This window comes from Petromyzon marinus, unplaced genomic scaffold (genome assembly GCF_048934315.1).
Source record: "Petromyzon marinus isolate PM22_M1 ecotype Great Lakes invasive population unplaced genomic scaffold, UKy_Petmar_22M1.pri1.0 PM_Scaffold_26, whole genome shotgun sequence".
Taxonomy (NCBI): domain Eukaryota; kingdom Metazoa; phylum Chordata; class Hyperoartia; order Petromyzontiformes; family Petromyzontidae; genus Petromyzon; species Petromyzon marinus.
The window spans coordinates 1174060-1246148 of NW_027423235.1; the positions used below are offsets into that span (position 1 = coordinate 1174060).

Sequence of the window (72089 nt, forward strand, 5' to 3'; positions counted from 1 at the left end):
CTGCAGACGCAGGGGTGTCGGTGGTGGATCGGCCTAACACACTCTTGTTTCTGCTGAGTGTTAGACGACCTTCTTGTAGCTGCCACTAGAAGCTTCCAGACTTCACAATCATGCTCCCGTCGTCACTAGCTGGTCACCAAAAACATTGTTTCGAATGGGCCACAAGATGTTGTTCCTTTAATGAAACACGCCTGTGCATGATTTATTTATTGTGGAGAAGCTGATAATTGTTTTTTTACCCTGTTATCTGGCAACAAAACTGACAGCTTTTTTTACAAGGAGTCATGTTTGCATTGACCACAATACCTGCGGTCGGAATGCAAAAAAAAAACATAACTCTGATAATGTATGCACTGTCCTTGAAATTGATTGGTCCACACCCAAGACAGCTTTCCTTAGAGCCTAGTCTCACATGGTGTTGGACCAGATGACGCCAAAAAGCTGTTGTACAGTAGCTTCCACAGTTCTTTAGAGAATGGGACCATGAATCCAATGGCAAGGAGACCAGTACGATTGGAGATATCGTTCTGCTACAGTCTTGGTCCGCCTTCACAGCTGTTGAGATGCTAACATCTTCTTCCTCCTGCTCTGCCGTTGAGGACTTGTTAACCCATGGCTGGTGGCAGACATGCTTATTATAATGGCGGCCTATACTCGCCATGTGGCAGCATCGTTAAAGGGTATATGTCGCTTTTCAAGAGGAAAACCATTGGCATTTTCAGTCCTAACCACACCCTGGTGGTGCTGTCACTGCTTGGTCCACAACTGCTTATCCGCCAGGGTTGCCGCTGCTTATTTTGCAGCTAACGTTCACAGAAGGACGTTCCACTATCCACCACCTGCGGACGCGCTGGGTCCCTGATATACAATACCCTGGCGTCTACAAACTAAGCCGTGTCTGTGGCAGTAGTTACATTGGGGAAACTAACCGGCATGTCTCGGACTGTGTTCATGAGCATAAGGAAGATTTGAAACACGGTAGGACCAACACGGTAGCCTCGGCTGATCATTGTTTTAATGCGATTGGCTCACACGCCATTTGATTTCTCTAAGACAAAGGTACTTTGTAAGCCCACTGGCTCTCAAAAAAATTCGTTCATGAAGCCATCCACATATACAGACACAGTCACAATTTCAACCGAGAGGATGGGTACAAACTCAGCAATCATTGGAAGAACGTCATCAACCAGTTTAAGTCATAACTGGTGTTGTTCTCATCCTGCCACCTTCCGATGTTAGTTTTTATTTTCCCCGTAGGTTCGGCTCTCCGATCTTACATTAACAGGTGAAACAAATTTCACACCAACATAGCCCCTTCCGCGTGCTGACCTCGAGGTGGCAGCAGCTCTGCGATCTTACATTAACATGCCAATCTCTCACATTAACATAGCGACCTCCGTGCCCTCGTCATGGAGGCCGCTCTCTGATCTTACATTAATGTGCTAATTTCTCGCATTAACATCACTAGCCACGTCGTTTATGACCCTTGGGCTACACACATTTTCAACCTTTAAAACAGTCTGCCTCAGCAGCTTTCCTCCTCTTTCTTCTTCCTGATGACGATCACTTGTGTTGTGATTAAAACGTCAGAGTTTTTTGTTTATTTTATTTTTATTAATTTGAACCTATCTACGTGACATCACCGAAAGACCCGAATAATATGAATTCCTGCAGTCACGAAAGCTTTAATTCAAGATTTATAGTAATGACTCTTCCTCAGATCTAATTAGATGAAATCATTACCAGATGTATTTGCACCATTCCTACAATGCAAGGCTCTCACGAAGGTGATATGTTTTACAGACGGGTAGAGTGTGCCATGGTTTCACATTAAGGGTAATGCTGCTCTGTGGTTTTAACCAATTGGATAATTGGAAAGTATTATTTAAAGTCTGGTAAATTTGGACTGTGGCACTGACGCAAATGGCCGGCTCTTTTTTGAATAACAACCACCATTAGTTTAACAAGCCTAACTGATGAAACCCAAATGGAAGCCGGTATAATTATATTGCTTAAAACAAATGCTGCTGGGGACTGTTGGTGGGAAAAGCCATTAGGCTGATGTATTTAAACATCGTATTCTGATTTATGTGGAGACACAAAAAGCGAGTTATGCTTCTACAGTATTTGCTTGTGCAAAGCATGGACAATCATTGCCACAGTGAAAGAATCAGCTCGGTGGCTAAGAGATGTTAACTACCTCACCTGGTATGGAGGAGGCCGAGGGTTTAATCCCGACCCTGATGCCTTTATAAGGAGTACCTTGGATATCGAGGTGGTTAAATTTTTGGAAAGTGTAGCAAAAGCCAAAAGCGTGATATTCAATACTTAAGCTTGACCTAAATAATGAGTTTACATACACGCAACCAAAAATAGACACATCACAATAGAAATGTGCTGTACTGAATGCCAAATTTACTACTATAATGAGCCAAGAATGTCTGTGTCCCGCACGTGACGTCACTCCACGTCGAGCAGGCCCCCTCATTAATACTCATGAATAGACTAATCTCTCACAATACAAAGGCCACTGCCCCAGCCTCTGTGGTTGGACCATCTCTAGCTCCACCCACCTACCTTGATGCACTCATCTCAGACCTATATAAGACCTTGTCTCAGCAACTTTCGAGTGACGTCACTCCACATGGGGGGGGGGGCGAGGTGCCTCCTCCCCCCTCCTCAGCGTCAACTTAGAAACTCACTACAAAGGCAGAACCCTCACGTCATGCGATCTCCCTAACGCTATTGAGACATCGAAGTAAAAAAGACGTCATGATGAACAAGGGATTATAACCTTTAAATGAAATAGGTCTGTCACCGCGGCCTTACAAATTGCACACAAATGGATGCAATGAATATCACTTCGCTGTCTGATTTACTGCAATAGATTTACTGCAATACACCCATCCTTGGACGGGCAAAAGGCTAGTAAACAAATAATCCCCTCGCTCGCTCCCCACCACGATATCACACAATGATATAGTTCTTCCTTGTACAGTATACCCGCTAAAGACCAAAACTAATCCCCATGATAGGTAAATTGATATACATAGAGCTTGCCGGCGATAGGTCTAAACCACGAACTATGAACTCGTGATATTCAAGGGTCTCCCGTATTTGGAGTGCGCATGTTCTCCCCATGGTCACGTATCCTTTTCTCCAGGTCCTCCGGTTTTTTTCTCCACATCTAAAAACATGCGTTAAGATAATTACTGCTATAAATATTCACAAAAGCCACTACGTTGAGCAACCATATGTGGCTAGGCTGCTTCTGGAAAAGAGCTATATATCTCAGTGGGCCTTACCTGGTCAAATACAAATAGGTCGCTTACAGGAGATGAATGGATTGCCACATCACAGGGACGCAAGGAATCGCAGCATGGAGAGGGCTTCATCCAGCAGTGGATTGATCCTGGTTTATGTTTGCAAATAGTAAACTTCAGCGTGCACTTCCAAATGAAGGTGTTTAAAGTGTCTGTTTATCTTATTTGGTTCTTTCGGTAAAGTCACGTAGAATGAGAATAAAATAATAAAATAAAAATAAGACAATAAAATTCTCACGACGTTTCGGCCACAACACAAGCGGCCTTCATCAGGTGAAAGAACAGAACTGTCGGGACGACAGTGCTTCAATGAGTGCTGCTGAGATTCGTGGCGTCTTTTAAGCTCGGTGATAGGTGTGAATGACCTAGAAAGCAGGAGAATTTAGCATTGAAATAGCTAGGGATTAGCTTGTGACAAAAAATAGCTGTGTTAAAGTCAAAGTTTACATATCAACAGAGGCATTTAGTATATGGACGCTAAAGGGCCTTCAACTACCCAACTATCATACAGTAAACCAATGTGAGAAAAAACTAAGTCTATATTACATCAGTATAATAATTGTACTTGATATGTTCTTCAATAAGCTGAGCTATTAATCACAAAGCAACTGGGTATACACTACACTATATAAACAGGTCCCTGCAGGGTGGGCTGGTAGGAACATTGGAATTTTGTCTATTGCAGGCTGGTACACTCAGTTTACAACTTCGTTCCTTCCAGTATTAATACCATATAGTAAAACCAATGAAAACCCAAATATAAACTACCTCAATGTTATCAATAAACTCTATATACTCTCCAATCAGCTGAGCCACCAACAATAAGTCGTTATATATCACAATGCCATATTGCGAAAAATGGCGGTTTTTCTTCCCATCAACGACCAGCACCACGGACAACGAACGAGCTTCGTTCAGACGGACGACTCAATCCATGCTCGGGAACGGAAGAGGGAGAGAGACAGCCATAATGCGTTGTTATACTCCATGTTATAACCCATACCATTAACTGTGGTGTGAGAGGTATTAAGAGGCAATATCAGCGAAAGAGATGCGGTCTGACGGTAACCGTAAAATACAATTAATTAAGAACCATTGGAAAGATGTTTTAAACCATTTCGGAACTTCATTAAATTTATTGGCTGGTTGGGGAGGCCATATTAAGTTTGCGAGGTCTGAAACTCCAGGCCAAACATAAACTTCCGTTATCTCCGAAAAAGTAAGATGGATTGATGACCAAGCTGTGGAGGTCTGCCTAAATTTATAAGATGTCCATTGTTTCACGAGAGATAGCATGAATTGGATAAGAAATACACTATTAATTCTTATACACTGGTCCATTCATACAATTAGTATATTAGTGGGCTACATTAGAGAAGATAAAGGGAGGAGAGGAGAAGAGGAGGGCCGGGGTGCCCGGAGCCCAGAGAGTGCCCAGAGGGGCCAGAGAGCCAGGGGCAACCCTGATGTTTATGTTGGCTGGATAGCATGTGCTCCCGTGCATGTGAGGTTGCTCTCAACAGAAGTCGTTCCTTGCACGAGATTGGCTGAAACGCTGAGTAACCACTCAGAGGTATAGTGGTTAGGCAGTGGAGACGGTATAGTGGAAAAACAGTGGATATTTCTGAAGCAAAGTTTAAGATTTGCAGTTGTCAAATTATATTGAGCCGATCCATATGGCAAGTGAAAGAAAAAGACTTGAAGTGTGTTGCTAAAAAAATCTTGGAGGAAAGAGAGAATACATGTGTGCCTATTGGAGAAGGAAAGGCATTGCTCAAAACTGTGCTGCAAGGTCACGTGCCATGAATCACATGAGTTTAAACAACGTGACTGTAAACCAACAAGCTTGTGAATAATATTCATGGTGAAGACACCTCTATACGTTGGATGCTGGACTTTGTCTTTTCATAAATGTCATATTGTGCACTGGGTTATGCCTTATTAACCTAAATTCTGAATTTAGCTATTCATGTATTTCTATTACAGTATCACATATTATTTGGACCAAGTGTCAATTGCCTATTTGATGACTGGTACTCTGATGATTTTTTGCAAATAAGGGACTTGTTTTATTTAAAATGTGTCTGTGTGTGTAGTTGAACAGTGTAACAAATCCATGCGTTACGTGTGTAGTGTTGCAGCGCCGACCTGGGCAAGGCCTATGATACAATCAGTAGGCCAGGGCTCTGGATTGTTATTCGAGTTTTCAGAGTTCCTTACCCTCTGCTCACAATGATTAAGGACCTTCACGATGGTCGGCAGGCCCGGATAAAGTTGCGTGCCCGGGAGTCAGAGCAATTTCCTGTTTACAGTGGGGTGTGACAGGGATCTACAGTGAGGGGAAAAAGTATTTGACCCCCTGCTGATTTGTACGTTTGCCCACTGACAAATAAATCATCAGTGTATAACTTTAATGGTACGTTTATTTGAACAGTGAGAGACAGAATAACAACAACAAAATCCAGAAAAACGCATGTCAAAAATGTTATAAATTGATTTGCATTTTAATGAGGGAAGTAAGTATTCGACCCCCTCTCAATAAGAAAGATTTCTGGCTCCCAGATGTATTTTATACAGGTAATGAGCTGAGATTTTGAGCACACTCTTAAAGGGAGTGCTCTTAATCTCAGCTTGTTACCTGTATAAAAAAACACCTGTCCACAAAAGCAATCAATCAATCAGATTCCAAACTCTCCACCATGGCCAAGACCAAAGAGCTATCCAAGGATGTCAGGGACAAGATTGTAGACCTACACAAGGCTGGAATGGGCTACAAGACCATTGCCAAGCAGCTTGGTGCGAAGGTGACAACAGTTAGTGTGATTATTCGCAAATGGAAGAAACACAAAAGAACTGTCAATCTCCCTCGGCCTGGGGCTCCATGCAAGATTTCACCTCGTGGAGTTGCAATGATCATGAAAACGGTGAGGAATCAGCCCAGAACTACACGGGAAGACCTTGTCAATGATCTCAAGGCAGCTGGGACCATAGTCACCAAGAAAACAATTGGTAACACACTACGCCGTGAAGGACTGAAATCCTGCAGCGCCCGCAAGGTCCCCCTGCTCAAGAAAGCTCATATACATGCCCACCTGAAGTTTGCCAATGAACATCTGAATGATTCAGAGGACAACTGGGTGAAAGTGTTGTGGTCAGATGAGACCAAAATGGAGCTCTTTGGCATCAACTCAACTCACCGTGTTTGGAGGAGGAGGAATGCTGCCTATCACCCCAAGAACACCATCCCCACCGTCAAACATGGAGGTGGAAACATTATGCTTTGGGGGTGTTTTTCTGCCAAGGGGACAGGACAACTTCACCGCATCAAAAGGACGATGGACGGGGCCATGTACCATCAAATCTTGGGTGAGAACCTCCTTCCCTCAGCCAGGGCATTGAAAATGGGTCGTGGATGGGTATTCCAGCATGACAATGACCCAAAACACACGGCCAAGGCAACAAGGGAGTGGCTCAAGAAGAAGCACATTAAGGTCCTGGAGTGGCCTAGCCAGTCTCCAGACCTTAATCCCATAGAAAATCTGTGGAGGGAGCTGAAGGTTCGAGTTGCCAAACGTCAGCCTCGAAACCTTAATGACTTGGAGAAGATCTGCAAAGAGGAGTGGGACAAAATCCCTCCTGAGATGTGTGCAAACCTGGTGGTCCAACTACAAGAAACGTCTGACCTCTGTGATTGCCAACAAGGCTTTTGCCACCAAGTACTAAGTCATGTTTTGCAGAGGGATCAAATACTTATTTCCCTGATTAAAATGCAACTCAATTTATAACATTTTTGACATGCGTTTTTCTGGATTTTGTTGTTATTCTGTCTCTCACTGTTCAAATAAACCTACCATTAAAATTATAGACTGATCATTTCTTCGTCAGTGGGCAAACGTACAAAATCAGCAGGGGATCAAATACTTTTTTTCCCTCACTGTATGTGAGGAGTCTGTGGGTCGCAACATCACGTACGGCTGGAAGTAGGACATTCCAGACTAAGAGGGTTCATGATGGCAATGTCAACGACACTGAACCAGCCAGCACAACTCACTGCCAATAACACATATCCACATAATTCACTCTTAAGCAATTGTTTAATCAATTAATTGAATCACTACAATTAAAACCAAAGAATCTCCCAGAACAAACACTTCGCACTCTCCTCCGTCAGCGACCTGCATCGACAATTGAAACGCATCAGTCCAGCAGTGGATAAAACCTGGCGTGGGAGGTATGGGGGGGGGGGCTTACACTTGCGGTGGACAGCAGGGGGGTGGCTGGATGCAGTAGCCATCGCAGAACAAGCGGTAGAACTTGTCATCGACTGCCATGCGCCAGGGTAATTGGCCTCTCCTACACCCACACACATCACACTGAGCGGCACACACGTCACACCGAGGAGCACGCACGTCAAACCAAGGAGCACGCACATCACACATTCAGCGGCACGCACGTCACACACCGAGGAGCACGCACGTCACACACCGAGCAGGTTGCACAGGTCTCCTTTATCAAGACAAACGTGGAGCAGATTACAACTACAACTCTTCTATGCCTGTCACAATGCCCCCCTCTCCCCCCCCCCAGTTTATGGGGGGCCGCGGGCCTCACTCCCCCCTTCGCGTCAGGCCCCCCTAATAAATGGTCCGGTTGCATTGTGAATGCACCACTCGAATGACGTGCAGTACCGTGGCGCACTGTAACGGGCTCGTGATTTACTCACTAAAATTCAATGTAAAAAAATAAAAACGATCCCAAGACATTATTTAAAATAAAGTATGGCCATCGTGTGTCAGCATCACAGGCGAAAATTGGCATGTAAAAAAAAACTTCACTGCGAAACACTCAATTGGGATTGCTCGCAGCAAACAGCACCTGACCTGCGTGCAGGTTAGGTGCTGAATAACCGTGTGTCACACAGAGAACAATTGCCACTGAGGGTGCCTTTTCAAATGCTTGAGATGAGATGTGATTATCGAGTGTAACTGTGCACACTTAAAAAAAATTATAAGCGAACTATTATCGTTTCAGGTGGCAGGGTTGTGCAGCGGTGATCTTTGACCCTCGCAACAAGAAGGGCCTTGGTTAATTATCCGACTGGCACTTTGCGGAGTTTTCTACGTTCTCCCATTTGTTCTGTATGGGTTATCCAGTTTGCTCACGTAGCTAGAAAACACACTATCACAATGTAACTGGGTATTGGCCAAGCATCCCAATGCTAAAGTTACCTGCAAATTACTTCACTGGGATGACACTCGGCAGCAGAGCCGGATGATGGCATTGCTGGGGCCCTATGCCATTGTCAAGCTTAAGAGGCCCCTTCTATGAATGCCTGTATATTTTTGTCAGCAGAATGAAAATAACTGCTTTGGAGAGTATTTTTTTCTCACCGATCTTAATTTTTTTTAACAATTATGTTAAAAATCGAAACCTCGTGTCCATTTCTTGTTTCGTATTTAGAGCCCCCCCCCCCTCTCTTAATGCGAGGCCCTAAGCTGTAAGTGTAGCCGGTGTGAGCTCGCCTGTGATGAATCACACGTATAATTGTGCACTCTTATTTTCTATGGGTGGCCAGGATAATTTATTATTACTTAAGTGAATGCAATGGTGATCAGGGGATTGGACCCAGAGCCCCACGTACACAGTAGAGTACAAGGGAACGCCCACAGTACAGATTTGAGCTGACCTCCGGATTGAGAAATTGAACTGTGTTGTGACGTGGAGGGTGTTTCTGAACGCTATTGTGACCGACCCGTCCCGACGCGAGGAGAGAGGACAGGGTGGACCGGCTGCATGAGCATACTCTCCTGCACTGCACAGCACAACATCGCCTCCCTACTGCAAAAAACTCGGCAGGACCCTCCTGAAAATAAAAGTCTTCGGAATCAGTGAGGCCTGTCCTTGGGGGGACAGGCGTAGTCTTGGTCGTCAGAAGCGAAGATTTGTTTCTCCATATTAAGTTGTATCCCCGGGTTACCATAAGGGCTGGGCGCTGCAAGCTTAGCTTCTGAGATCTGATGAGACTGGTAGCCGTTTTTTAAAAGGTAATTTCGGCATCTGGAGCCCAAGCATGCAACAACTTTATGCAACTTTTTGGTTCTTTCGGTAAAGTCACGTATAATGGAAATAAAATAATAAAAATAAAACGTAATAAAAAATAATTCTCACGACGTTTTGGCCACAACACAAGTAGCCTTCTTCAGGTGAAGGAACAGAACTGTCGGGACGACAGCGCTTCAATAACTGCTGCTAAAATTCGCAGCGTCTTTTAAGCTCGGTGGGAGAGGTAACGTGCCTTGACAAAGGAGTTTACACATCAAACAGGAGAATTTAGCATTGAAATAGCTGTTTTAAAGTGTTGGATCAGCATGGTGTTAAAGTCAGAAATTATCATGTAACTGGGATATTAGCATGATGTTAATGTGAGGGATTAGCATGCGACTGGTCACGGAAATAGCTATGTTAAAGTCAAAGTTTACATATCAGCAGAGGCATTTAGTATATGGACGCTAAAGGACTGCAACTACCCAACTATTATACAATAAAACCGATGTGAAAAAAACTAAGTATAAACTACATCAATACAATAAATGTACTCAATATATTCTTCAATAAGTTGAGCTATAAACATAAAGTAACTGGGTATACACTACACTATATAATGAATACCATATAGTAAACGAATTAATAAAACTAAAATATAAACTACATCAATGTTATCAATAAACTCTACACTCTCCAATCAGCTGAGCTACTAACAATAAGTCATTATACATTACAATGCCATATGGCGAAAAAATGGGTGGCGGTTTTTTCCTTCTTTCCAACGTTAGCACCACGGAGAGCAACGAGCCTCGTTCAGACGGACGAGTCCATCCATGCTCGGAACGGAGGAGGGGGGAGAAACAGCCACGATGCGCTGCTCTGTCCTGTGTTGCGTTACCACCATGCCATAAACTAGACTACTATACATTGTAATGTTATACCTTCCAATCTAAACTACATTGTATAATATCGTATACACAGCACAATGTAAGCTCGAACATTATGCAGTATATTGATATGTCTCCAACTAAACTTTTTCCTACATTACACGACTATACACCGTAATATACACTACCATAGACAAACCCACCCTTGAATTATACAATGCGTTACTTTAAACTACCCTATACTTTAGACTGTAAAATGTTAGACTTGTAATATTACGCTATGTATTATTCTACCAACCCTACTGTATACCACACTGCTGTAAATTCACTATACAATTACGATACTACATATTGCCTTATGAATTATGTTAAACATTACAATGTTATACTATTTATTATTATATAACATGCTATAAACCATACCATTGTCCGTCGTATGAAAGGTATTAAGAGGCAGTGCCAGCGAATGGACTGCGGTCTGAAAGTCACCATAAAATACAATCAATTAAGAACCAAAATGGTTTATAACGTCTTTCCAAAGGTCAGAATCCATCTCCTCGGTTGAAATTGTCTCTGTGTTTGTATATGTAGATGGCCTCATGAACGAATCTCTCATGGTAGCCGGATGGCTTGAGAGAACCTCCGTCTTGGAGAAGTCAATGTCATGTGAGCCCACTGAATTATAACAGTGATCTGCCACGGCTGAGGTGTTCGTCCTACCATGTTTCAAGTCTGCTTTATGTTCACGGATGCGGTCCGAGATATGTCGTTTGTTTTCTCCAATGTAACTGCTACCACAGAGGCAACTTAGTTTGTAGTCTGGAACCACATCTTTTACAGACGGAACCAGATCACGGATTTTATGTACTGTGTTGAATTGGACCTGGATCTTGTGTTTATTCAGGATTTTGGAGATATTTTTTGTGACCCCCGCAATGTAGGGTAACGTGATGGTTTTGAATGGCTCCTCAAGAGGATTCTTCTTCATGGCTGGGGTGATGGCTTTGCGGATTGTGTAGTCGGAGTAACCATTAGCCTTGAGAGCTTGGTGTACGTGCTTGAGTTCACTGACAATGTGTTCCTGGTCGGAAATGCATTGGGCACTATGGTATAGAGTCTTGATGAGGGAGTTCTTCTGGGATGGATGGTGGTGGGAATCCGGTTTTAAGAAAGCATCTGTATGGGTAGCTTTCCTGTAGACAGAGTGGCTCATTGAACCATCAGGTCTCCTTTTAATTAGGACATACAAAAAGGGTAGCTTGCCATCTTTTTCGACTTCCATGGTAAATCTGATGGCTGGGTGTATGGAATTGATGTGGTCGAGGAATTGGTCTAGAGCAGGCCGGCCATGTGGCCAGATGATAAAAGTGTCATCCACGTACCTCTTCCATAACGTCGGGCGTAGAGTGGCAGTCTGGATGGCATCAGTTTCAAATTTCTCCATGAAAACGTTGGCTCCCGTGGTGCCTCACCACAAACGTGGGGCCCGGTCAGCCGCGTCGACTGTCATGATCGCGTACAGGTGGTGAAACTGCCACACATGAACCATGATAGCTTGCTGATCTCGTGTCAAGGAGAATAAACCAGCAGCCCGTCGTTAGCAATGGGAATGATCGGTAAGGGAACACATTGGGCTCTACAGAGGCACTCCACTATTATAAACCACTACTATATAGTAAACATTGGGCTCTATGGAGGCCTGTCGTTAAGGGATTACTCGTTAACATGGGGTGGTCGGTAAGAGGGGTTCTATTGTATATAACAAGTTTAAATATTTAATAAGTTAATAGAGAGTACTCAACTGAGATGGCAGAGGAGTTTGCTAAACTCACAATACAAAGGCCACTGTCCCAGCCTCTGTGGTTGGACCATCTCTAGCTCCACCCACCTACCTTGATGCACCTATCTCAGGCCTTTATAAGACCTTGTCTCAGCAACTTTCTCTCTCACCTGACCTGAAGACGATTGCTTGTGTTGCGATCGAAACGTCGTGATATTTTTATTATTTTTTATCTACGTGGCTTTACCAAAGGACCCATAGAATATAATCATGAACAGGTTACGTCCTCTACATGGACCCCCCCCCCCTCATTATTAATCATGAGCAGGTGACGTCCTCCAAATGGACACCCCCCTACATTGATAATAATTAGCGGGTAACATCACTCCACATTGGGGGGGGGGGCGAGGTGCCTCCTCTCCCCTCCTAAGCGTCAACTTATAAACTCACTACAAAGGCAGAACCCTCACGTAACGCGATCTCCATAACGCTATTGAGACATCTAAGTAAAAAGAACGTCATGATGAACAAGGGATTATAACATTTAAATGAAATAGGTCTGTCACCGCGGCCTTACAAATTGCACACAAATGGATGCAATGAATATCACTTCGCGGTCTGCTTTGCGCTTGCAAGTTTCAGATTTACTGCAATACACCCATGCTTGGACGGGCAAAAGGTTAGTAAACAAATAAAATCCTCGCCCGCTCCCCACCACGATATCACACAATGATATAGTACTTCCTTGTACAGTATACCCAATAAAGACCAAATCTAATCCCCATGATAGGTAAATTGATATACAGAGCTTGCCGGCGATAGATCTAAACCACGAACTATGAACTCGTGATATTCAAGGGTCTCCCGTATTTGGAGTTTGCATGTTCTCCCCATGGTCACGTTGAGATAATGACTGCTATGAATTTTCACATAAGCCACCTCGTTGAGCAATCATATGTGGCCAGGCTGCTTTTGGAAAAGAGCTATATATCTCAGTGGGCCTTACCTGGTCAAATAAAAATAGGTTGCTTACAGGAGTTGAATGGATTGCCACATCACAGGGATGTGAGAAATCGCAGCATGGAGAGGGCTTCATCCAGCAGTGGATTGAGTGTTCTTGTTGAAACGTGTGTATTTAATATTTCTCTGATGTTCTTTTAGTCTCGTGCTGATCATTCGTCCTGTTTGCCCAACATAACATTTGCCACAAGTGCAGTTAATCCTGTACAAACCTTCTGTTGATAGCTTAGGTAATACATATTTTATACCAGAAGTCGAGTTCAAGAAACATAAGTACGTTTTTATTTCAACTGAAATGTACATATACATATATAAATATACATGTCCATACAACCACGTCTCAATGTCTATGTCTGGGAGAACACGCTAGTTTCTCCCTCTGTGGAGTCTCCACCACTTTTCTTTCTTCTTGTTTCCCAGCTCCTCGTCTTGGTGCTCCTTCCCTCTGTCTCCTCCTCGTTCATTCTCCTCTTCATCTTTCTCCAGCTGACGTGTGCAGCACATGAAGCTCCAAATTGCCCAACGCCAGAAACTGTTCTTTCTCTCTCCCTTAGAAGATGGGATGTGCTTAATCTCTTTCTTCTCTTCCTGAACACTCTCTGCCCTCCAAGGTTGCTCACATCTTCCTTCCTCATTCACCACTTCCTGCTTTGTATCGTCTTCAATCGTGTCGACCTCCTTCAGCTCTACCTCATTTGCCTCTAACTCAATAGCTCCTACTTCTTTTGCGTCTACCTCTATTGCCTCTACATCATTCGCCTCTACCGAAATCGCCTCACTCTCCTCCACCTCAATATCCCCTACCTCCACTTCTACCTCAATCACCTCTACGTCATTCGCCTCTAACTCATTCGGCTCTAACTCCATAACCACCTCCTGCTTGGCCTCTCCCTCAATCTCCTCTACCTCTTTTGCCACTTCCTGGATGGCATCTACTTCATATGCCTCAACCTCATTTGCCCCTTCCTGCTTTATCTCCTCCACCACGTTCTCAACTTTTTTTGCCATTTCCTGTTTGGCCTTTAGCTCATTCGTGTCTACCTCATTGATCAAGACCTGCATGGCCTTTTCTTCGATCGTGTCGACCTGAATTGCCTCGACCTGTTTCACCAATTCCTGCTTTGTATCTCTCTCAATCCCTTCTACGACATTGGCCACAACCTCTTTCACCACTTCCTGCTTGGCCACTGCATCTACCTCAATCACCGCTACCTCTACCTCACTCGCCACTTCCTTCTTGGGCTCTACATCATTCCCCTCTCCCTCAATCTCGTTTTCCTTCATCTCTTCTACTTCCCGAAATTTCATGTCAGTCCTTCGTAGCTTCCTATTCCTACGTTTCCTCTGAACACCATCCTCTCCTTCTTTCTTTGTCTCCACAACATTATCAACTTTCTTAGCCACTTCCTGTTTGGCTATTCCCTCATTCCCATCTACCTCACTTGCCTCTACCTCTTTCCCTAAGTCCTCCTTGGCATCTCTCTCAATCCCTTCTACGACATTGGCCACTACCTCTTTCACAAAATCCTGTGTGGCCACTGCATCTACCTCAATCACCGCTACCTCTACCTCATTTGACTCTACCTCACTCGCCACTTCCTTCTTGGGTTCTCCATCATTCCCCTCTCTCTCAATCTCGTTTTCCTTCATCTCTTCTACTTCCCGAACTTTCATCTCAATCTTTCGTAGCTTCCTATTCCTACGTTTCCTCTGAACACAATCCTCTCCCTCTTTCTTTGTCTCCACAATATTCTCAACTTTCTCCGCTACTTCCTGTTTGGCCATTCCCTCATTCCGATCGACCTCATTTGGCTCTACCTCTTCTGCTAATACCTGTTTTACATCTCTCTCAATACCCTCTATGACATTGCCTGCTATATCTTTCACCACTTCCTGCTTGGCCACTGCTTCTACCTCAATCACCGCTACCTCTGCCTCATTCGCTAATTCCCGCTTGCCATCTCCTTCTAACACCTCTACCTTATTCAACTCTACCTCATTCATCACATCCTCCAAAGCCACTGCCTCAATCATCTCTACCTCAATCGTCCCAACCTCCACCACTTCCTGCATGGGCTCTCCCTCACTCCCCTCTCTCTCAGCCACCTCTTCTTTCACTGTCTCAAGAACTTTCTTCTTGTTCTTGTGTTTCTTCCTATTCCTACGTTTCCTCTGAACACCATCCTCTCCCTCTTTCTTTGTCTCCACAACATTATCAACTTTCTTAGCCACTTCCTGTTTGGCTATTCCCTCATTCCCATTTACCTCACTTGCCTCTACCTCTTTCCCTAAGTTCTCCTTGGCATCTCTCTCAATCCCTTCTACGACATTGGCCACTACCTCTTTCACAAATTCCTGTGTGGCCACTGCATCTACCTCAATCACCACTACCTCTACCTCACTCGCCACTTCCTTCTTGGGCTCTCCATCATTCCCCTCTCCCTCAATCTCGTTTTCCTTCATCTCTTCTACTTCCCGCACTTTCATCTCAGTCCTTCGTAGCTTCCTATTCCTACGTTTCCTCTGAACACCATCCTCTCCCTCTTTCTTTGTCTCCACAACATTCTCAACTTTCTCCGCCACTTCCTGTTTGGCCATTCCCTCATTCCCATCGACCTCATTTGGCTCTACCTCTTCTGCTAATACCTGTTTTGCATCTCTCTCAATCCCCTCTATGACATTGGCCGCTATATCTTTCACCACTTCCTGCTTGGCCACTGCTTCTACCTCAATCACCGCTACCTCTGCCTCATTCGCTAATTCCCGCTTGCCATCTCCTTCTAACACCTCTACCTTATTCAACTCTACCTCATTCATCACATCCTCCAAAGCCACTGCCTCAATCATCTCTACCTCAATCGTCCCAACCTCCACCACTTCCTGCATGGGCTCTCCCTCACTCCCCTCTCTCTCAGCCAGCTCTTCTTTCACTGTCTCCTCCAGAATTTTCTTCTTGTTCTTATGTTTCTTCCTATTACTACGTTTCCTCTGAACACCATCCTCTCCCTTTTTCTTTGTCTCCACAACATTATCAACTTTCTTAGCCACTTCCTGTTTGGCTATTCCCTCATTCCCATCTACCTCACTTGCCTCTACCTCTTTCCCTAAGTCCTCCTTGGCATCTCTCTCAATCCCTTCTACGACACTGGCCACTATCTCTTTCACATATTCCTGTGTGACTACTGCATCTACCTCAATCACCGCTACCTCTACCTCATTCGCCTCTAGCTCACTCGCCACTTCGTTCTTGGGCTCTCCATCATTCCCCTCTCTCTCAATCTCGTTTTCCTTCATCTCTTCTACTTCCCGAACTTTCATCTCAATCTTTCGTAGCTTCCTATTCCTACGTTTCCTCTGAACACAATCCTCTCCCTCTTTCTTTGTCTCCACAATATTCTCAACTTTCTCCGCTACTTCCTGTTTGGCCATTCCCTCATTCCGATCGACCTCATTTGGCTCTACCTCTTCTGCTAATACCTGTTTTACATCTCTCTCAATACCCTCTATGACATTGCCTGCTATATCTTTCACCACTTCCTGCTTGGCCACTGCTTCTACCTCAATCACCGCTACCTCTGCCTCATTCGCTAATTCCCGCTTGCCATCTCCTTCTAACACCTCTACCTTATTCAACTCTACCTCATTCATCACATCCTCCAAAGCCACTGCCTCAATCATCTCTACCTCAATCGTCCCAACCTCCACCACTTCCTGCATGGGCTCTCCCTCACTCCCCTCTCTCTCAGCCACCTCTTCTTTCACTGTCTCAAGAACTTTCTTCTTGTGTTTCTTCCTATTCCTACGTTTCCTCTGAACACCATCCTCTCCGTCTTTCTTTGTCTCCACAACATTATCAACTTTCTTAGCCACTTCCTGTTTGGCTATTCCCTCATTCCCATTTACCTCACTTGCCTCTACCTCTTTCCCTAAGTTCTCCTTGGCATCTCTCTCAATCCCTTCTACGACATTGGCCACTACCTCTTTCACAAATTCCTGTGTGGCCACTGCATCTACCTCAATCACCACTACCTCTACCTCACTCGCCACTTCCTTCTTGGGCTCTCCATCATTCCCCTCTCCCTCAATCTCGTTTTCCTTCATCTCTTCTACTTCCCGCACTTTCATCTCAGTCCTTCGTAGCTTCCTATTCCTACGTTTCCTCTGAACACCATCCTCTCCCTCTTTCTTTGTCTCCACAACATTCTCAACTTTCTCCGCCACTTCCTGTTTGGCCATTCCCTCATTCCCATCGACCTCATTTGGCTCTACCTCTTCTGCTAATACCTGTTTTGCATCTCTCTCAATCCCCTCTATGACATTGGCCGCTATATCTTTCACCACTTCCTGCTTGGCCACTGCTTCTACCTCAATCACCGCTACCTCTGCCTCATTCGCTAATTCCCGCTTGCCATCTCCTTCTAACACCTCTACCTTATTCAACTCTACCTCATTCATCACATCCTCCAAAGCCACTGCCTCAATCATCTCTACCTCAATCGTCCCAACCTCCACCACTTCCTGCATGGGCTCTCCCTCACTCCCCTCTCTCTCAGCCAGCTCTTCTTTCACTGTCTCCTCCAGAATTTTCTTCTTGTTCTTATGCTTCTTCCTATTACTACGTTTCCTCTGAACACCATCCTCTCCCTTTTTCTTTGTCTCCACAACATTATCAACTTTCTTAGCCACTTCCTGTTTGGCTATTCCCTCATTCCCATCTACCTCACTTGCCTCTACCTCTTTCCCTAAGTCCTCCTTGGCATCTCTCTCAATCCCTTCTACGACACTGGCCACTATCTCTTTCACATATTCCTGTGTGACTACTGCATCTACCTCAATCACCGCTACCTCTACCTCATTCGCCTCTAGCTCACTCGCCACTTCGTTCTTGGGCTCTCCATCATTCCCCTCTCTCTCAATCTCGTTTACCTTCATCTCTTCTACTTCCCGAACTTTCATCTCAATCCTTCGTAGCTTCCTATTCCTACGTTTCCTCTTAACACAATCCTCTCCCTCTTTCTTTGTCTCCACAACATTCTCAACTTTCTCCGCCACTTCCTTTTTGGCCATTCCCTCATTCCCATCTACCTCACTTGCCTCTACCTCTTTCCCTAAGTCCTCCTTGGCATCTCTCTCAATCCCTTCTATGACATTGGCCACTACCTCTTTCACAAATTCCTGTTTGGCCACTGCATCTACCTCAATCACCGCTACCTCTACCTCATTTGCCTCTACCTCACTCGCCACTTCCTTCTTGGGTTCTCCATCATTCCCCTCTCTCTCAATCTCGTTTTCCTTCATCTCTTCTACTTCCCGAACTTTCATCTCAATCCTTCGTAGCTTCCTATTCCTACGTTTCCTCTGAACACAATCCTCTCCCTCTGTCTTTGTCTCCACAATATTCTCAACTTTCTCCGCCACTTCCTGTTTGGCCATTCCCTCATTCCGATCGACCTCATTTGGCTCTACCTCTTCTGCTAATACCTGTTTTACATCTCTCTCAATACCCTCTATGACATTGCCTGCTATATCTTTCACCACTTCCTGCTTGGCCACTGCTTCTACCTCAATCACCGCTACCTCTGCCTCATTCGCTAATTCCCGCTTGCCATCTCCTTCTAACACCTCTACCTTATTCAACTCTACCTCATTCATCACATCCTCCAAAGCCACTGCCTCAATCATCTCTACCTCAATCGTCCCAACCTCCACCACTTCCTGCATGGGCTCTCCCTCACTCCCCTCTCTCTCAGCCACCTCTTCTTTCACTGTCTCAAGAACTTTCTTCTTGTTCTTGTGTTTCTTCCTATTCCTACGTTTCCTCTGAACACCATCCTCTCCCTCTTTCTTTGTCTCCACAACATTATCAACTTTCTTAGCCACTTCCTGTTTGGCTATTCCCTCATTCCCATTTACCTCACTTGCCTCTACCTCTTTCCCTAAGTTCTCCTTGGCATCTCTCTCAATCCCTTCTACGACATTGGCCACTACCTCTTTCACAAATTCCTGTGTGGCCACTGCATCTACCTCAATCACCACTACCTCTACCTCACTCGCCACTTCCTTCTTGGGCTCTCCATCATTCCCCTCTCCCTCAATCTCGTTTTCCTTCATCTCTTCTACTTCCCGCACTTTCATCTCAGTCCTTCGTAGCTTCCTATTCCTACGTTTCCTCTGAACACCATCCTCTCCCTCTTTCTTTGTCTCCACAACATTCTCAACTTTCTCCGCCACTTCCTGTTTGGCCATTCCCTCATTCCCATCGACCTCATTTGGCTCTACCTCTTCTGCTAATACCTGTTTTGCATCTCTCTCAATCCCCTCTATGACATTGGCCGCTATATCTTTCACCACTTCCTGCTTGGCCACTGCTTCTACCTCAATCACCGCTACCTCTGCCTCATTCGCTAATTCCCGCTTGCCATCTCCTTCTAACACCTCTACCTTATTCAACTCTACCTCATTCATCACATCCTCCAAAGCCACTGCCTCAATCATCTCTACCTCAATCGTCCCAACCTCCACCACTTCCTGCATGGGCTCTCCCTCACTCCCCTCTCTCTCAGCCAGCTCTTCTTTCACTGTCTCCTCCAGAATTTTCTTCTTGTTCTTATGCTTCTTCCTATTACTACGTTTCCTCTGAACACCATCCTCTCCCTTTTTCTTTGTCTCCACAACATTATCAACTTTCTTAGCCACTTCCTGTTTGGCTATTCCCTCATTCCCATCTACCTCACTTGCCTCTACCTCTTTCCCTAAGTCCTCCTTGGCATCTCTCTCAATCCCTTCTACGACACTGGCCACTATCTCTTTCACATATTCCTGTGTGACTACTGCATCTACCTCAATCACCGCTACCTCTACCTCATTCGCCTCTAGCTCACTCGCCACTTCGTTCTTGGGCTCTCCATCATTCCCCTCTCTCTCAATCTCGTTTACCTTCATCTCTTCTACTTCCCGAACTTTCATCTCAATCCTTCGTAGCTTCCTATTCCTACGTTTCCTCTTAACACAATCCTCTCCCTCTTTCTTTGTCTCCACAACATTCTCAACTTTCTCCGCCACTTCCTTTTTGGCCATTCCCTCATTCCCATCTACCTCACTTGCCTCTACCTCTTTCCCTAAGTCCTCCTTGGCATCTCTCTCAATCCCTTCTATGACATTGGCCACTACCTCTTTCACAAATTCCTGTTTGGCCACTGCATCTACCTCAATCACCGCTACCTCTACCTCATTTGCCTCTACCTCACTCGCCACTTCCTTCTTGGGTTCTCCATCATTCCCCTCTCTCTCAATCTCGTTTTCCTTCATCTCTTCTACTTCCCGAACTTTCATCTCAATCCTTCGTAGCTTCCTATTCCTACGTTTCCTCTGAACACAATCCTCTCCCTCTGTCTTTGTCTCCACAATATTCTCAACTTTCTCCGCCACTTCCTGTTTGGCCATTCCCTCATTCCGATCGACCTCATTTGGCTCTACCTCTTCTGCTAATACCTGTTTTGCATCTCTCTCAATCCCCTCTATGACATTGTCTGCTATATCTTTTACCACTTCCTGCTTGGTCACTGCTTCTACCTCAATCCCCGCTACCTCTGCCTCATTCGCTAATTCCCGCTTGCCATCTCCTTCTAATACCTCTAACTTATTCAACTCTACCTCATTCATTACATCCTCCAAAGCCACTGCCTCAATCATCTCTACCTCAATCGTCTCAACCTCCACCACTTCCTGCATGGGCTCTCCCTCACTCCCCTCTCTCTCAGCCACCTCTTCTTTCACTGTCTCCAGAACTTTCTTCTTGTTCTTGTGTTTCTTCCTATTCCTACGTTTCCTCTGAACACCATCCTCTCCCTCTTTCTTTGTCTCTACAACATTATCAACTTTCTTAGCCACTTCCTGTTTGGCTATTCCCTCATTCCCATTTACCTCACTTGCCTCTACCTCTTTCCCTAGGTTCTCCTTGGCATCTCTCTCAATCCCTTCTACGACATTGGCCACTACCTCTTTCACAAATTCCTGTGTGGCCACTGCATCTACCTCAATCACCGCTACCTCTACCTCACTCGCCACTTCCTTCTTGGGCTCTCCATCATTCCCCTCTCCCTCAATCTCGTTTACCTTCATCTCTTCTACTTCCCGAACTTTCATCTCAGTCCTTCGTAGCTTCCTATTCCTATGTTTCCTCTTAACACAATCCTCTCCTTCTTTCTTTGTCTCCACAACATTCTCAACTTTCTCCGCCACTTCCTGTTTGACCATTCCCTCATTCCCATCGACCTCATTTGGCTCTACCTCTTCTGCTAATACCTTTTTTGCATCTCTCTCAATCCCCTCTATGACATTGGCCACTATATCTTTCACCACTTCCTGCTTGGCCACTGCTTCTACCTCAATCACCACTACTTCTGCCTCATTCGCTAATTCCCGCTTGCCATCTCCTTCTAACACCTCTACCTTATTCAACTCTACCTCATTCATCATATCCTCCAAAGCCACTGCCTCAATCATCTCTACCTCAATCGTCCCAACCTCCACCACTTCCTGCATGGGCTTTCCCTCACTCCCCTCTCTCTCAGCCACCTCTTCTTTCACTGTCTCCTCCAGAACTTTCTTCTTGTTCTTATGTTTCTTCCTATTCCCACGTTTTCTCTTCATACCATTTCTCTCCCCCACTTTCTCCATCTCTTCAATCTCGTTCTCAACCTTGTTGCTATTCTGATATGTCTGCTTCATATCCTCATTATTGGTGCTGACTCCTGCCTGCTGCTGCTCTTCTGCCTTTTGCTGCTGCTGCTGCTGGTGGTGGATGATGAAGCTCTTCAGCTCAGTGCTGTTCTGGAATTGCAGCAGCTCCCGCTGATATTTGGCCTGCTGCTGTGCACAATGATCCAGCAGGATCATCTCAAGCTCCAGAATCTGGCGCTTAGCTTCTAGTCTTGTGTCAACGAGGAACCTCTTTCGCTGCCCCTTCGAGCGACGGTCTGGGGAGTCACATGGGGAGGAGAGAGCAGCACCACAATTGATTCGTTAATGGGTATTCGAGTATTTCCTGTATGATAATAGGTTTTTCCCGTTTTTACTGGCAACAAAACAGGTGTTAAGATGTTAAAACACCAAACTTAAACCTTTTACAAGGAATCATGTCTGCATTCACCATGATGCTTGTGGTCAGAATGCAAACAAAAAACATACTCTGATAATATATGCATTGTCCTTGAAACTGATTGGTCTACACCAGGGACAGCTTTCTTTTGAGCCTCGTCTCAAACGGTGTTAGACCAGAGGACGCCAAAAGGCGTATTTCCTGTATGTTATTTTGGTAAAGAAACTTGGCACCATTGACAGGAATCTAACTTAACTTGAGACTGATGTAACAATGATAACACTGTAGGGAGGTCTGGAGGTTGACTCATGTGCCGGAGACACCTCCTCCTCCAAATAACTTCATTAGGATTATGGGCTGGTTGGGGAGGCCATATTAAGTTTGCGAGGTCTGGAAACTCCAGGGCAAACATAGATAAACTTCCGTTATCTCAGAAAAAGTAAGATGGATTGATGAGCAAGCTGTGGAGGTCTGGCTAAATTTATAAGATGTCCATTGTTTCACAAGAGAGAACATGAATTGGATAAGAAATACACTATTAATTCTTATACACTGGTCCATTCATACAATTAGTATATTAGTGGGCTACGTTAGAGAAGATAAAGGGAGGAGAGGAGAAGAGGAGGGTGCCCAAAGGGGCCAGAGAGCCAGGGGCAACCCTAATGTTTATGTTGGCTGGATAGCATGTGCTCCCGTGCATGTGAGGTTGCTCTCAACAGAAGTCATTCCTTGCACGAGAATGGCTGAAACGCTGAGTAACCACTCAGAGGTATAGTGGTTAAGCAGTGGAGACGGTATAGTGGTAAAACAGTGGAGATTTTAAAAGCAAAGTTTAAGATTTGCATTTGTCAATTTATATTGAGCCGATACATATGGCAAGTGAAATTAAGAAGACTTAAAGTGAGTTTTGCAGAAAGAGAGGATACATGTGTGTCTCTTGGAGAAGGAAAGGCATTGCTCAAAACTGTGCTGCAAGGTCACGTGCCATGAATCACATGAGTTTAAAAAAAACGTGAATGTAAACCAACAAGCCTGTGAATAATTATCATGGTGAAGACACCTATATACGTTGGATACTGAAGGAATTCCATCGTGCTACACATCGTCAAAGCCCGACAAAACCTGACATTCGAGAAAGAAGTACAATTGCATCGTTCTACACATCGTCAATACCCCACCACATCTGGAAAGTCACCAGCTGCATCAAGCACCTGACTGTTGTATTGTTCGAAAGACACTGTGTGTAACGACTTTACATCTGCCGGCACTGCGGGTTTCTAAACGCCTGCCATGTCACCTTCTCAACACTAGCGTCTGAGACCGTCTGATACAGACTGAAAGCTTATTTCCTTTGTTGCACTGTTTGTCTTTTCATGAATGTCATATTGTGCACTGGGTTATGCCTTATTAACCTAAATTCTGAATTTAGCTATTCATGTATTTCTATTACAGTATCACATATTCTTTGGACCAAGTGTCAATTGCCTATTTGATGACTGGTACTCTGATTCTTATTTTTACAAATCAGGGACTTGTTTTAATTAAAATGTGTCTGTGTGTGTGGTTGAACGGTGTAACAAATCCATGCGTTACATGTGTAGTGTTGCAGCGCCGACCTGGTCAAGGCCTATGATACAATCAGTAGGCCAGGGCTCTGGATTGTTACTCGTATTTCCGGAGTCCCTAACCCTCTGCTCACAATCATTAAGGACCTTCACGATGGTGGGCAGGCCCGGATAAAGTTGCGTGCCCGGGAGTCAGAGCAATTTCCTGTTTACAGTGGGGTGCGACAGGGATCTACTCTGGCTGACACATTATTTAGCATCATCTTCGACCACATAGTTCGAGAAGTTTTTTTATGGCTGTACCGGTGGATTTTTTAATATTTGCTACAGATACAATGGGAGGCTGATTGATGCCTGGGTGAGGTCAAGGGATGGCTCCCTACTGGTCAACCATGTTATGTACACTGATCATTTGGAAGTTGATGCTCACACTGAAAAATAGTTGGAGGTTCTGCTGCTAAGCCTGGAGCGTGTGACAAAGAGGTGGTGCCTTACCATCAGCCCCACCAAAACTAAGCACCCGCCTGAGTATTTTGTGTAATTTAATACTCCGCCCCCTCAACTACTCTTGAGTGATGGGGTAATTGTAGAGAGAAGTTTACGTACCTGGATAGTGTGCTTATGCAAAAATTCTGGTTTGGCAGCAGAGGTCTCACTCCGAATAGGTCAAGTGGCATATTTTCATCAGCTTCGTAACACTTTGGGGTATCTACCTGGTCTGTCACTCGACACAAAACGCTGGGTCTTCTTGGCCAATGATAGAATAAATAAAAAATCTGAACCAGCTTTACACTTTCAGACTGGCCTGCCTACGATCCACCCTGGGTTTAACTAGGCTGGAATGTGTGAAGAGCTCACAGTGAGCTCCACTGGTGGGCAGGGCTGCATTGCCTGGGTCATGTAGCCTGCTTGCTCAGCCACCGCATGCCCAAGCAGCCTCTGTTTTTCCAGATAGAGGGGGCTAAATGGGCGTGGCACGGCCTGGAGAAGAGATGGACTGATGCAGTACAGGAGGATATGGAACTAAGTGGACTTGCCAAAGACTGGTACCACTGGTGTCAAGATCTGCCTCTATGGAGGAAGCTCGTGAAGGATGCTTATGGGAAGTTGGTGGCAGTTGCCGTCAAGCAAAAAAGGAGGGTGAGAGGAGCGACGCTCACAACAACAGACGGTGCACTGGATGACTAAAACGCAGCAAGTTGGCACAGTAGGATGCAAAGGTGGTGCGTCTGCCAGTCATCTCAGTCAGTCAACCCATCGCACTGGGGTCTGTCCCCTGATCTCCTGTCGGCAAGCCTTCGACACTTCAAGTGGCCTCGGAGTGCACCAGGCCTGGCACAAGCGCCATGGTGACGTCTCCATCACCTAGTGGCGAATGAGGGCTGTTGTTGTTATCTGAGTCGGTTAGGGGCCTCCCCTAGGTCCACTCAGCCTCAAATAAGTATCTGATACGGTGTGTAAACATCGCCACTTGGGAGACAAAGACGGACAAGTGTGGTGCTGGCAACCCACCCCTCGTGTGCGGTGCCGGCCGTCATAGGTGCTCACTAACAGCACTTGCTCCTACAGTGTTTCAAGGCTATACACAAGATTTCTGTCTTTGTTTGTGTCTATGTGCAGTGTCTGTATGAGTGGTTGGGAGCAGTTGTGTCTGTGGGGATCGACCTGAGTTCGATTCCCATTCACAACCATCAGTGACTAATAAATAAAACTGGTCGTGTGCCTCCCCTACATCTACTCAAACTTAAAATAGTACCTCGTGCAACGTATAAACATCAACACTGGGGAGACAAAGGCATCCGGATGCGGTGCTGACCACCCACCCCATCATAGGTGCTAACTCGCTAACAGCACTTGACTCAAGAGTCTGTTAAGGCTATACGGGGATCTGTCTTTGTATACAGGTGCATGTGGCTGTGTGTATGTCTGTGTGTGGAATTACAGTACTCACTTCCCGTCGGCTTACTCATCTCTCCACCCTGCAACAAAATCACAGCAGCGCACGTGAGACTCTAATCATATCACAGCTTACAACCACCACCACCATCATCATTACCGTCCTCATCATTAAACATTTCGAACAGACACACATTCACATATAGATGTTCTCTCAGATTAATGTTATCCTGATACAGCGCGCGTGTGGATGTACTCACGGAAGACATCGCCTTGAAGGCAGAACGAGAAGTCACGGATGGTCACGTTTTGTCAATAGATTTCGTTAACTGTGTTAATGAAGTGTTCAACCTCACGGATGTTTGTCAATGAGGTTTACCAAGTAATTTAACCGCGTTATCGATGTTCACTGACGACGTTGTCGAAGTGTGCTCCCGAATGCGATCTTTAAGCACACAGAGCGCGCGTCCACCTCCGTCTGTAATGATCGACCGTTGCTAAGGAAGTGACGTCACTTGTTAAGGTAACAAACCCCGGAAACCACGTGGTCCACTGTATCCTCCAGGCCTGATTAGTTACACGACTGTCAAATTTTTACTTTAAACGTTCGTAACTTGCAGGAATTCATATTTTTGGTTCTTTCGGTAAAGTCACGTAGATAGAAAATAACATTTTAAGTGAAGGCAAAAAACCCACGAGGTTTCGATGGCAACACAAGCGGTCTTCATCACGTGTTGCGATCGAAACGTCGTGGGTTTTTTGCTTTTATTTTAATTTATTTTTATTTTATTGTTGTTATTTTCTATCTACGTGACTTTACCTGAAAGAACCAAGAATATAGTAACGATTGTACCCTGGTCGCCACGGATGAAGAGGCCGAGCGGGCTCGGTTCAACTGTTGCCAGGTACCTCCACCACTCAGCTCGCAGCACACACACAGTGTCCACTATGTAAAAATCAGGCTAAACTAAACCTTTCTAGAAGTTACTAAAATAATGCTATAAAAACAATGCAACAGTGATCATAAGAAATGTGATTGAAAGTTAACAATAGCGACATATATAACATATATTACTAAACCTAGCATCCTTCGCTAGCTGCTTGAGTCAATCCATAATAGCAGGAGTAACAATTATGTATGTTGATTAACTGCGAATAACCCAATCAATAACAGATATCCATTGTAATTTACATCAATACATTACCCCCCCCCCCCGTCTTCGTATCGGCCTGCTTACAAGCGACGACGTCACATTTATCCCCCGTCTACGTCTATTAAAGACCGAAACAGGGGAAGGATTTCACCACAACTCTGGCTGTCACCTGACGAGGCGGGTTGTTGTTGTAGTTACAGGCGAAACGTCACGGTACTTGAATTGTAAATGTTGTGGGTTTACTCTCCAACACACCGATGTGCTGAATTAGTCACTAATTGGCATGTTTTATTTACGTGACAAACTTGACTAAGATTTACGCGAACTAACCCAAACAAACAAAAACACCCTCTAATAAGTAAATATTTGTATTAATTCCACGAATGGACCTTGGCCTGGGACTGTGCGGATTGAGAAGTTATGTATGCAGCTTCTGTTTGTGCTGCCATCAGAATGACCAACAAATAAATAAATAATACACACGGATTGGTGACTACAGTACTAGACCCCCAGTGCTTTTATATTTAAAAGTGTATGTGCTTTGTGGTTGCTTTATTGCGCGTGTGTACGTACTGTGTAACACTTGTTTGAACGCAGGTGATGGGGTTGTCCATGTTGGGTGTCATTACAGCCAAAAACAAGCAGCAGTACGAAGACCAGGACGCCGTGGCCGACCATGAGGACGGAAATTGGCTCGCCCGGTCACAACGTACGACAGCAGTACAGGTTTCCCTCCACACATGCACACACCTACGAGGTTCACACTACAGAGACGAAGATCCCCCATATAGCCTTAACAGACTGTTGTGGCAAGTGCTGTTCGCAAGCACCAATGAAGGTCGGCATGGTATACTAGGGGGTAGGTGGCCAACACCACACCCGGCCGCCTTTGTCTCCCAAGTTGTGACGTATTACACACACCGCTCCAGGTATTCATTTGAGGTTGAATCGACCCAGAACCAGTTCAGATAAATTATCGTTATTGGTGTTGGCCATGAGCGGGACTCCAACTCGGATGTTTGCGGGGTTCGGAGCGTAGCGTACTATCCACTGCGTCACTGCTACCCTCACATAACGCACACAGAAACAACACTCACACACAGGGACCCACACGCACGGACACACAGGGGCCTGCTCAACATTGAAATGTGCAGCCCTTGTGTGGTGGCCTGCGTTGAATTTGGGCGTTCATCTCGTCACCCATACAAAAGGTCTCGACACAATCAATGGCAGTCCCCCTTGCCCTGCCTGGCACGCACATCGGGCCAGTCACCCCACGCACAGCGTACACAACGTGCGCGTCGCGTATGCCAAATCAAGAGTCGTCCCCGAGTGTCCGGCAAATTGGACCGACTATCCCGGGCCCCGCGCTTCGGGGGAGGCCCCACGTGTAGACATCAGTGTCACATGTAATGCTTCCGGTTTAGTTTGAAGGCATCGGGGGGGGGCCCACGCACCCCCTATGGACGGCCCTGGTCAAAGCACACGGCAGCGCGGAGCACGCGCGTCACGCGCACGGGCCACGTGCGTCACGGGTACGTGACATCTACAAGGCAAGCACCTGCATCGCGTGGTCATCACTTGTAAGGCATGCCCTTTGTGCATGGGACGTGCGTAGTGTGTGCAACACGTGGCACATGTATGTCACACATGCGCATCGCAATGTGATGTCATGTGTACGTGGACATTTGAATTGCATGTAGCTGTCTGGTGGGCAGGACGGATCTACGCGTGGGCAAGTAAGGGGGTGGCTGAGTAAGACTGATACGGAGACACGTCAAACCACACACTCACCACACACTCACCGGCACACTCACACACACCACATTCACCGCACACTCACTTACCGGCACACTCGCACACTGGCACTCACTGCACACTCACACACCGCACACTCACCACGCACTCACTTACCGGCACACTGACTGCACATTCACACACACTCACCGCACACTCACTTACCAACACTCTGACTGCACATTCACACACACCGCACTCACACTGCATTCACACACACTCACACCGCACTCATTCACTCACACACACTCACACAAATTTACACACACTCACCACACACTCGCACACAATCACACTCACCGGTACACTCGTGTGCAAGCACACTAGTGAGCTTCCACGAAATGTGCTGCACATTAGTGAGGCCACACACCAGCAGGTTTACACATCAGTGAGCTTACACACTAGTGTGCACACACACAGTCGTAAGCTTACAGATTAGATAGCGTACACACCAGCTCACCGGTGAGGTGAGCTACACACTGGTGAGTTAACACACCCACCTGTTTACGTGCGCAAAGCTCTTAACCCTAAACCTAACATATCCCAAATGTCATGGCTAAAGTTATTTTACACACGCACGTGCATACACACGCACGTGCATACATGCATGCGCATATGAAGGCACTCATGCACACATACGTGCACACAAACACATGTGCACGCACATGTTTAAACATATACAATTCCATGGCGTTGGACTTGAGACTCCCAGAAGTGGAATCAGGACTCCTGAGTGTGCGATATAGCTCAGTGGGCCTTACTTGGTAAAATTGAAATAATTAATTTAGTTTCAGGATGTAGGGTTCTGAAGATATTTCATCTTTCAGTCCTTTCTGACCGTTTGAGTGTGGGTGAGTGAGTGACAACTACTTATGCATTTTGTTATTACAAATACAAGCATTTCCAGCTATTGACATGAAATGTATTAACTCTGGAAGATGATGGTGATTGATTATACAGATGGTTAGGATGATGATAATGATACATTTGGTGATGATGGTGGTGATGATGGTAATATTAAGACACACTAATATAAAATGTAATCATTAAAGCACAATATATAACATTTGTAATTTCTGTTGAAATCATGTGCTTATAATGGTCACGTGTATTTGTACGTGGTTGTGCATGAATGCACGTGTTTTTTTTATTTTCTGTATTAGGTGCTTGACGACAGCACTTGGCCCAACAGTCTATATTGGTTGTACAGGAAATCTTTGTGTTTTGATTTACGAATGTTCCATTCACGAAATTTAGTGAAAACGAAATTGACAAATTAAGGATACTTTTCGACTTACGAAATAGAATTTCAGCGGAAACAATATATCACATGGCACGCGCCATGAGATCATCAAGCAAGAAGCTGTCATCCATCCACGACAGTGTCACGGTATCCCCATAGTGCAAAAGTAACGCCTCGTCACCTCTCCAGTCACTCCAACATGCAGATCTTTTGGTGAGTTCCTTGAAGATGTTAATTATTTTTGTTTTAAATTGATTATTATTCAACCTTTTGTAATATTTGTTCCTTATTATTTTTTGCATTGTGAAATATTGGTGTTTATTTTGGGTTTATAGTAGAAATGACTGTCTGAAACACATCGCAAGTTTTTCGTATTCAATTAAGGGGAAAAGCCATTCCGATTTACGATATTTTGTTTTACGTGCGTTTTTCGAAGAAGGCATCCCTTTCGTAAGTAGAGGCATACATGTACAGGAATCCATTGCCAACCGCTAATTTACCAACCACGAGATTTTAGTAAACACGGATTGACTACTGGACACCTGTTTACTAACCACGAGCATCTCGCTTTGAGTATTCGCGAGTCGCGCCGAGTCGTGAAATCAAAACAACACGATGTACCTTATGGGGGGGGGGGGGGTTCTTGTATTTGTTCTTGTATTTGTACGAGCTGTTGTTTGTTTATGTTACCGATCTTTACGGGCAGCATTAGTGCAGCGGGTTAGCGAGCTGCACTATGAAGCCATAAATCCTGGTTTAATTCCTGCTCGTGGCCAACACCAGTGGCAATTATCTGAACCATTCCTGGACCTACCCTCGGCCTCAAATGAGTACTTGGTGCATTGTGAAAACATCAGCACTGGCAGAGACAAACCCCATATGCTGTGCTGGCCTGCATAAGTGCTCATAACGGCACTTACCCAACAGTCTGTTACATGGGGGGATCTTAGTCTTGGCGTCTAAGTGAGAGTTTGTGGACTTTGCATGTTCTTCCCCTGTTGTGCACGCGTTTTCTCAAGGTTCTCAGCTTTCAAAAAAGAACAACCAATTCTAACAGTGAGATTTTACTTGCAAATAACTTAAACAGGGATTACACACCGTGGCAACATCGCCCCCTTCTGTGAAAGCTGGACAGGACCCTCCTGCAAAAGAGTGAGACTTCCCTGAATAAACAAATGTAGCACGGTAATCTTTGAAATAATAAAAAAAAACTTCACCCCTAGAGTGGACAAGGTAGCGAGGGTGATTCTAGCAAGCGAGGCAGCTGTACTCGGACGGAACGGACGACGGCTCCCAGCCGACCTCTTCGCCTTTGTCGATCTTGTCATCGTTGGAGGCCGGTCTCAGCTCTGCGAGGATCGCCTCAAACGTGGGGCGCTCTAACGGCGTGTGGCTCCAGCAGTGGTGCATCACCTTGCGGCTGTGGGGCGAGGGGAGGGTGCAGTGAGGGTGCGAGGAAGGCGAATCGTGCACAAGCTCGGACTGCGCTTTCACCCCTTCCAGTGCGCGTTCGTTCTCACAATGGTTGAATGAGTGCCGATGATGTTAATGACGTCACGGAGGGGGATGAAGGGGGTCAGGTGGCGAGGGGGGTGAGTAGGTAGAGGGTCATGAAGGCATACAATATCTACAGTATGGATTCACACAGCGGCGTCTAAATGCCACTGCATCTCCATACGTAGTGCAGAAACACTGGTCATGTTTATCTTGTAGAGAGAGAAGAAGTCTGTGGGTCTCCACAGTGAAAGAAAAAAGTATTTGATCCCCTGCTGATTTTGTACGTTTGCCCACTGACAAAGAAATGATCAGTCTATAATTTTAGTGGTAGGTTGATTTGAACAGTGAGAGAAAGAATAACAACAAAAAAATCCAGAAAAACGCATGTCAAAAATGTTGTACATTTATTTGCATTTTAATGAGGGAAATAAGTATTTGACCCCTCTGCAAAACATTACTTAGTACTTGGTGGCAAAACCCTTGTTGGCAATCACAGAGGTCAAACGTTTCTTGTAGTTGGCCACCAGGTTTGCACACATCTCAGGAGGGATTTTGTCCCACTCCTCTTTGCAGATCTTCTCCAAGTCATTAAGGTTTCGAGGCTGACGTTTGGCAACTCGAACCTTCAGCTCCCTCCACAGATTTTCTATGGGATTAAGGTCTGGAGACTGGCTAGGCCACTCCAGGACCTTATTGTGCTTCTTCTTGAGCCACTCCTTTGTTGCCTTAGCCGTGTGTTTTTGGTTATTGTCATGCTGGAATACCCATCCACGACCCATTTTCAATGCCCTGGCTGAGGGAAGGAGGTTCTCACCCAAGATTTGACGGTACATGGCCCCGTCCATCGTCCCTTTGATGCGGTGAAGTTGTCCTGTCCCCTTAGCAAAAAAACACCCCCAAAGCATAATGTTTCCACCTCCATGCTTGACGGTGGGGATGGTGTTCTTGGGGTCATAGGCATTATTCCTCCTCCTCCAAACACGGCGAGTTGAGTTGATGCCAAAGAGCTCCATTTTGGTCTCATCTGACCACAACACTTTCACCCAGTTGTCCTCTGAATCATTCAGATGTTCATTGGCAGGGAAAAAAGTGTTTGATCCACTGCTGATTTTGTACGTTTGCCCACTGACAAAGAAATGATCAGTCTATATTTTTAATGGTAGGGTTATTTGAACAGTGAGAGACAGAATAACAACAAAAAAATACCGAAAAATGCATGTCAAAAATGTTATAAATTGATTTGCATTTTATTGAGGGAAATAAGTATTTGACCCCCTCTCAATCAGAAAGATTTCTGGCTCCCAGGTGTCTTTTATACAGGTAACGAGCCGAGGTTAGGAGCACACTCTTAAAAGGAGTGCTCCTAATCTCAGCTTGTTACCTGTATAAAAGACACCTGTCCACAGAAGCAATCAATCAGATTCCAAACTCTCCACCATGGCCAAGACCAAAGAGCTCTCCAAGGATGTCAGGGACAAGATTGTAGACCTACACAAGGCTGGAATGGGCTACAAGACCATTGCCAAGCAGCTTGGTGAGAAGGTGACAACAGTTAGTGCGATTATTCGCAAATGGAAGAAACACAAAAGAACTGTCAATCTCCCTTGGCCTGGGGCTCCATGCAAGATCTCACCTCGTGGAGTTGCAATGATCATGAGAACGGTGAGGAATCAGCCCAGAACTACACGGGAGGATCTTGTCAATGATCTCAAGGCAGCTGGGACCATAGTCACCAAGAAAACAATTGGAATACACTACGCCGTGAAGGACTGAAATCCTGCAGCGCCCGCAAGGTTCCCCTGCTCAAGAAAGCACATATACATGCTGGTCTGAAGTTTGCCAATAAACATCTGAATGGTTCAGAGGACAACTGGGTGAAAGTGTTGTGGTCAGATGCAAATCAATTTATAACATTTTTGACATGCATTTTTCGGTATTTTTGTTGTTGTTATTCTGTCTCTCACTGTTCAAATAAACCTACCATTAAAAATATAGACTGATCATTTCTTTGTCAGTGGGCAAACGTACAAAATCAGCAGGGGATCAAATACTTTTTTTCCCTGCCAATGAACATCTGAATGATTCAGAGGACAACTGGGTGAAAGTGTTGTGGTCAGATGAGACCAAAATGGAGCTCTTTGGCATCAACTCAACTCGCCGTGTTTGGAGGAGGAGGAATGCTGCCTATGACCCCAAGAACACCATCCCCACCGTCAAACATGGAGGTGGAAATATGCTTTTGGGGTGTTTTCCTGCTAAGGGGACAGGACAACTTCACCCCATCAAAGGGACGATGGACGGGGCCATGTACCATCAAATCTTGGGTGTGAACCTCCTTCCCTCAGCCAGGGCATTGAAAATGGATCGTGGATGGGTATTCCAGCATGACAATGACCCAAAACACACGGCCAAGGCAACAAAGGAGTGGCTCAAGAAGAAGCACATTAAGGACCTGGAGTAGCCTAGCCAGTCTCCAGACCTTAATCCTATAGAAAATATGTGGAGGGAGCTGAAGGTTCGAGTTGCCAAACGTCAGCCTCGAAACCTTAATGACTTGGAGAAGATCTGCAAAGAGGAGTGGGACAAAATCCCTCCTGAGATGTGTGCAAACCTGGTGGCCAACTACAAGAAACGTCTGACCTCTGTGATTGCCAACAAGGGTTTTGCCACCAAGGGTTTTGCCACCAAGTGCAGAGGGGTCAAATACTTATTTCCCTCATTATAATGCAAATCAATTTATAACATTTTTGACATGCATTTTTCTGGATTTTTTTGTTGTTATTCTGTCTCTCACTGTTCAAATAAACCTACCATTAAAAATATAGACTGATCATTTTTTTGTCAGTGGGCAAACGAACAAAATCAGCAGGGGATCAAATACTTTTTTCCCTCACTGTATATGTGCTTTCTTGAGCAGGGGGACCTTGCGTGCGCTGCAGGATTTCAGTCCTTCACGGCGTAGTGTGTTACCAATTGTTTTCTTGGTGACTATGGTCCCAGCTGCCTTGAGATCATTGACAAGATCCTCCCGTGTAGTTCTGGGCTGATTCCTCACCGTTCTCATGATCATTGCAACTCCACGAGGTGAGATCTTGCATGGAGCCCCAGGCCGAGGGAGATTGACAGTTCTTTTGTGTTTCTTCCATGATGCGCACCAACTGTTGTCACCTTCTCTCCAAGCTGCTTGGCAATGGTCTTGTAGCCCATTCCAGCCTTGTGTAGGTCTACAATCTTGTCCCTGACATCCTTGGAGAGCTCTTTGGTCTTGGCCATGGTGAAGAGTTTGGAATCTGATTGATTGCTTCTATGGACAGGTGTCTTTTATACAGGTAGCAAGCTGAGATTAGGAGCACTCACTTTAAGAGTGTGCTCCTAATCTCAGCTCGTTACCTGTACAAAAGACACCTGGGAGCCAGAATTCTTTCTGATTGAGAGGGGGTCAAATACTTATTTCCCTCATTAAAATGCAAATCAATTTATAACATTTTTGACATGCGTTTTTCTGGATTTTTTTTGTTGTTATTCTGTCTCTCACTGTTCAAATAAACCTACCATTAAAATCATAGACTGATCATTTCTTTGTCAGTGGGCAAACGTACAAAATCAGCAGGGGATCGAATACTTTTTTCCCTCATTGTATGTGAGGAGTCTGTGGGTCGCAACAGCACGTACGGCTGGAAGTAGGACATTCCAGACTAAGAGGGTTCATAATGGCCATGTCAACGAGACTGAACCAGCCAGCACAACTCACTGCCAATAACACATCACGTAATTCACCCTTAAGCAATTGTTCAATCAATTAATTGAATCACTACAATTAAAATCAAAGAATATCCCATAACAAACACTTCGCACTCTCCTCGTCAGCTACCTGCATCCACAATAGAAACGCATCAGTCCAGCAGTGGATAAAACCTGGTGTGGGAGGTATGGGGGGGCGGCTTACACTTGCGGTGGACAGCAGGGGGGTGGCTGCATGCAGTAGCCATCGCAGATCAAGCGGTAGAACTTGTCATCGACTGCCATGCGCCAGGGTAATGGGCCTCTCCTACACCCACACACATCACACATCCAGCGGCACGCACGTCACACCGAGGAGCACACACGTCTCACACCGAGCAGGTTGCACAGGGCTCCTTTATCAAGACAAACGTGGAGCAGATTACACCTACTACAATACGCCTGTCACAATGCCCCCCTCTCCCCCCCCCCCCCCCAGTTTATGTGGGGGCGCGGGCCTCACTCCCCCCTTCGCGTCAGCCCCCCCTAATAAATGGTCCGGTTGCATTGTGAATGCACCACTCGAATGACGTGCAGTCCCGTGGCGCACTGTAACGGGCTCGTGATTTACTCACTAAAATTTAATGTAAAAAAACGATCCCAAGACATTATTTAAAATAAAATATGGCCATCGTGTGTCAGCATCACAGGCGAAAATTGGCATGTAAAAAAAAAACTTCACTGCGACTCACTCAATTGGGATTGCTCGCAGCAAACAGCACTTGACCTGCTTACAGGTTAGGTGCTGAATAACCGTGTGTCACACATAGAACAGTTGCCACTGAGGGTGCCCTTTTCAAATGCTTGAGATGAGATGTGATTATCGCGTGTAAATGTACACACTAAAATAACGAAAAAATTATAAGCGAACTATTATCGTTTCAGGTGGCAGGGTGGTGCAGCGGTGATCTTTGACCCTCGCAACAAGAAGGGCCTTGGTTAATTTTCCGACTGGCACTTTGCGGAGTTTTCTACGTTCTCACCTTTGTTCTGTATGGGTTATCCAGTTTGCTCACATAGCTAGAAAACACACAATCACAATGTAACTGGGTATTGGCCAAGCATCCCAATGCTAAAGTTACCTGCAAATTACTTCATTGGGATGACACTCGGCAGCAGAGCCGGATGATGACATTGCTGGGGCCCTATGCCATTGTCAAGCTTAAGAGGCCCCTTCTATGAATGCCTGTATATTTTTGTCAGCAGAATGAAAATAACTGCTTTGGAGAGTCTTTTTTTCTCACCGATCTTTATTTATTAAACAATTATGTTAAAACTCTAAACCTCGTGTCCATTTCTTGTTTCGTATTTAGAGACCCCCCCTCTCTTAATGCGAGGCCCTAAGCTGTAAGTGTAGCCGGTGTGAGCTCGCCTGTGATGAATCACACGTATAATTGTGCACTCTTATTTTCTATGGGTGGCCAGGAGAATTTATTATTATTTAAGTGAATGCAATGGTGATCAGGGGATTGGATCCAGAGCCCCACGTACACAGTAGAGTACAAGGGAACGCCCACAGTACAGATTTGAGCTGACCTCCGGATTGAGAAATTGAACTGTTTTGTGACGTGGAGGGTGTTTCTGAACGCTATTGTGACCGACCCGTCCCGATGGGAGGAGAGAGGACAGGGTGGACCGGCTGCATGAGCTTACTCTCCGGCACTGCACAGCACAACATCGCCTCCCTACTGCAATAATACTCGGCAGGACCCTCCTGAAAATAAAAGTCTTCGGAATCAGTGAGGCCTGTCCTTGGGAGGACAGGCGTAGTCTTGGTCGTCACAAGCGAACATTTGTTTCTCCACATTAATTTGTATCCCCGGGTTACCATCAGGGCTGGGCGCTGCAAGCTTAGCTTCTGAGATCTGATGAGACTGGTAGCCGTTTTTTAAAAGGTAATTTCGGCATCTGGAGCCCAAGCATGCAACAACTCTATGCAACTTCTTGGTTCTTTTGGTAAAGTCACGTAGAATGGAAATAAAATAAAAATAAAACATAATAAAAAATTAAATTCTCAAGACGTTTCGGCCACAACACAAGTAGCCTTCTTCAGGTGAAGGAACAGAACTGTAGGACGACAGCGCTTCAATAACTGCTGCTAAGATTCGAAGCGTCTTTTAAGCTAGGTGGGAGAGGTAAAGCGCCTTGACAAAGGAGTTTACATATCAAACAGGATAATTTAGCATTGAAATAGCTGTGTTAAAGTGTTGGATCAGCAGGGTGTTAAAGTCAGAAATTAGCATGTAACTGGGAGATTAGCATGATGTTAATGTGAGGGATTAGCATGCGACTGGTCACGGAAATAGCTATGTTAAAGTCAAAGTTTACATATCAGCAGAGGCATTTAGTATATGGACGCTAAAGGACTGCAACTACCCAACTATTATACAATAAAACCGATGTGAACAAAAACTAAGTATAAACAACATCAATATAATAAATGTACTCAATATGTTCTTCAATAAGTTGAGCTATAAACATAAAGTAACTAGGTATACATTACACTATATAATGAATACCATATAGTAAACGAATTAATAAAACTAAAATATAAACTACATCAATGTTATCAATAAACTCTATATACTCTCCAATCAGCTGAGCTACTAACAATAAGTCATTATACATTACAATGCCATGTGGCGAAAAAAAGGGTGGCGGTTTTTTCCTTCTTTCCAACGTTAGCACCACGGAGAGCGACGAGCCTCGTTCAGACGGACGAGTCCATCCATGCTCGGAACGGAGGAGGGGGGAGAAACTGCCACGATGCGCTGCTCTGTCCTGTGTTGCGTTACAACCATGCCATAAACTAGACTACTATACATTGTAACGTTATACCTTCCAATCTAAACTACATTGTATAATATCGTATACACAGCCCAATGTAAGCTCGAACATTATGCAGTATATTGATATGTCTCCAACTAAACTTTTTCCTACATTACACAACTATACACCGTAATATACACTACCATCACCAAACCCACCCTTGAATTATACAATGCGTTACTTTACACTACCCTATGCTTTAGACTGTAAAATGTTAGACTTGTAATATTACACTATGTATTATTCTACCAACCCTACTGTATACCACACTGCTGTATATTCACTATACAATTACGATACTATATATTGCCTTATGAATTATGTTAAACATTACAATGTTATACTATTTTGTATTATTATATAACATGCTATAAACCATACCATTGATCGTCGTGTGAAGAGGCAGTGCCAGCGAATGGACTGCGGTCTGAAAGTCACCATAAAATACAAGCCGGATGGCTTGCAGAGAACCTCCGTCTTGGAGAAGTCAATGTCATGTGAGCCCACTGAATTATAACAGTGATCTGCCACGGCTAAGGTGTTCGTCCTACAGTGTTTCAAGCCTGCTTTATGTTCACGGATGCGGTCTGAGATATGTCGTTTGTTTTCTCCAATGTAACTGCTACCACAGAGGCAACTTAGTTTGTAGACGCCTGGGTACTGTATGTCTGGAACCACATCTTTTACAGACGGAACCAGATCACGGATTTTATGTACTGTGTTGAATCGGACCTGGATCTTGTGTTTATTCAGGATTTTGGAGATCTTATTTGTGACCCCTGCAATGTAGGGTAAGGTGATGGTTTTGAATGGCTCCTCAAGAGGATCCTTCTTCATGGCTGGAGTGATGGCTTTGCGGATTGTGTAGTCGGAGTAACCATTAGCCTTGAGAGCTTGGTGTACATGCTTGAGTTCACTGGCAATCTGTTCCTGGTCGAAAATGCATTGGGCTCTATGGTATAGAGTCTTGATGAGGGAGTTCTTCTGGGATGGATGGTGGTGGTAATCCGGTTTTAAGTAAGCATCCGTATGGGTAGCTTTACTGTAGACAGAGTGGCTCATTGAACCATCAGGTCTCCTTTTTATTAGGACATAAAAAAGAGTAGCTTGCCATCTTTTTCGACTTCCATGGTAAATCTGATGGCTGGGTATATGGAATTGATGTGGTCGAGGAATTGGTCTAGAGCAGGCCGGCCATGTGGCCAGATGACAAAAGTGTCATCCACGTACCTCTTCCATAACGTCGGGCGTCGAGTGGCAGTCTGGATGGCGTCAGTTTCAAATTTCTCCATGAAAACGTTGGCTACAACCGGAGATAGGGGGGAGCCCATTGGGGTGCCCTCAGTTTGTTCGTAGAAAGTTCCATTCCAGGTGAAGTATGTGTTGGTTAAGCAGTGTCTCACCAGGGGGGGTACATCAGTATGCAGTCCTTGATGAACCAAGTCTTCAGTGATTGCGATGGTGTCAGGTATCGGAACTTTGGTGAATAAGGAAACCACATGAATACTGACAAGCAAGTCGTCTGGAGACAGGGAAATGCCCTTGACCACACGTCGCTCTGCACCTTGTAGAGCCCATGGAACATGCTTTCTGGAGACATGACCGCATGGCCACAAGCACAACAACAATACGTTCAGTAAATTCAGTTCAGGGCGATGCTTCGCAATTCGTCATACGTTTTTTTGCGGGAGGCCACATTCATTTGGCCAAATTAGCGTCATCTAGCCCTCCACTACCCTGAAGGGTTAAATGTGTAATGATATCATGGGATGTCACTGTGTAGTGCCAAGTGTAGTACCGGCCCTAGAAGGACTCGGTCAGCGCTGATTGATCAGCTGGATGGCATCACGCTTGGCGTGCAGTGCCAGCCCGACAGGATAGGGTGTGGGAATGCCGGCCGTAGGAAAGGGGTTACTAAAGGCCATGGCACTCTGGTTGACCCGAGAGGACACGTGACCGGCTAATCCTACAAAGGGGCCCCAAGTGGGGGCTAGGGGTGGTCACGTGGTCGGGGTCCAGATCCTGCTGCTCGAGGATTCTAGAAGGTGGTTGTGGCCAAGGGCGGAGCCGGCCACGCCACAGAGATTATAAGCCGGGTCCCCCAGAGGGACCGGCGTTGTTGTTCATCTTGAAGAAACCTTTGTCTACGTCTACGTTCTACCAAGTCTCCAACACGTGGACCTGGACCCGAGCTGTGGTCCCGGTCTGTCGTAGCTAGTCATGTTGTAATTAGTGTAGTTAGCCTGGTGGTCACCACCACAGGTTATTCTGGGCCAGAGTTACCCCGTGTACCACATGGTAGGGGGGGGGAAGGCGATTTGTGAAATTGCCCCATATTTTAAACTGTCGGCAGAGCAGAGAGATTGAATCCAATAACCGACCTCTGGATTGCAAGTCCAGGGTGGGAGAGCCATTGCACCACCGTGTGTGGCAGCACCCCCACTCTTTTTTTCTTAGGGGCTGTGCAAAATAAAATAAAAACATTGAGTACAATTAAAGTGATGGGCCTTCTATCCCGATGATGGTGATGACATTGGCGATACTGATAATGATGCTGATGATGCTAAGTAAGGTGAAGGACTCACATTGCCCTTCACCACGTAGTTGGGGTCAGTCTGGACGTCCCGTGCCAGCCCAAAGTCGCAAATCTTGGCGATGTGTCCATGCGTTACCAGCAATTTCCTCGCAGCCAGGTCGAGGTGGATGCACTAAAAAAAGAAAAAAATTCCCTATGTGGCCTTCACCAAACTTGGGGCAACTTCTGTGAAGGTCGGCCACGGTACACGACGGGGTGGGTGTCCAGCACCACGCTCGGCCGCCTTTGTCTCCCCAGTGTAGATGTTTACACACCGCACCAGGTACTCATTTGAGACTGAGTTCACCTGGGGAGGCCCAAGACCGGTTCAGATAATTGTCACTGGTGTTGGCCGTGAGCGGGAATCGAACTCTGGCCGTTGGGTTCGTAGCACAGTGAACTAACCACTGAGCGACCACTCGCCACCCAGACAGCCATATTAACGGCAACAAAGACGTGCACCACAGACACAGTCACATACAAAGACACAGTTAAACACGCACAGTCACAGAGACACAGTTAAACATACTCTTTAGTTCTTTCGGTTAAGTAACATAGGTATAAAATAAAACAAATCACGACGTTTCGGGCGCTAAACCCTGTTTGTTTGGTATGCTTCTCTCTCTGTGTCCCCTGTTGTATATGTGTTAGTTCCCCCCTACTTGTGTGTCTGTATATACATCTGGGGTTATGTGTTTCCTCTCTCTCGTAAATTTAGCTCTTCTGTACCTGATGATGGCTGCTTGTGTTGCAATCGAAACGTCGTACGCTATTATGTTATTTTATTATTTCTTATTTATACGTGACTTTACCGAAAAAAACCAAAGAGTAATTCCTGCAGTCACGAAAGCTTTGAATCAAGTCTGTAGTGCCTCTTGTTAAACAGTGCTTCAGTTAAACAGGAAAATTAATAAATCCAGCAGGCATGACTTGAAAAGTAACAAATTTACATTTTGGGTAGCACTCTAAATCGTCTGGTAAATCGTTTCGACAATTATAATTTCTGCGTTTATCTGCGCGTGTCTGTGTACCCCCAGTGGAGGAATACGTGCGCAGCTTGCTGGACAACCCTGAGTTGATTGACCGTCTGGCACTGGCCTCGGAGCAGGTGAGACTCCGTATGCGTGCATCAGCTCTGCCCCCCCCATCATATTTATGGTGCGGGCCTGTACCCTTGTCCGACCCCTCACTTCCGCGTTGCATCCAGCTGCCTCACTGAAGAAAGGGACACTTGCCTTGCGCTGAGTACGACGTTTCGCTGGTTGTAATCGCCAGGGAACGATATACTCGATTTGTAAGTGTTGTGGGTTTACTCTCCAATACACTGGCGTGCTGCAGTAGTAACTAATTGACACGTTTTGTTTTACGTAACAAACCTTATTAATTGGCTGTACCGGGTTAACTACACACATTTACGCGCTGTTACCCAAAAAAACATTATTATGGATAATATTGGTCGCAAAAGAATACGTGTTAAACAGCTCCCTTTTAGAACGTCTCATCCTCACCAGCAATGGTCAATCAATCAAATAAATCGGTTTAACACGTAGGCTTTCGCGACCAATATTATTCATAATAAAGGTTTTTGGGTTAGATCGCGTTATTTATAAATGTCTCGTAACCCTCCACCACCTGACACGGCCAATCAGCAAAAAAAGTGTCACGTTGACAAAAGACAAATAATTCACTACTTTAGCCCACCGGTGTGTTGAAGAGTGAATCCACAACATTTACAGTTTGAGTACTCAATTGGATTCACTCTTCAACACACCGGTGGGCTAAAGTAGTGAATTATTTGTCTTTTGTCAACGTGACACTTTTTTTGCTGATTGGCCGTGTCGGGTGGTGGAGGGTTACGACACATTTATAAATAACGCGATCTAACCCAAAAACCTTTATTATGAATAAAATAAATCCTAGATTTATAACGTGGCATATTTAGCAAAAAGCAGAGACGGAAAGGTGAAACTCTAGAGGTAGCTCTATGATATCCGCTTTTGTGGAACGTTCTCTAACACGGATGGCCGTACTGCTCTGAGATAAATCAGACTGGATCCTTCGTCTCGTTACGTGATGGCGGTTGCAAAATTGTTGTTGACGCGTGCATGTGCCGTGCGTGTGCTGTGTACGTGTGCAGGATGTGGTGGAGTCCCGGGTAATCTTCCCCGAACATCTCCCGCTGTCCCAGCTGCAGCAAGGTGTGCGCTCCGGCCGGTTTGTCCAGGGAACCTTCCTTGCGAGTCGTGAGAATTACCTGGAGGGGACTCTGAGGGTGCGAGGGGACGGTGACAGTGATAAAGAGGTACACGTTTCACAAGCCTGCGTCTGGAAGGAACAATGCTGTCCGATCGTATCTGTGTGAGTTTTAAAAACAAATTTATAATTAAGCAGTGGCATAGCGTTCTTGGCATGAGCAGTAGCTCTTAACCTTTACTGCAAGGCTGCAGTAAAGGTTAAGAGCTACTGGGCTAAAATATTTGTATTTTGAACGTCTTTTGCACCCTACATAGGTGTCGTAGCCTGGCTCCTGCCCCCCCGGCCTGTGGGTCCTGGTGCAGTTGCACTGCCTGCACACTCGATAGCTACGCCACCACAACCACAGTATATACGTTAATTGTGACTACTTTAACAATAAGGTTTTTCCCTTTTTTCTGGCAACAACACTGAAACCTTTTACAAGGAATCATGTGTGCATTAACCACAATACTTGTGGTCAAAATGCAAACAAAAAACACATTATGATAATATATGCATTGTCCTTGAGACTGATTGGTCCACACCAGGGACGGCTTTCTTTTGAGCCTCGACCCAATTTGTGCGAGACCAGAGGACGCCAAAAGGCGTACGCATATATTGCAAATATTATCAGTGTGTTTTTCTTTGCATTTTCACCACAAGTATTGTGGTTAATGCACACATGATTCCTTGTAAAAGGTTTCAGTTTTGTTGCCAGAAAAAAGGGGAAAAACCCTATTATATTTTGGTACTGGCAAAGGAGGTCTAATGATGGTTGTGACTACTTTGTTAACAAAATGAATGGTCTATTTCCACCTCCAAAATGTAACGTTAAATAACAATTAGGTACATTGGCCCTTTGTTGGAAAAAAAAACCCAGTCCAGAAATTGCCCTGCTTGAACATATGTTACTGAAAAACATTGGTTTCAGAAGATTCATGGGCTCATAGTCCTACATTTTTAATTGTTTATTCGTGGTATTAAAACTCTTGTACAGTAAAACCTTGGATTGCGAGCATAATTCGTTCCGGAAACGTGTTTGTAATCCAAAGCACTCGTATATCAAAGCACTCGTATATCAGTTGTGATCACGTGATGCTCGGCAGTACAAAGCTGCTCGTATTGCAAGACCCTCGCTCGTTTATCAAATTAATATTCATTAAAAATGTTGCTCGTCTTGTAAAACACTCGCAGACCAAGTTGCTCGCAATCCAAGGTTTTACTGTATATGCTGCTCTCTAACTGCACTTGGCCCAGCGGTCTGTTAAGGCTATAGGGGGGATCTTTTTTGTCTCCGTGCAGGTGTTGATCCAGGGGCTGCAGCATTTAAACCGCGCGATGCACGACGACATCGTGTGCGTGGAGATGTTCCCCGAGGAGCGCTGGGTTGCCCCCTCCTCGCTGGTCCTGCACGATGAGGGCGTCGCAGGGGACGTTGCAGAAGAGAATGAGGAGGATGTGGTGAGTGGAGCGTCAACACTGCCGAACCAAAATCAAACCCAGACACCTGCAGTGTGCGTGTCTCTCTCCCCGTGGTCGCATGGATTTTTCTCCAGGTCCTCCGGCTTTTCCCTCCACAGTTACAATCTGACATGCACTTAGAGTATTTGGCTGCTATCAATTTCAAATGTGATAAGATACTTCATTGAACGATCATTTGTGGCCAGGTCACTTAAAAAGAGCTATATAGCTCTCAGGGTCCTTACCTGGTAAAGTTGTTTAGTTTATAGTTTAAACAAAGAATAACAACAAAGACTCAACCACTTCAAGAGAGACCTTAAACATAATGAACACCGTGTGACCAGACAACAATCCACATTAGAGATGCTGTTAGCTTGATTTTGCGTTTATTAAATGACTTTACATTACATTACTTCAAAATCAAGTCAGGAGTGCTAATCATTTCATACTATTTTTGTATGTACGTAGGGGTTATTTGACCATACTTCGATGCGGGTTGGTGAACGGGGGGGGGGCATAGATCAGGAGCATAGAAGGACAGGACAACAGTTCATTTTGCTGTACTGCGCTCTGCTGCCTGCCATTTTGGCGCAGAGCCTATACCACCTGTTATGCATATCCAGGCTCAACACGGCATCGTTTCCACGGTCTGAGCTCCTTTTTAATGTTTATTTTAATTAACTTAATTAGAACTCAAGAGATCAGGACACGTATCATTTGCGAGAGTGACCTGGGTCACAGGGTGGCCTCTATATTGAAAACTAATTTCTTTAGAACTGCTTTTTGTATTTAGATTGTTGTCCTTGCCACGCACCTTTTTTTAGCATGGTTGGCTGTGTACGGTGTGAAATAAGTTCTACATGCATACATACCACAGTGACAAAATGCAAACCATAATAAAGTACAGCAATGAAGTTCATTGAAATTGGTACAAAAACAACCGTGGTTTATGAAAAGTCGACAATATTTCACAAACATAAACAAGTGTTAGATATTGAATCGCATGTAGTGCAGGTTGGCTTGGGCAGATTATTTATAGACTGATCATTGCACAGTTATACTTATAAAAACGTTACGTAAACATTAAACACATATAGCGTGACTGATGTGCTAAGCAGGTAAGAGAAAATGTCAATCACAATTGCAAGTGAAATCATAAAGAATCAAAGAGATTAAGCATCAAATTGTGAATTAAATGGGAGGGTAACCTTTGTTGTAGATAATATTGGTCGCAAAAGCCTAGGCGTTTTTTTTTTAAACGTGTGGTATCTGATGGGCGTGTTCCGGTTGATTCTATCAATCTCCAGAACTGTTTTAACTTATCAATATTTACGGAGGACTCCTCACTGTGATCTTTTGTCATTTTAACAAAGCGTCAATCTCATTATTGACATTGATGAGACACAGCATGAAACCACATCCGCAGGTTAAGCGCTATTGTTTTGGATTGCTCCTTCCCCTTCAAGCCAAATTGTATTGTGTTATGCAGTGAGCTGGTGAAAAAATAGTTATTTCATTATTTCAGTGTGTGAGAGAGACGCTACTGTGGTGAGTGCTCATTTGAGTTTGCGTTGTCATCTCCCGGTGCTATCCCAGCTGCTGCTGTTGCTGTCGTCGCTCTTGCTTAGATTACGCAACATGATGTTTGTCCTTTGTTTTGGTCTCCAGCTGAAAGCCGAAAGTGGGAAGATGCGTCGGCCCACTGGCAAAGTGATCGGCATCATCAAGCGGAACTCGAGGCTGCTGTGCGGCATGCTCATACCCAGCCCAATCAAGGAGGTGGGCTGATCTGCATGTGTGTGTGTACGTGTGGGGAGCGGTGATGTAGCGGTTAGCGCGCTGCGCTACGAATCCTGGGACCCGAGTTGGATTATTTTTATCGCTCATAACCAATAAACAGCGGCAAATGTCTGAACCTGTCTTGGGCCCTTCCCTAGGTCGACTCGGCCATAAATTAGTATCTGATGTGGCATGTAAACATCAGCGCTGTGGAGACAAATGCGGTCGGGTATGGTGCTGGCCGTACCCACCCCGTCGTTTGCCGTACCAGCTTGAATAGGTGTGTGCTGACGGCACTCGCCCAAACAGTTTGTTGAATGCCTTACTGGGGGCTCTTTGTGCGTGTTGCAGGCCACCCGCCACCTGTTCACGCCCGCGGACCGCCACATGCCACGAGTGCGGGTGGAGACAAGACAAGCAGCGTCCCTGCAGGCCCACCGCATCGTGGTGGCCATCGATGGCTGGCTGCGACACTCCCGCTACCCGAACGTACGACTGCACCGTGACGCCCCGCACGCCGTGACACCTCACCCGTCCGTCCCGTGGTCGGCATCGTCGGGCTCATCCTTCTGTCACTTGACGCGCGGCCACGCGGCTCTGTATGCAATACAGCCGTCGAACCCAAAACACGAACGGTGACACGGTGAATTGGAAGTCAGGGTGGATGAGCTGGCACCACTGTGATTTTTTTGTTTGAAAGCATGGCAAACTCACCTGTGATTCAACCTAGGTTATTAAGGTGTTGTAAGTTGATAGTCTCAGCCCAGTCACCAATAACTGCACCAAAAACGATATTAAATTTGGTCGTGCACTTCGATTGTTTAATTTCCATCTCTGAGAAAACTACTGCGTTTGACTGCCATGTGATGAACATTACTTTGATTGGCAGAGTGGTTGGAAAAGCACTGCCCCCCTACAATTTGGACCGCATTTCACTTCATTGGATCTTAGAAGTAGCTCTGTTATGTCTGCTCCTGTGGGTCGTCCTTGACCACGAAGGGTGGTATATATTACTTGTCTTGTGTGATACCATTAACACAATGAGAAAAAAAATTGGTGAAAAGCTAAATATATTGTTAAGATGTATTATTTGGGTTGTATCTTTGTTTAAACAGATGCCGGTTAATATTCTACATCATGAACGTTAGGTACGAGGTTGGCATTGTGGTTGTGCTTTTCATACCTATTTGCCACTGCACAACTGAGCGGCACCATGGCTGGCACGGTTTAGTAGGCTGCAGGTTGTTTATCCACTGCAAAAGCGGATCCATGCCATGGACGGTCAATGCTTTGAACAAGTCTAGGCACATGCAGATGACGCTGTGGTGCCACGTCCCCGTGGTGTACCGACTGCCGTCACACAATTAACGTGTCGCTAGCCCCGCCCCTGGCCCTGCTCGGCCCCCGGATAGATTTGGATGCCTTGTGGGGCCAGCATACTACGGTTTGGTTCCGGTTCGACACGGCAAAAAGCCAGTGGGTGACCACAGACACCTCGAGAGATCTGCGGTCTGGGTTCCAATGTACCATTGGAAAAGGGATACCGGTGACGATTGGCCACGTATGTGCATATGCATGTTAAACTTCTTCCGTACCATACGTAGACAACCGTGCTAATCGTCGGTGTGCTTGTGCAGGGCCATTTTGCGCGCTCTCTGGGCGAATGTGGGGATAAGGAGACGGAGACAGAGGTGCTGCTGCTGGAGCACGACGTGCCACACCAGCCCTTCAGCCAGGCCGTACTTGCATGCCTGTCCCCTCCCACGTTCAGCATCACAGCAGAGGTACGCATGAGACGTGTGACGATATGTCAATTCATCGATTGAGTTCAATTCTTACGCCTGCGGTGTGTTGGTGTGTTTGGTCGTGCATGTGAGAATCCTTTACTTCAATGTTCTTTATTACAAGGCCCACGGGCCACTCGTAGCCTCTGGGTGGCCTTTGGTGTGGCCCATGACGTGTGGCCCCCGACAATAGACAAATGCGAAAACACCCCCCATCATCATCATCGTGCTGTCAAACCTCAATAGTTTCAAGATGTTTGGCCTGCGTAGAATACCTTCTAGAGGGCCTCTCTGGAGCTCTCCCTCCAGTCGAGGTCCTTCCGCTGCACTGGCATGAACGAGAAGCCACGGGGCTCTACACCTTTACCGCAGACCGTATATAGAAAAGCCGTCGACCTGAAAGAAAGTCGATGGCTCGGACACATCATCGTAAGAAGAGAGGAAATTCACATCGGAGGAAGGAAGGCGACGGACTTATGGAAGCACCAGGGCGGAGACCCGAGAGGCAGGCCTCGAGAGATGCGGATCAAAGTGGTGAGCCAGGATGTGGAGGACTCTGCAGTAGCCGTGGAGATGGTCCAGTACAGAAATGAATGGAGCAAGGGGACTACAAACTTTTTTCCTATAACGCTGTACTTGCGTTCCTGAAGAACACCGAATTGTGGAAAAATCGCATAATAAATAATATAGGGTAAAGCACAGTCCGCGATAACACGTGAGATGCGTACGCAGGCTTAACAAAGACTTCGGGTACGTGAGTAGCATCTAGAAGCATCCAGAAGCATCCCGCCTTGTGTGATGCTACACCGAGGCAACCGTATAACCGCTTTTTCTGCCTCGCACAACGCAGTTCTGTTCACTCGATCGCCTTTTATCCAATTCGCATCCATGTTATGAAAAAAATGTGTTCCCTAATGCATTCATCGCATTATATCTAATTCACGATATGAAAACACGCGGAGTTATAGGAGAACGGACTGTACTTTCAAAATATTCAGTCGCCTATTGAGAAGATAGAACGCCATTAGAATGAAGTTGGTTTACCCATGTATGGCTCACCCTGTGTTTTGTTTGTTGTAAGGCAGCGTTTTGTTGAACCTGGTGCTGTGTGTGTCCCGTACAAGGACCAGGCTGGCAGGGAGGACCTCCGTGCGTTGTCCATCTGCAGTGTGGATCCTCCAGGTTGCACAGACATCGACGATGCCCTACACTGCAAACCGCTCGACAATGGGAACACCAAGGTATTCATTTGGTGGTGGTAATCGTGGTCACGGTCGCGGTAATTCGTGCCTATTCCTTTCATGGTTTTTTCAATGCTGGCGGAGGTGACAAGGGGAGTTTAGTGGCACAATGATAAGTGCACTGCACATTCATCCTGTCAAGCTGGTTTAGTTCCAGTCATGGCTAACACCGGTACAGAGTGATATCTAAAAAAACTGCCCAAGTTCTCCCCTTCACCACCTGCATTGACCATCGTAATAAAGCAAGGTCAAATGACAATCGCGACCCATTATGGCATGGAGAAGCCCTCATCCTGCAGTGGATTGACAAAGGGGTGGACAATATTCCTGTTATTAAGTTTCCAAACATTGTTGCCTTAGTGCCAGTATTCTTGGTCTCTGCTCGGCTCAGGACTGACTTCAACATGGCTCGGTTCTGGCTTGAGCTGCTCCGTTGCCTCCAAAGAAGCATGAGTGGCTCAGCTGTGCCTTGGCTCATGCTCAGCTCACGGAAATTCTGAGCTTGGCTGGGAGCATTCAGAGATATACGAGGAGGCACAAGGGACACAGAGGCTCAGGGCTGGAACCATGCTTAGAGGCAGCTCGGGTTTTAAGCGTTGCTTTGATGTGGCTTATTGAAAATTAGAATCAGAATATTTATACTGGAGGAATCCGATGAGCTATAAAGCTATTTTTCACATGTCCAGTAGAGGCGGGTAAGAACGTTACACCAACAAACAGTACAAAAACATAATAGTAGTGCAAAGTACAAGAAAGATAAACAAATAACCCAAACACAAACAAATACAACGAAACCATCCCCATCCTACCAGGCAAAGCCCACTGAGGTATTGATTTTATTTTTGATTAGTGACCTGGCCACAAATGAATAGCTCAACAAAGTGGCCCATCATTTGGACATTTATAGCAGCCAAAATAATAGAAATAATCTCAATGCATGTTGCTCGAGAGCCAAGCCTGAGCCAAGCCATGGCTAAGACCCCACTGGCCTAAGTGTCCACGTCACTGGCCGAATGCCTGGTTCACAATGAATGCACCAGGTAGTAACGGGTGTGCATTTCATTTCACATTATTGTGCTTTGGTTGGAGTGGCTATGGTGGAGGTTATGCATGCATGTGGAGTGAGCGACTTCCGACAGACGTCTAGTAGAAGGCGTCTTATTTATTAAAAGCACACAGGGCGATACACATTGTAACGCGGCTACACCTAGGCTGTACAAACACGCAGCCCATCTCCGTCCTGCGTAGCTACGCTGGCTGGTTAACGAGCGTAGCGGCGGAGACAGAGCTGCTCTTGCAGAAGAACCAGCCACGTGGTCGAAGACGAAGAGATGACGACGGTAGCGACGCAACCAGGACCCAGACCCCACGCTAACAGCCCCGAAGTTCTGATTCGGTGCTCTTTATATCTGCCTGGAGTGGCCAAGCTCCACCTCTGGCCACGCCCCCTTTCTAGAACCTTCTAGGCCCTTTGGGATGGTCCCCGGAGCTTCTCGACTGACTCCGCCGTTGACCTTTACCCCAGATACGCCCCTTCATAATAAGGCGTTATGTAATGCAGCTATAACCTTAATTACCCTTACAGGCCGGCAGGTATCACCCTGTCATTACACATCCATGCATGAGAGGGTGGTGACGGTGTATTAATGTGTGTTCTAGGTTGGGGTACACATCGCCGATGTGAGCTACTTTATCCGGCCGGGGAATGCCTTGGATGAGGAGGCATCTCTGCGTGGTACCACAGTTTACCTGTGTGAGAAGGTGAGATGTGGATTTCTTCTTGCCACAATATCAAGTGTTTTACGACCCGCCAATTTCATCCTTTCATTCTTAACTTTACGACATGATGTAAAATATTATGATGTAACGATCATCGCGGTACCAGTTTCCCCACAACTGTAATTGTATTTGACATTTTCACCACATTTTTTTGCGTGCTTTTCAGTACTTCCCGTATGAATAACGATAACTTAAAAATGAATTAGAATTAAAAAAATGTGCAACAACAATGCTAAATATCTCTCATGATGTTTTAAACGAGGTGATTTTTGTGGATTTCTTATCATATGATGTACCGTGACATCATGAGCGGCAGGCTATCGGCGCAGTGGTAACACTCGTGCCTTGCAGCAAGGAGACGCTGGGTTTGATTACTCAACTCTTGTGCCTTTTTGCTTGCAGTTTCGTTTGTCCTCCCCCCTGTTAGTGAATGGGTTTCCTCTGGATTAATCAGATTTCCTCCAAATAAAACCCATACAATCTTAAGTGGCATTCGCGAAAACATCCCTTTGCTGAACACTTACCTGCAGGTGACTTAATCATGTGTGGGTTTGCTTTCAAAACACTCGTTGAGTTGGTGCATATGTATTTGCCAGCTTGTGTTTATTGACAGAGAAGTGGTCGCGTTTATGTGTTTGTGCGCGTGCAGAGGATTGATATGGTGCCAGAGTTATTGAGCTCAAACCTGTGTTCCTTGAGATCCAACGTCGACCGGTGAGATGCACCAACAACTGTTAACTCGCGAGTGCGCACATTGCAACCCATACTCAGCAGCTAACGTGCGTTGTTGCCAGGTGCACATGTAATCCCATGATGCGTGGCACTGTTAAAGTGTCATTGTACAGATCCACACAAGCATGTGTACATACATAAGCAGCCAAACCAGGATGGCACAATGGTAACACGTGTCTCACAGCAAGAATGGCCTAGGATTGATGCCCGACTTGGTTGCCTTTCCATGTAGATTTTGTATGTTCTCCCCCTATTTAGCATGGGTTGACTCCAGGTTATCAGGTTTCCTCTCATCGCTAACATAAACGTGTTATTACTACTATGATCCTTAACCAAGAAAAGCCTCACTGAATCTCATAACTTCTGGAGGGTACTGCAAAGCTTTTGCAGTCGAACAATGGTTGCTACATTAATATTCCAGTTGAGTAATTTGTAACAACCCAAACCGGTTTTTGGCCAAACATCCCGCTGCTGAAAGAATGACTCGACTACCAAAAACTTGGCAAGACCCTCCTGAAAAAGAGTCTCGAGACTTTGCGAGGCTTTCCTGAGTGAACACCCTGCACCACTCCAATGACGACGACTCCGCCACTCGACGGTGAATGGCGACGGTGCATGTGCTGTGCGCGTGCAGGCTGGCGTTCTCGTGCATATGGGAGATGACTCCAAAGGCTGAGATCGTGAGCACACGTTTTACCAAGAGTATCATCAATTCCAAGGTGATTTCCCCCCCCCCCCGCACAGACGTTCAGTTTTTGTAAAACTCTCGTTTGCTTTCACGTGTATTGTATCGGTGCCTTGCTATGTTAGTGCAGTTGAGGTTTCTGGACGGCTGAGAGGTCAGAGCATTGAGCTTGCACCTCTGGGTTCACAAGTGTAGCGAGATGAACCGGGTTCACAAGTGGTAGTATGTATGTTGAACTTCTTTTGCACCGTACGTAGCCAACTGTGCTAATCGGAGGTGCGAGGTAGGAAATGAAAGTAGTGAGTTGATGGTCTCTGTCCAGTCAACAATCACTGCACAAAACACAGAACATGCCAATTCGTCACGAGTACAGCACACGGGTGAGTTGTACCAGTGATGAATTGGCCACGTTCTGTTTATGTGACAACCCTTACTAGTTGGCTGTGTCGGGTGGTGGCGGGTTTAATGACACATTTACGTATTTACACAATCTAACCCAAAAAACCTGTATTATGGATGATATTGGTCACGAAAGCCTACGTGTTAAACTCACTGCACAAAAGACCACCAAATTACATTGCACTAAATTTGGTTAAATTCCAGCTTTGAGAATTCAAAAAATATAAATTTTGCTGTCTTTGGGTGAGCGTAACCCTCAGTGGTCATCGGGAGCCACGTAGACATCTGTTGAGTTCTGGCTTGGGCTTGGATCAGGCGTGGGCATTGTGTAATTGCGAGGACCCCATGGTTCACCCGTGGTGTGTTCATCGTATCCCCGCAGGCGTCTCTGACGTACGCGGAGGCTCAGCTAATGATGGACGACGCCGGGCGGAAGGACCCGGTCACCAGCAGCTTGCGTGGCCTCAACTCCCTGGCCAAGATCCTCAAGCAGAGGCGCATTCAAAACGGGTAACTCATTGTCAAGATCCTCATCCCCTCCACCGCCTCTGGAGCGCTGAGCAGTATTAATGGGTGCACCACATTTAGTCGATCGGCAGGTCGCCTGTGGCGCGGTAAAGTGTGGTTACTCCCGTGTCTTCTAAGACATCCGGCCAGCATGGAAGAGTAGGCTAAAATACATTGAGAGGGACTGTAAAAGGGTTTATCTCTAGAGGGGCCCCCTCTTATGGGAGCCCCCTTCTTCCAGCAGTGGCTTGAGCAAGCAATTGCAAGGCTGCACCTGTAGCTTTTTTTGACCCCATGATGCATGAGGCTTGGGTGAATACCATGCACAAACAAGTGTTACAGGATTCATACTCTTTGTTTTTTTTTTTCCAGTAAAGTCACGTAGGTAAAACTATAAAATAAAATAACAACTAAATTAAATCACGACGTTTCGGGCGCAACACAAGCATCCTTCTTCAGGTGGGACAACCACAGCCAGAAACAATTTCTGAAGTGGGCAATAAAGGGCTGTTGTAACAAGAGGCGATATAGGTAAGAGAGTGGGGGGGAGCAAGGGGGGAGAGATAGAGAGGGGGGGTGTGGGATAGGGGAAGTGGGGTGCTACTAGAGGGATTAAAGGGGCGAGCACGGCAAAATGCCGGGGCGGGGGGGTGGGGGGATGTGAGCGGGGCTGGGAGTGGGAGGCTGAAGAAGCTGGAGATGCGGAAATGAAGGCAACAATAAAGAAGTTAAGGTTTTACCTGGTTAATAACATCCTTCTCGATTGGAGTGTTACAGACTGCTGCGGTTCTACATTGTGGGCAATAGAGGACAATGCAGTGACATAAATTGTTTTACTCTTCTTAATGCTCCCATGTCTGTGCTCCTCCACCTTTGCCAACGCGTACTGACCACCACGGTTAAGTACGGTAAAACCACCCCACGACCCGCATGACATGGGGCGGCCCTCATCCAGCAGTGGATTGACTTAACGAGCTGTGCATGTTCAACTCAAATATCTGAGTTTGTGAAGTGTCTTATATTAAGATTCTGTGTTGTTTTGGCTGGACATGATAATCGCTCATGTCCCTTCTCCAACCGTAGGGCATTGACTCTGGCATCCCCTGAGGTCCGATTCCACATGGACAGCGAAACCCATGACCCGATCGACCTGCAGACCAAGGAACTCAAGTGAGTCTCGTCAAGAAGACACCTCCCATGACTGCAATCCGACTGTTGTGCAGACCTCTCTATCAGAATCAAAATATATATTTCTACTGGAAGAATCCGATGAGCTATAAAGCTCTTTTTTCACAGATGTCCAGTTGGAGCAGGTCACAACGTTACAACAACAAACAATACAAGCACACGTTAGGATTGCAAAGTATTGGAAAGGTAAACAAATAACTTAAACAAATATACAAATAATACTAAACTATTTTTATCTTACCAAGTAAAACCCTGACCACAAATGATAGCTGAACAAAGTGGCTTATCACGTGGGAAATGTATTATCAGCAAAATGATCTAAGATAAAGAATCTTGACCCTTGTGGTTGATGTATTGTGGTGGCGAAAACTGGTGCGTGTACACAGGGAGACCAACTCGATGGTGGAGGAGTTCATGTTGCTCGCCAACATCTCCGTGGCGGAGCGCATCGTAGGCGAATTCCCCGAGTGTGCGCTGCTCCGACGCCACCCGGCGCCTCCGCCTTCCAACTACGACAACTTGGTGAAGGCGGCGAAATCAAAGGTAGAGTTAGAACCCCTTTTAACGACCACCCTTGTTAACTAATCGCTTAAGAACGGGCCTCCATAGAGCTCAATGTGTAGGCTTAACCGACCATTTCCCTGTTAACGACGGGCTGTTGTAGGTACAGTAAATATGAATTAATGCCACGTAGAAGGAAAACAATAAAATAATAAAAATATTAAACAATAAAATTCTCACCACGTTTCGACTGCAACACAAGCAATCATCATCAGGTGTGAAAACCACAACAAGAAAATTTGAAAAAAGTGGCAGTTATTTTTTACGTTAGCACCACGGAGAGAGATTTGACAGTTTGTTCAGATGGACGAGTCCATCTATGTTCGGAAAAGAGGAGGGGGGAGACGAAAAATAATGGATGCAGTCTGAAAGCCACCTTAAGCGTGATCAATCAATTAAGACCCGAAATGGTTTATGAAATCTCTCTCCGTGGTGCTAACGTTAAAATAACCGCCACTTTTTTCAAATTTTCTTGTTGTGGTTTTCACACCTGATGATGATTACTTGTGTTGCAGTCGAAACGTCGTGAGAATTTTATTGTTTTATATTTTTTATTATTTTATTGTTTCCCTTCTACGTGAATTTCCCGAAAGAACCAAGAATATGAATCCCTGCAGTCACGAAAGCTTTAAATCAAAATGAATGAATGCATTTATTAACAGTGTTTATTTTAATATGATGTGTTTATAATGTTAGTATCTTTATGTATTAATATCCATTGTTTAAATATTATAAAGTACGTTTTTTGGGTGAACAAGGGAAACTTTTGATGCTATCGGAACGAATTAAGCTTTTAACACGTATTTCCTATACTCGCTTAATGACCAAATCCTTTTATGCTCTTTAAGAGGGATTCTACTGTCTCTAGATTGCTGTTAACCTTCCTTCAATATCATCCTCCTCGCAAGGAATTCAGAGGTCGCCGGGTGGCTCAAATTTTTGTTTGAGGTCTTTTGGTTTAACCGGGTGAGAACTCAAGAGACCATAATAGTCTCATTTGCAAGGGTCACCTGGGTCACCCTATGACCCAGAGATTACAGCTGGGACCCTGGCTTCAAAATCCAGCAGCCGCATTGAACATACTGTGTTATCAAGTGTAGGGAGTTGAAGGACTCGGCTCGTTTCCCAGCTACTCCACAGAAATAAGCAACAAAAAACCATCACGATAAATGTAGTACTGTATTTAATTTTAGATAAATTCCAGCACTGAAATGTTGAAATATCAGGTCGACTTATTGTAATGAACATTATGCTCAAAATGGGTGGGAATGTGCTACCCCCTACTGTGAAGCAGAGGTGTCTTGAAACGATGTCAGTATTGGCCTGAGCGAGCAGTTGCAGGGCTGCACCTTTTACCTTTATCTTGAGATGTAGCCGTATAGTTTCCACTCGCCCTTAGAGGCAGAACAACTCAAAAGCTGTGACGAACCACAGACAACGCTGGAAGGCAGCCAGGCACTGTGCCAGATGTAGATTAATCCACTTGCTGTACTGCCTTCTCCTGGCAAGCCAGGTTATGGAAACCTGAATGCCTACAGGAATTGCGCTGAATAACGTTTTCTTTCCAATACACCACAACCCTTGCTGCTTCCCCAGCACTGAACTACAAGCCACGTGCGGAATAGTCACCTCGCCGGTGTGCCTGATTTTTTTGCGCAGAACATCGAGATCCAGGTGGACTCGGCTAAGGCGTTGGCCGAGTCCCTGGACCGGGCGGCGGTGCCGGGAGCGCCACCATACCTCAACACTCTGCTGCGCATCCTGGCCACGCGCTGCATGATGCAGGCCATCTACTTCTGCTCCGACATGGAGCCCGACACCCACCACTACGGGCTCGCCACCGCCATCGACACCCACTTCACGTCGCCCATTCGACGGTGACGTGCTCTGGCGTCAGGCACACGCGTGAAATCGACCTTCGCGATTATTGAGGGGACTATGTTGTTGTCTTGGTGTGGTCTGGGACTGTGCTGCCTTTCCCAAGTTTAGGAATTTATTCATTAATTGATGTACTTATGCAATGTTAACTTGTCATTACGGCACACCTCCGATTAGCACGTTTGACTACGTACGGTGCGAATGAAGTTCAACATACAACTTGTATATCTTTTTTCTATTATTTACTTTTAGTGATTTGTTTACCTTTCCTATTATTAGCATTCCTATCATCTACCTACTGGACATCTGTCAAAAAGAGCTTTTATCGCGAATCGGATTTCTCCAGGATAAAGATTCAGATTTTGACTTATTTTTCTAAAAGGTCCTATAAACGGGAAGTTTGGCCAATTCCTTAAATGGTTATTTGGCTTGTGTTGGAGAAAAACTACAGGATCCGGAGAACACCAACGCCTACAAGGAGGGTGACAGTGTTCCACGTGCAGAATCAAGAATCCATTGCCGTGTTGCAGCGGCGGCCAAAAGTGAAATGCAATTCTGCCATGGATCGCTGACGATTTTGTTGTGGATCTTAAATAAGAACACAGATATGAGCAGGCAGCAATTTACGCTACATCTGTTGACAAATAAAAAATCCTCAACAAATAATTAAATTCATACATTAACAAAGATAATTTCCACCAGCAGATGGTGCTAGAACGTGGTATGGCCAGAGTACAGTATTCTATCACAGCGTTAAATCCATCTGAGTCATTGTTTGCGTAGCTTTCTGGTGGATCGTGAAACCTGCTGAGATCCACCAGAATGAATCGCGGTGCTTGGTGGATTAATACCGCTGCTCCGTTGGCATCTCGTGGCCATACCGCAGCCTGTATCTACTGTAAATGTAATCTTCATATTAAATAGAGGCTACAACAAATGTGAATATTGTTGTTGTTGTCTCCCTGTACCGTTACAGATACTCGGATGTGATTGTGCACCGGCTGCTGGCCGTGTGCGTGGGCGCCGACCCCACGTACCCGGCGCTCACCGACAAGCAGAAGCAGCAGCAGCTCTGCAACAACCTCAACTACCGCCACAAGATGGCGCAGTACGCCCAACGCTCGTCTGTAGCTTTCCACACGCAGGTGGGAGGCGGAAGTGTGGGCCACGTGGAGCTTGCACGGCGTGTGCTTAGGCACCTGATAATGCGTCCATTCGTCTCTTGAAAACCATTTTTAAGGTCACGAAAGCAGGCATCGTATTGTGCGTGTAGTAAGAATCAATTGTTTTCTATTCGCACGCTTACGTGTGGTGGTGCCGTGGCTGTACTGGTTGGCTACACTTGACATTGCTTTTCAGCATTCTTCTGTGTTTGCTGAAAAACCTGGTTACTTGGCACATTTGCCCATGATGTGACAACTTTATTTGATTGGCTCTGTCAGGTGATGGAGTATTATAGTCAATACAATTGACATTGTACCTTCACGATTGAACTCAAAATAATCCCCATGACATGATGCCAATAGCACAACTGGAATTAATTAGCGGGGGGATGCAGAAAAATACCTTAAATTTTGTTAAATAATTGTGGGCCTGGTAAGTGATGCGCGTGTGTCTGCTCTTGGCAACGTAGCGGTGATTAACGGCTGCTGTTGTTGTGGTCTTAGTTGTTCTTCAAGGGCAAGGGAGTGGTGAGCGAAGAGGGCTTCGTGCTGTTTGTGCGCAAGAACGCCGTGGTGGTGCTCATTCCCAAGTACGGCTTGGAGGGGACGGTTTTCTTTGACTCCAAAGATCTCAAGCTCAACGTTACCTTCGACGAGGAGGTAGGGCATGTGTTCACTTAACCGGGAGACATTGGCATTTCCCGAACGGCTGAATTCTGCATTTAAACCCAGGACTGGCTTAATGCACTGGGACCCAAGCCCCCTGACCATCTCTCTACGATTAGGTTTCTATCAGACACACAGACACTTGGTTTAAGGTGGAAGAACGCAGTGAGATACGAAGCTCCGTTTTTTTGCCATTTGGCAGTGTGGACTATTACAGAGGAAGTTACACCGGTGGATACATTAGAGCCGGATGGCTCACAGGGCTATACCAAAATAAACTGAAACTGAATTTAATGATGTAAATGCGTTTCAATTATAAAACGGTCACAATTAAATATGCTTTGGAAATAACTGCCATGACGGAGCCCGTATTGTCACGGAGAGGACATCAGATTAAAAATACAGTAAAATCCCTCAGATCCGGAAGAATTATTGAGAAAATCTAATGCTTTCTGTAAACAATGAGAAACTCAAAGGGCAGAAAAGTACTTGTAGAATAAAAACAAATGAGGGAAATAGTAGTTGATGCAAAAAGTGATCTCTAGATGGCAAAAAGCACATGTGTGACCAGTGGATCCGGTCCTTTCCAGCATGCCTTGCATGCCGCATTACATTGTCACTCTGCGTGGATAATGCACACAGCCTAATTTGGACCAGAAGCTCAAAAGGGCTTCTCATGCCTGGTTTTCAGCTCGCGCTGAGGTGGCCCAAGCGGTATTGCATTCGCTGTGTGTTGTGGAGGTTTGCGTTTCAAACTCGGTGGCCACTCCGGTTAATACTGTGGTGTGTATTAAGCGTAAAATATTTACAGGCTATCCGCTTTAACAGTGTACGTTAAAAGATCCTGTAACGTTATTCGTGTGCCAGCATCATGGTCCAAGGTTGGCAAATTACATGCAAATTACTTATTTGGGGAGCACATATCAATCGTTCGCCTCCTTTTACAAAGACGTAGCAGTGACCTTGAATGCAAACGTTTTGAGAATCAGTGAGGCTTTTCTGAGTGACCCATGTAATAGTATGAATAATAACGTTGGGTTTACGTCAATCCGTGCTTGTGTGCAGGGCACTTGGCAGAGAGCAGTCAGCGGTAGTGTAGTGGTTAGCGCTCTGCGCTACGATCCCGGCGACTTGGGTTCAATTCCTTCGCACGGTCAACACCAGTGATGATTATCTAAACCGGTCCTGGGCCTCCCCTAGGTTGACTCGGAACTCAATTGAATGCCTGGTGCGGTGTGTAAACATCGCCACTGGGAAGACAAAGGCGGCCGGGCATGGCGCTGGCGACCCACCCCCTTGTGTGCCGTGCCGGCCTTCATCTGTCCTCCTCGCCAACAGCACTTGCCCCAACAGTCTGTTAAGGCTACATTGGAGATATGTCTTTGTGTTTTGTGTAGGGCCCCACGCTGTGCGTGGAGGGCATCGCGCTGAACATGTTCGACCGCGTGTGCGTGCGCGTGTCGCTGGATTCGTCCAACCTGCAGCACCAGCGGATCCGCATGCACCTCGTCCGCCCGGAGGTACTCACCGTGCGGCGCGACGCGCAACCTCGGAATACCACCGATTTGTATTGTGACCATGCTGCTGTTGCTGCTTGCTGCGCCAGCAGTAGTGCACAAAAAACAAACGCTCGCCGCATCGGAACGTCAGCGGGCCGAAAATTAATGACACAAGCCACAGCATAGCGCTTGTTGCCATGCAACCCAAACTGTGGGACCGTATAGTAAACCCATAGAGACACAGAGATACATAGGAGATACAGAGATACCCATTATGATTCCTAGAGATTCATAGAGACTCATACAGATACATAGCAGTGCATTAAAAACAAGCTACTATACGATTGTGGCCATGCAACCCAAACTATGGACCACATTTTACACCACTGTAGTCTGCGCTCCTTCAATGGAGGGGGTGGCAAGATGACACAAACTCTCTCCTGAGGCTCTCCCGTGGCTATCAGACCCATACATTGGCATTTAGCCCCTGAACGTAATACCCTTATAACACAGGAATAAAATATAAACTCCGGTCTTGGATGGAAAAAATATATGTTTAGCTAGCATTTTGAGCTGCAGTCTGTTGTCCTATATCTCCTGTAACTGGCAAATTGGATATAACGCGATGATGAATGTATGAAGGAACGCATTTTTTGTATAACGCGGATCCGAACTGGATTTAACTCGGTTGAATGAATGGAACTACGTCGCGCGAGTAGGAATAAGCGGTCGTAACGGCTGCCTCGGCGTAGCATCACACAAGGCGGGATGCTGCTGGATGCTTCTAGATGCTACCCACGTTCCTTAGTCTTTGTTCAGCCTGTGTTACGCATCTCACGCGTTATTGCGGACTGCGCTTTACCCCATATAATATATATTATTTATTATAACACGATTTTTCCAAAACGTGGTGTTCTTGAGGTACGCAACTACCGTATTATAGAACAGACTGTATATCCAAAGACTATGGGATACTATCCCTACCTATATCAGTTGTGACTGTCCGTGTGTTTAAATCCAGCTTGAAAACGTCGTTATTAATTGGCTTTTCCTGGATTCTGATTGGTTATTACTGTGAGGGGAATCATTATAATTAGCTTTTATTGCATTTTGCATGCTGTGTAAAGTGTCAGTATCACTATCATTGTTATTATCGGCTTTTACTTTATTTGTATTGGCTTGTATCTATACTTGAGTAGTTTTTTAATGTCCAGTGCTTTTTTGAGATGTTTCGATATGCAAGGTGCTGTATAAAATAGATTTTTATTATGGCCCTAGTTCATTGCACAAGAAGGGCCATTATCTGAAACGTGACCTATTTAAATGATCGTTTGGGGCTGTTGTTGATGAATGCGAGTTCTCAAGATACCAAGCTAAGTCAGGGTGTGGGAGCCTTGGTAGATATCAGATTTCTTAACAAAACTCCATGAGTCTGTTCTGCATGGGTTTCCTCCGGGTTCTCTGGTTTCCTCCCATATCTAAAAATAAGCATGCGTTGAAACTGGTATTAAGGTAGTTTACGTATCGCCATGGGCGGCAGGGTGGCACATTGGTAAACCCTTGCGTCTTGCAGCAAGAAAACTGGGTTTGATTCCCAACTAGAGTGTTACTGTGTGGAGTTGTTAAGTTTTTCAGTGTTAATAAGTGTAATAATAACGTATCACTTGTGTTGGAAATACCCGCATGTGTGTGTGTGAGAGCATTGGTGTAGTGGTTAGCACGCTGCGCTATGAACCCGGCAACCCAATTCCCACTCACCGCCAACACCAGTGAGGATTATCTGAACTGCTGTTTTGCCTACCCAAGGTCAACTCTTTCTTAAATGAGTACCTGGTGCAGTGTGTAAACATCAGCACTGGGGAGAGGTGTTGGCCACTTACCCCCTCGTGGGCCATGCCGTCTAACAGCAGCACAGTCTGTTAAAGGCTTATTTGGGTGACTATCTTCGTTGTACGTTTGTGCCATTTGTGTGTCCGCTGTCACAGATTCCAGGCTACAACCCTGCGGAGTCTACCCCATGGGGCTCGCCTTCTCCCCGGCCTAAGAAACCCAGACAGCACTAGTGTATCGTGGATGCGGTGTCAACAAGATGTCGGAGCAGGTGCATGAGTGGGCACACACTCTGGGTTTTACATCTGCAGAGTTAATTAAGTGTACATTGTGCTCGCAAGCAGAGGTGAACAATTGAAAAAAGCAGTGGCGGGTTATGAGAATTGCTACCCTGAAATAACAGACGGTTTGCACTCTGAACTTGCAATCCAGAGGTCACCGGTTCTTTGTTCTCCTGTCGCAGCGGTTCAAACGGTAGCGCAATTTTTTTTTATTTAGAATTTTTACCTTGCCAACCAGTACAATCAGCCAATTAAGGTGTATACGCATCAAGATGTATGAAAGGTTTAGGATATATTCTTAGCTCTTTCGGTAAAGTCGCGTTGAAGGGAAACAATAAAATAATATATATTTTATTATTATTACGTTGAAGGGAAACAATAACATAATAAAATATATATTTTATTATTATTTTATTGTTTCCCTTCAACGTGACTTTACCGAAAGAACTAAGAATATGAATTACTGCAGTCACGAAAGCTTTAAATCAAAGGTTTAGGATATCTTATGCCCAACTTCTTTGCCAGCCAAGACACTGACCCCCTTGTGATGAAGGTGATTTCACAAAAATATTGGTTACTGAATCGGTGGTGTTTATTGACTAACGCAGCAGCGTCCAACCCACAAAGCACTGTGATCCATTCTGGTATATCTCAACATGTTCCGTGATCTACCAGCAATATATGACCAGCAGTTACCCGGATGGATTTAACCGACTAATAGAACACTGTAGACATGCCAAGTGCTAGTGCAATCTATTGGTTTAAAATATATATTATTAATCCATTAATTCTTAGTCGGGGATTTTATTTTGCCATCTGCTATAACAAGAAATGCTTTATATTAGAGGTGTTTATTCCTATTTGTCCCGAGATCCACAATCAAAATCTTTTGCGATCATCCACCCATGGATCGCGATTCACATATCGGCTACCACTGATCTAACAGTTGAAAACCAGTTTAACACGTAGGCTTTCGCGACCAATATCCATAACACGGGTTTTTTGGGTTAGATCGCGTAATAAATATTTAAATGTGTCGGTAAACCCGCCACCACCCGACACAGCCAATTCGAAAGGTTTGTCACATTAACAGAACGTGCCAATTCGGTACTAGTAACATCACACCGGTGTCTTGGAGAGCAAAGCCACAACATTTACAATCTGAGTACAATGTTTCACCAGTATTTACAACCAGCTTCATCAGGCGACAGCCAGATTCGTGGAGAATCCTCGTCCCTTAATGCGCATGCGTAATGTGTGTTGATTAACATATAAATAACCCAATCGGCAATGGATACCCATAGTCAATGCATTCATTGATTCCCCTCCCAATTCGCGAAAGAAGTGCTCACAAGTGATGGCTGTCGCCTGATGAAGCTAGTTAGTGCTGGCGAAATGTTGTACTTAGATTGTAAATGGTGTGGCTTTGCTCTCCAACACACTGGTGGACTGTACTAGTAACGAATTGACATGTTCTGTTTACGTGACAAACCTTACTAATTGGCTGTCCGGTGGTGGTGGGTTTAACAACACATTTATATATTTAAACGATCTAACCCATAAAATGTGTATTATAGTTGAAAACCTACAATTGTGCCAGGTTTGGCCTGTCGGAGTGGGCCATTAGGGTGGCCACTCGGAGGGCAAAGCTCTGGGGAATCCGAGCAAGAGCTTCGAAGTATGATTGTGCACGGTGATACCCGCAGGGGTCTCGTGATGGATGGCAAATTGAAGATTTTTTATCGCGAGAGGATTCCCTGCAAGGGATGTTAGGTTACTTATTCTTGTGAGGATGCCATTTACTGTATGAAGGGGCAGCGGTCAGCTGCATAGAACATAGTATAAAATTCCCCGAGCTGTTGCTGTTTAAATCGTCGGTTTAACGGAGAATTTCACCTCAGGTTTTTTTACACAGCTGCCCCACCCCTCATCGGACTCTGTGCAATCACACAAGGAATGTTTTTTGGAAAAAATGTCGATGTCAGAAAATTTTAAGGTTTAATCGTTTACAAATGCGCATTTCGTTACAGCTTCTCTTGTCCTTTAGACGTGCAAAGATAATTTCTGACAAAATATTGACACGTTTTCAAATTGTTTCATAAATGGTCATAACTTTGCTCACGTATATACAGTACTTGGGCAATAATTCTGAGCTCCTGGAGTAGTGGTAAAGATTTTAGCGAGTTGATGTCTTTGCGACTTTGTGTAAATGTGTTTAACATTTTTTAGCTGAATCGTATATTTACAAGCATGTACACATGAGTTATACGCGTTTATATACAAAATTAAACCGATTTATTTTCCATGCATCTTGTTATTTTGGTTACTTTAAGTTACGTTTTCCACTGCTGGATGAACATCTCGCCACGTGATGTTGGATGCCAGCTTTAGTTTGACCATACTTCACCATGCTGGTCACTGTTGGATGATAATAATGTCCACTTGCAATGCACCACCGCGCAGTATTCACTCACCTTCGAATCGAGTCCTGCACCGCCGTTTCACATGCAAATTTGATTCACAATCCCTGGGCCAACTTGCTCCTGATTAGCATGCGATTTGCCACATTTCGATCTCGGAGGTGATTAAATGCGCCGGCTTCCAGGCTTGTTGAGCCGCTCGGAGCCCAATTAACGAAAATTGTTGCCAAAGCAAAAGCGTGAGCTCGAATGTTTGTCCGTGTTCTTTTCAAACCACCAGTCGAACGCCGGCCTCTGCCCACTCCGACCGTGCGGAGGCCCTGGCCGTCGGGGAGGCCCTCATGGTGCCTCACGGCAAACGTGGGGCCCGGGTGGGCGCGTCGACGGTTGATCGCGTACAGGCAGTGCAACTCCCACAAATGAAACATCACACCTTGCTGATCTCGTGTCCAGGAGCATAAACGGTCATCACGCAAACTCTGGTCATCCTCGCAGCAGCAGCTCTTGGCCATCGAACAAAGACGATCACCGCTTCCTTCCGATATTAGAAGCCACGAGCTATGAACGACTCGGAGGTTCGAGCAACCACAGCCGAGTGGGAAGGCAGCAGCAGCCCAGGCGGTGAGCCAGCTCCAAAATCCCCCAAGCACTGAAGTTCTCGATTTAGTACATTGAAAAACACGACAGTAAGTGAAACAACGTAAATCGAAACCAATTTTGCCATTCACTTGAGGGGCCGTCCATAAATGACGTCACGCAATTTTTGACCTCGTCACTCGGCGTCACAAAAAGTCAGACCCCCCCCCTCAAATATGGCGTCACAAAGCTCTGCCCCCCCCCCAAAACCATATTTCCATTTTGAAAATAAAACATGCTTCAACTATTGCCATTGTAGTGCGTGGCGCTGCACTGATGTAGGAGTGTTATAACAATTAGTGTTATAACAATTCTATACTTAAAGTTGCGCATTTTGATGTGACGTCACATTTCTCAAACCCCCCCCCCTCCCCCACGTCACATCGTCACAAATGTCTGACCCCTGACCCCCCCCCCCCCCCGAGGTGCATGACCGCGTTACCGTGTTCATTCTGTGGTGAAGGGATGAGGAAAAGGAAGAGGGAAAAGCATCCAGCGTCGCCGCACGCAGGCAACGTGTATATCACAGTTGTAAAAATATAAAAATACACATATGTAGTGGGTTCCACGGAGACTGGAGACGTCTTTAGAGGCAACACGGTTTATTTTTAACTATGAACAGAACTCCCCTTAACTCCCACTATCTAGGGAGGTACAGCCTCCGGGCTAGCGTGCCCTCGCACTGATCAAACCTGGCTCTCAGCCCTCTGGCTATCTGTGCCCTAGGGGAGGCTAACTGACCCGACCCAGCCAAGGTACGGGTCCTGACCACTGGTCCGAGCTCGGCGCGGCCCTTACAAGGACGTTGGGCTCGAGGTCCCAGGGTCCTAGCTAGGGAGGCTACTCTGACCCGACCCAGCCAAGGTGCGGGTCCTGACCACTGGTCCGCGCTCGGCCCCGACCCTTATAAGGATGTCGGGTCCCAGGGTCCTAGCTAGGATGGTCTTCTGTTCTTTGTCTTCGGAGCACTGCCCCGAGCTGTCCCAGAGGTGCCCCTTTAATACACCTCTCAGGGGCTCTCCGCCCCCGGTGCCGCCCCCTCTCTAGAACCTTCCAGGGGGCTCTGAAAGAACCCCCCAACCCCTCACCTGGGGCCTAGCTCTCTCTGTCCTTCCCCAGCTCAGGGTGGCACCCCCTATGGGCTTGTGCCCGCAACTGCAGATAAGTATACCGACGGTATAGGATGTGCATTTATTACGCTACATCTATGCGAGAGAGGTTGTGGACAAGAGTCTGCTCTGCGGGAAGCAAGCATTGCCATACGAATGAGATGAGCTCGCGTTCGATGCGGGCAGTCTTGAGGACGACCGTCGACAGGCACGCGTGGAGGCACGCCGTGGTCACAGCGCAGCGCCGACTAGTGTAGGTGGTGATGGCCCAGTTGTAGAGAGGAATGCCGGAGCTTCGAGCAGATGTAGCCGAATGTAGGATAGAGCATCTTGAGGAGCGTTGCCCTCGACCCCCTCCGGGAGGCCGTATGGTTTACTTGGCACTCCCGTCCCTTAGAGTCCAGTCTGATGTAAGCCTCCTCAGGTTCCAGCAGCCTGGCTTCGTAGGTCTTCATTGCACCGCTCTGCTCGTCTAGCATAGTCTGAAGGGTCATATGTGGCTGCCTCCTGAATCTTCACCCTCCTGCAAACCTTACTCGACATCTCGTTGAGGACCCGAAGAAGGGCTTGTAAGAGCTCTCGTTCCTCCCACCGGGATCTCTGGTGTCAACTTGAACGGGGTGGGGGGGGGAGACAAAGCTATGGCTTTTTTCCCAGGGGATCTGTCTTCCATGGAGCACAAAGATACAGGCGGAATGTCCCGTTGGCCTAGCCATGAGGTCAGGCTCGAGTTGCTTACTGAGGACCCTACACCTAAGGAGGCTGTGGATCGCCCTAGGAAGCTCCAAAGTAAAAAAAAACAGCTTTCCAAGGCCCCCTATAAAGTGCCTGAGGCCAGGTAGAAAAATAAGAAAACTATCAAACAGGAAAGCGAGTGGTTATGTTGGGTCGAAAAAGGTAATGTTCTAATGTAGGGGTTGGAGCGGTCATTGCTGCTTACTCGACCATGACGTCACTGCAACTCGTTTGATTAACACTTTTAAAAGAAAAAATCACAACGCGCACTGAACATATTATTCCGAATCGGTTTTACCACCACTACCACCATGACACAGTGGCAAGGCTGGCACATCGCAGTGCAGCTGCTAGGCTGAATCATATGAATAAATATAATCAAATCTAGAAATATCCTGTATGTACCCAGGAGAGCCACATTGAGTCTCGAGACTCATTATTAGCTCCGTGCTGCATTAAGATGTTTGGACAATTTCAAGCATCAGGGTTCGGCACGTAGGAGGAAACCGGAGAAACGCGCAGATGTTGTGAAGCTGGCTTGGTGGTAGAAGTCAGTCCAGAACATTTGGCCCCACACCTATCACTGTAACGAATCAGTGTTCTACGGGAGCATTCTAAGCGAGGACTGATTTATTAAAATCTACTTTGATCTACGAATCGTAATGTATCAATAATGTTAACGTGTAACATGCCCCATGGTTTTTCTTAATTTGGAAGGAGGGAACAACAGATGATCTGTGTGCTGATGATGTTGGTGATGATCTCGTAATGGCTGTTCACTTCAAGGAGTGGGAGAGTCTGATGGTGAACCTGGATCGTGCCAATAAGAGGTAGGGCCTTACCATTCGCCCTACCAAACAAATCAAAGCAGTGCCTGCCTTGATATTTTGTATGTCTTCAAGGACTCCACCCCCTCAACTCCGCATGATAGGTAGTTGTGGAAAGAGTGGAGGTATTCCCATATCTGGGCAGTTGTTTATGACCAGCTCCGATTTCAGAGCAGAGGTCTTACTCTGAATTAGTTCAGTGGCATATCCTTTTTTTCAGCTGCTTAGTGCTGTATAAAAGTTACATGGCCTATCACTTCATACAAAGCTCTGGTTCTTTTCTGCCACACTTGTCCTCTCCCTCCCAGCTATAACCTCCCGAAAGCAACATTTGACCTTTGTTTTGGCATGACAAACACCAGTGAAAGCAAAACACCGAAAGTGTAATGACTACACGTAATGCAAGAATCTCAGTTGTATTTCTCAACGGGTATTGAATATGAAGTCCCAGGAGTGGTGAAGGTGCATCAACCTGCAGACCACAGGTGGCAGCGGTGGATTGGCCTGCAGACGTTGGGGTGGTGGTGGATTGGCCTGCAGACCTTGGGGTGGTGGTGGATTGGCCTGCAGACGCTGGGGTGGCAGCGGTAGATTGGCCTGCAGATGTAGGGGTAGCGGCGGTGGATCTTCCAGCAGTAGCCGACCAGTGAAGTTCTCGAATAAATTTACGCAATTTGCCGAACCTGGTGGCTTTGGCACAGGCGGTGGTGGATCTCCCAGCAAAAGCTGGGGAGGCAGTGGTGCATCTGCCAGCATGAGCTGGGTTGGGATGACAACGTTGGATCTCCCGGCAGCAGCCAGGGCGGTGGTGGTGGTGTTGGAGATGCCAGCAGCAGCCGGGGTGGCAGCGCTGAATCTGCCAACATCAAGCGCCATGGCGGTGGGGGTGAATAATATGCCAGAAGCAGTCGGGGTGGGGGTGTCGATGCATCTCCCAACAGCATCCCTGGTGGTGGCGGCGGAACTGCATGTGGCTGCCAGGATGGCGTTGGAGGCAGTGGTGGTGTTGGTGGAGACCGTGGCCGTGGCTTTCTCCAGCTCCTTGAGCTATCAACGCATCATTTCCAACTGCAGATGGCGCTCCACATTCTCCCGTTTGTATACTTGAGTGCAGGGAAACATTCGACAGTTTGATCAACATTAGCCCCTACACGAGCCTTCTAATCATCGCAAATCTTCAAACTATATCGCTTATATAATGTACATCATTTCAGTCACAACAAAAATTACATAAACGCATCGGGGCTGTGAAAATTACGGCTTCGTATTACCAATATCTTGCCTGTCCAGAGAACGCCCATGAACTAACGTTGTACATACAAACTCATAGACTCAGAGGCCCATAGACTGAGTCACAAATAGCAGTGGATAGGGCCCGGAACGGTGTGGTGTTAGTGAAAATATGAACCCAACTGCGTCCTTTTCAATGGAACCAGGGACCCAAGTGTCATCATAGGCTTTCCCTCGCAATTGAGGATTGCCTTCCAGAGAAAATTTGGATTTTCTGTGGGTCCAAAGATGGCTGAAGAGACCAATCTGGGATCGACAGATTCTGCCGCAACTCTGGCACATGTGTCCAGAAATAGTGGTGGGTGGAACTGCATTAGTCGGGCTGCAGGCTGTTGTTTCCGCCATTCCCACTTTTTCTGTTTCTGCTATTAAGTTTTAAAATGTTTGGCTTCTTGAAATAGACTGTCTCCATCTGAGGTGATCCTGGGAAAGATACTCCCTTGAGTTAGTGTCGATGGAGCACTTCTTCATGTTGGACTTGAGGACATCCTTGAAGCACTTTCTCTGACGAACTACGTTCTCCCACTTTTGGTTAATCAAGTTTGACAGTTTTTCATTGAGGCATTGGTGGAAGAGGTCTTGCTTAATGGAGTCCTATAAAGCTTCAATGTTAATCTTCTGAAGACATCTCTTCTGATGAAGCCGTCACTTGCGAGCCAGTTTTATGAGCATGGTTGAGCAGATGAGTCAATGATCAGTCCAGCCACCAGCAGCTACTAGAACAGCCTGGATGATGCAGACATCTTTGGGATCCTGTTCATGGACAATGACGTAATCGATCAAGTGGCGGTGCTTAGATCACGGATGATGCTATGATGTTTTGTATTTGTTTTTTCTGGCGTAACAGGGTGTTGATGATGATGACTCCATTTTCCGTGCATTTAGTCAAGGGAAGGATGCCGTTGGAATTGACTTTACCCACTCCTTCTTTCCCGATGGTTCCATTACAGAGGTTTATGTTTCTTCCAACTCTGGCATGCATATCACCGAGCAGAATAAGTTTGTCTCCCACAGGAACAGTAGAAAGGACCTGATCAAGGTTGACGTAACATTCATAATCGGAGTGAAGAATCAGGGCAAATACGCTGATGACAGTAGAATATTGGCTCCCCACCAGTTTGAGACATAGAGTCATGAGGCGCTCACTCATCAAGTAAATTCTTGATGGAGAAACCAACTCTGTGCAGCTGCCGCTGTTCTTCCTGTCTGCCTTTCCAGAAGAGGGTACAGCCAGCTCCTTGTTCCTTGAGCTGCCCCTCCTCTTCTCGTCGAGTATCATTGAGGGCAGCTACGTCAGTGTTGTGTCGTCTGAGTTTCCGGGCCACGATTAAGGTGCAGCATTCTGGGCGTTCACTTTTAGTCTTGTCCATAAGGGTCCTGACATTCCAGTTCCCAAAGGTAATTATCTGACTTTTAGTTTTGTTTCCACCACAGTAATGGGGATCCTTCTGAACGTGGTTATCCAGTCCGGAAGAAGTGAGACAGACTATGTTTAGGGCCACTTTCCTAGCTCCTTCCCCACGTGGGGTGAGCAGAGTGGATCATTTGAAAGGACTTCTTAGTCGCAGGTACAGCTGCAGAAACACACTCTTGTTTCTGCTGAGTGTTAGACGACCTTCTTGTAGCTGCCACTAGAAGCTTCCAGACTTCACAATCAAGCTCCCGTCGTCACTAGCTGGTCACCAAAAACACTGTATTGAATGGGCCAGAAGATGTTGTTCCTTTAATGAAACACGCCTGTGCATGATTTATTTTATTGTGGAGAAGCTAATAATTGTTTTTTTACCCTGTTATCTGGCAACAAAACTGACACCTGTTTTTTACAAGGAGTCATGTTTGCATTGACCACAATACCCGCGGTCGGAATGCAAACAAAAAACATAACTCTGATAATGTATGCACTGTCCTTGAAATTGATTGGTCCACACCCGAGACAGCGTTCCTTAGAGCCTAGTCTCACATGGTGTTGGACCAGATGACGCCAAAAAGCTGTTGTACAGTAGCTTCCACACAGTTCTTGAGAGAATGGGACCATGAATCCAATGGCAAGGAGACGAGTACGATTGGAGATATCGTTCTGCTGCAGTCTTGGTCCGCCTTCACAGCTGTTGAGATGTTAACATCTTCTTCCTCCTGCTCTGCTGTTGAGGACTTGTTAACCCATGGCTGGTGGCAGACATGCTTATTATAATGGCGGCCTATACTCGCCATGTGGAAGCATCGTTAAAGGGTATATGTCGCTTTTCAAGAGGAAAACCATTGGCATTTTCAGTCCTAACCACACCCTGGTGGTGCTGTCACTGCTTTGTCCACAACTGCTTATCCGCCAGGGTTGCCGCTGCTTATTTTGCAGCTAAAGTTCACAGAAGGTCGTTCCACTATCCACCACCTGCGGATACGCTGGGTCCCTGATATACAATACCCTGGCGTCTACAAACTAAGCCGTGTCTGTGGCAGTAGTTACATTGGGGAAACTAACCGACATGTCTCGGACTGTGTTCATGAGCATAAGGAAGATTTGAAACACGGTAGGACCAACACGGTAGCCTTGGCTGATCATTGTTTTAATGCGGTTGGCTCACACGCCAATTGATTTCTCTAAGACGAAGGTACTTTGTAAGCCCACTGGCTATCAAAAAAATTCGTTCATGAAGCCATCCACATATACAGACACAGTCACATTTTCGACCGAGACGATGGGTACAAACTCAGCAATCATTGGAAGAACGTCATCAACCAGTTTAAGTCATAACTGGTGTTGTTCTCATCCTGCCACCTTCCGATGTTAGTTTTTATTTTCCCCGTAGGTTCGGCTCTCCGATCTTACATTAACAGGTGAAACAAATTTCACACCAACATAGCCCCTTCCGCATGCTGACCTAGACGTGGCGGCAGCTCTGCGATCTTACATTA

The 72089-nt window shown here is 45.8% G+C and overlaps 2 protein-coding genes and 1 long non-coding RNA gene across 3 annotated transcripts; all 3 read left to right on the forward strand.

Annotated features, from left to right (window-relative positions):
• The first annotated feature begins 26156 nt into the window (after window positions 1–26156).
• Window positions 26157–41657, forward strand: LOC142923054 (uncharacterized). Its single transcript, XR_012940498.1, has 3 exons — window positions 26157–26521; window positions 27402–27479; window positions 41529–41657. It is a non-coding gene; the product is annotated as an uncharacterized LOC142923054 (long non-coding RNA).
• Window positions 41658–44032: 2375 nt separating this feature from the next.
• Window positions 44033–46605, forward strand: LOC142923072 (exosome complex exonuclease RRP44-like). Its single transcript, XM_076064008.1, has 3 exons — window positions 44033–44187; window positions 45856–45966; window positions 46318–46605. The coding sequence occupies exons 1-3, from the start codon at window positions 44065–44067 to the stop codon at window positions 46603–46605; spliced, it is 522 nt and encodes a 173-aa protein (XP_075920123.1). The 5' UTR covers window positions 44033–44064.
• A 5499-nt stretch (window positions 46606–52104) lies between these two features.
• LOC142923073 (exosome complex exonuclease RRP44-like) lies at window positions 52105–58564 on the forward strand. Its single transcript, XM_076064009.1, has 7 exons — window positions 52105–52221; window positions 52969–53096; window positions 54177–54263; window positions 54668–54824; window positions 56502–56719; window positions 57697–57865; window positions 58388–58564. Exons 1-7 carry the CDS (start codon window positions 52105–52107, stop codon window positions 58562–58564), a joined length of 1053 nt encoding a protein of 350 aa, XP_075920124.1.
• Window positions 58565–72089: the final 13525 nt, after the last annotated feature.

Bases quoted from the DNA above. Each gene is read 5' to 3' on its own strand.
- LOC142923072 (XM_076064008.1), top strand. From the start codon at position 44,065: ATGCACGACGACATCGTGTGCGTGGAGATGTTCCCCGAGGAGCGCTGG. The intron at 44,188-45,855 runs GTGAGTGGAGCG...TTTGGTCTCCAG, and splicing joins AAGAGAATGAGGAGGATGTG to CTGAAAGCCGAAAGTGGGAA. The intron at 45,967-46,317 runs GTGGGCTGATCT...TGCGTGTTGCAG, and splicing joins TACCCAGCCCAATCAAGGAG to GCCACCCGCCACCTGTTCAC.
- LOC142923073 (XM_076064009.1), top strand. From the start codon at position 52,105: ATGGCGACGGTGCATGTGCTGTGCGCGTGCAGGCTGGCGTTCTCGTGC. The intron at 53,097-54,176 runs GTAACTCATTGT...CTCCAACCGTAG, and splicing joins CAGAGGCGCATTCAAAACGG to GGCATTGACTCTGGCATCCC. The intron at 56,720-57,696 runs GTGACGTGCTCT...GTACCGTTACAG, and splicing joins TTCACGTCGCCCATTCGACG to ATACTCGGATGTGATTGTGC.